Source organism: Phyllobates terribilis, unplaced genomic scaffold, assembly GCF_046119375.1.
Source record: "Phyllobates terribilis strain yellow unplaced genomic scaffold, ASM4611937v1 Scaffold_1__5_contigs__length_1240528914, whole genome shotgun sequence".
Taxonomy (NCBI): Eukaryota; Metazoa; Chordata; class Amphibia; order Anura; family Dendrobatidae; genus Phyllobates; species Phyllobates terribilis.
Window position 1 is genome coordinate 445,501,190 of NW_027362761.1, and position 72,089 is coordinate 445,573,278.

Genomic DNA, 72,089 nt, shown 5'->3' on the forward strand with positions numbered 1-72,089 from the left:
CTCCATTTAAATTTTGTTGCAGTGTGTCGGTGAAGTTATTGACACGAGGTCGCTGTGAAAAATAGTAACCTACAGGCCAGCTATTTAAAACTGTGGTTTCCTGTCACACGTATCACATATAAGTGCGCTCCAAATTCAGTAATTTCTGGCCTCCATTTAAATTTTGTTGCAGTGTGTCAGTGAAGTTATTGACACGAGGTCGCTGTGAAAAATAATAACCTACAGGCCAGCTATTTAAAACTGTGGTTTTCCATCACAAGTATCATATAAGTGTGCTTCAAATTCAGCCATTTCTGGCCTCCATTTATATTTTGTTGCAGTGTGTCAGTGAAGTTATTGACACGAGGTCGATGTGAAAAATAGTAACCTACAGGCCAGCTATTTAAAACTGTGGTTTTCCGTCACACGTATCACATATAAGTGCACGCCAAATTCAGCCATTTCTGGCCTCCATTTAAACTTTGTTGCAATGTGTCAGTGAATTTATTGACATGAGGTGGCTGTGAAAAACAGTAACCTACAGGCCAGCTATTTAAAACTGTGGTTTTCCATCACACGCATCACATATCACTGCAGTTCAAATCCAGCATGGCAAGGGACGGGGAAGTGGACGTGATGGTGATGATATGATGGTGCATGAAGAGGATGAGGCCGTGGGCAAGCTGAAATTGTGCCACAACAAACACCTACACCTTGTCGCTCGACCTTCCTGTCCCAATTTTTAGGGTACAGCATAATACCACTATTAAACACAGAGCAGTGTGAAAGGGTTATTGGTTGGATAGCAGATAATGTTTCGAGTCACTTAGTCACCACCACCACCCTGTCTTGCACACGGTCAAGTCTCAGTAGCCGTGAGTCTGGACTGCATATTCCTCACCCTGAACCTCCTTCCTCCCACCATGCCGAGTGCCCGGAGACAACTGATCTCACACTTGGACACTCCGAAGAGCTGTTCACTTTTCCATTTATAGATTTGGGCCTCTCGCCCGGTCCACTTGAAGAGGGGCAAGAGGAGATCGCATGTAGCAATGCCCAAATATTTGAGCAACCACGGTCACAAGAAGGTGACGGTGGGAAACTGTCACAAGAGGTGGATGATGATGAGACACAATTGCCAGAAAGTCAGGAGGAGGACCAGGGTGCAGAAGTGGAAGATGAGGTGGTGGACAATGAAGTTACTGACCCAACCTGGCAAGGTCACATGTAGAGCGAGGAAAGCAGCACACAAGGGGAGGGAGATGTAGCACCACAACAGGCAAGGACAAGCAGTGTGGTGGCTGAAGACAGAAGGTAGGCAACCGTTCCCCGTAACATCAACACGACGTAAGTTGCCAGTACAACTGTTAGGTCTACCCGAGTCTGGTTGTTTTTTAAAGACTCTGCCGATAACCCCAAAAAGACAATTTGCACCACCTGCCAGGCCAGCATCAGCAGGGGTAGGGTAGCAAAACTAGCAGTCTGACCACCACCAGCATGATCAGGCACATGGCAGCAAAGCACCCGACTAATTGGGCCGAAACCCAGGGTCCAGCAACAGTGTCTGTGGGTGACACCACTGCTTGTTCCACTGTTGTGCGTACACGCCAATCCCCTGTCCATGGAGCATGCCAAGATGCCTCCTGCCCTGCACTTGTCATTGAACATTCTCAACTAGCACCACCATAAACCACGTCCACATCCTTGTCCCAGCGCAGCGTTCAGTTGTCCCTACCCCAGTCCTTGGAACGCAAGCACAAATACGCAGCTAACGCCCCACAGGCCACACTACTAAATTCACACATTTCACGAATACTTGCGCTCGAAATGTTGCCTTTTAGGCTCGTGGAGATGGAAGCTTTCCACAACAGGATGGCTGCGGCCATCCCTCTGTACTCGGTCCCCAGCCGCCACTATTTCTCCTGGTGTGCCATCCCCGCATTACACAAGCAAGTGTCCCACAACATTAGCTGTGCCCTCAACAATACATTTATTGGGAAAGTCCACCTAACCACGGACATGTGGACAAGTGCTTGTGGGCAGGGATGGTACATCTCGCTGACGACACACTGGGTTAACATAGTGGAAGCCGGGACCCTGTCGGACCTTGGGACCGAACACGTCTTCCCGACGCCGAGGATTGCGGGCCCTAGGTAAATGAGGGTTGCCCCCACATTATACAATTCTAGAGCTCCTGCACCTCATCCTCCACCTCCTCCTCTTCAGCCTCCATCTCCAAAATGACCTCATCAGTCACAAGCTGGAAGCACTGCAGCACTGCCTTAGCCAAGTGGCAACAGGCTGTGCTGAGCTAATATGCTTAGGTGACAAACCGCACAATGTTGAAGAATTGTGGACAGCTCTAAAAGAGCAGGCAGATTTGTGGCTCACACCGCTGAACCTACAGCCAGGCATGGTTGTGTGTGACAATGACCGGAACCTCATGGCGGCTCTGAGGTGAGGCGAGCTCACACACGTACCATGCCTGGCCCATGTGCTTAACCTCGTGGTTCAGCAGTTTCTCAAAACCTACCTGGATCCGCCGGATCTGCTAGTCAAAATATGCCACCTTTGTACCCATTTAAGAAAGTCAGCTACAGCTTTTGCCATCTTTGCTGTGCTTCAGCTGCATTTGCAGCTTCCTGCTCACCGACTAGTGTGTGATGTCCCCAAGCATTGGAACTCTACATTGCAGATGTTGGGATGGATTTGTGAGCAGAAGAGGGCAGTTGTTGACTACCAGCATCAACAAGGCCATCGGTATTCAGTTCAGACTCCACACATAAGACCTCAGGAGTGGACATGAATGTCAGACATCTGTACCATCCTCCAAAACTTTGAGGACTCCACCAAGATGGTGAGCAGTGATGACGACATAATTAGCGTCACCATCCCGCTTCTCTGTCTTCTGAAATGCTCTCTGCTCTCAATTAAAGAGAATGCATTGCGGGAGGAGCACGATGAGATGGAGCAAGGAACCATACAGGGTGATTACACACAGCCCAGCCTCATCTCATGTGGATTGGGTGACAATGAGGAAGAGGAGGAGGAGGTGGTAGAACAGGCAGCAGACGTCACAGTTAATTGGACAAATGCAATCCAGCAGAGGCAGATGTCAAAGTTCTGGGACAGTTTTCTCAGACCCTCCCATCGCACAGGCCCTGAGGCCCAGGATACTGTCGAAAGGAGTGCAAAGTTTCGGAAGAAGGTGAGGGAGTACCTTGTGATTAGTGATCCCACTGGACCATGAACTGAGGAGTGCCTGGAGGGGCGCGACTTAGTATGAACTCGGTTCGACCAAGGTAGCACGGCGGCTCAGTCGACTCCTTGAACCAGGCAGGAACCAAGCAGAGGGACCAGGTGCTGCTCCAGGTCAGACCCTGATCATAGCTGTTGACCCACACCGGGGAATGCAGGAACAGGCAGGTCAGGCTGACATACTGACAGGTGGGTACTGGCAGGCATGGCTGGTATGCAGACAGGTGGGTACTGGCAGGCATGGCTGGTATGCAGACAGGTGAGTACTGGCAGGTAGGAATGCGGGCAGGATAGGGACAAGTACAGACTGGGATGCAGGAACAGAGCCGCAGATGCAGTAGGCAAGCAGAGCAGAGCAAAACCCGCAGATGTGGTAGACGAGCAGAGCAAAGCCCGCAGGTGCGGTAGACAAGCAGAGCAGAGCAAAACCCGCAGGTGCGGTCGACAAGAAGAGCAGAGCAAAACCTGCAGGTGCGGTAGACAAGCAGAGCAGAGCAAAACCCGCAGGTGCGGTAGACAAGCAGAGCAGAGCAAAACCCGCAGGTGCGGTAGACAAGCAGAGCAGAGCAAAACCCGCAGGTGCAGTAGACAAGCAAAGCAGAGCAAAACCCGCAAGTGCGGTAGACAAGCAGAGCAGAGCAAAACCCGCAGGTGCGGTAGACAAGCAGAGCAGAGCAAAACCCGCAGGTGCGGTAGACAAGCAGAGCAGAGCAAAACCCACAGGTGCGGTAGACAAGCAGAGCAGAGCAAAACCCACAAGTACGGTAGACAAGCAGAGCAAAACCCGCAAGTGCGGTAGACAAGCAGAGCAGAGCAAAACCCGCAGGTGCAGTAGACAAGCAGAGCAGAGCAAAACCCGCAGGTGCAGTAGACAAGCAGAGCAGAGCAAAACCCGCAGGTGCGGTAGACAAGCAGAGCAGATACACACAAGGTACTTACAATGAAGAAGCGAGTGGACACTAAACTCACAAACAAAAGTACAGAGAAAATGCTTTGGAGTTAGGTATAGGTTCAGACACTGCAGGAAAAGGGAAGATACGAACATAGAGACAAACAAGTAACGGGCTAGGACACTGTTCAGACAGGAACAAGGTACAGGAACGAGCCTGGGAACTCAGCCCCCAGGGTGGCGGAAACAGACTAGAAGTCACAGATACAGGTAACAGGCCTAGGTATTCAGCTCCCAGGGTGGCAGAACAAACTAGAAGTCACAGATACAGGTAACAGGCCTGGGTATACAGCCCCCAGGGTGGCGGAAACAGACAAAATACAGGACAGGACCTGGCAACTCAGTTGCACAGAACACACTGAAAGAAAGTGTTGCTCAGATGCCTCCTACTGGGTGGAGGGGGTTTAAGTATCCAGTGACTTACAACAATAGGCTGGGGACCCATTAGGAGTGCGCACACAGTAACTACAAGAATCAGGCAGCAACCGCGCCGCCGCCCTAAGCAATCAGACAAGAGACATGCACACAGCAGGCACTGGATCAAAGTGTACAGCCTGGGCTGATAGGTAAGATGGCGGTCTTGCATGGTGGGAGATGGTAAGCCATGCCAGCACGCCGCCAGGGATGTTACAGTACCCCCCCCCTTTACGCCCCCTCTTCTTCAAGCCTGCAAGGATTTTCTGCAGAGAATTTGGAGGCCGATCGTTCTCTTCAAGAAAATTACCTCTTCTGTCCATTAGAGGGAATGAAATTGGTCTCACCATCTTGGTGACTAGGATGCTTCCTCCCATCGAGCCATCCTCAGCAACAGATGAAATGAGTGAAGTACCAGGAACAGGACACATAAAAGTCTCTCTCCATTTGTTAATATCGAGTAGCACCCTAAAGGATTCACGGGACAACTGGAGATCCTCCACTGGGTTGGAGGGGTGCAGAGACTCGGGGGTAACCACCGCCTTGACGTACACTTTGCCAAGCTTACTGGATGAAGTGGGCTAAATACCAGGTACAGGGTGCAGAAAAGTCTCTCTCCATTTGTTATCAGGTAGCACCCCGGAGGATTCAGGAGACAACTGGAAGTCCTCCGCCTGGTTGGAGGGGTGCAGAGACTTGGAGGTAGCCACCGCCTTGATGGACTTATTGCCACATTTATTAGAGATGGAGGGTCCTTGCTTAGGGAACAACTTCAGTCTGGTTTCTGAGATGACACGTCTGTGAAGCGGGGCGCTACCTGAAGCCAGATCATTGGTACAATCGTCGACACTGTGTGGGGATAATGCCTCCGCTTCCCTTCCTTCGGAGACTTCAGCGCACAGCGAGTCAGCGACTAGCAGATCAGGTGAAGAAGAAGAAGACACTGCTGACTGTCTTGCAGATATGGGGACTGGACTCCCGTTGTACCTCAGCAGTCCCCCAGGAAACACCATGCGGGATCTCCAGACCTGAGCGGGCACTAAATCTCTCGACTCTGGACGACCTGTGGGTAAACCAGACAGCACCTGGAATGTGAACCTCTTCATGTGTAATGCTCCAATCTGGAGCTTAATTTGTACAGACATATTTTGACTGTTTCTGAGTAGGGCTCGTCCTTCCGCTGACAATGCCCAAACCGGATTTTAGAGTTTTCGGACCGGAATCAGACACCGACTCTTCAAGGCTTTACGCCCGAAACTTCCGGTTAATCTGAGGCCTTCACTTGCCACGGAGACAGTCACGGTCATCTGTGGAGAGGAAATACTAATGCCAACGGCAGCCTCTCCTACAGGCCTAATGTCTTGGGATTCTCCAACCTTCGCTGGACAAAGACCGTCAGGGGGTCCCAAACAACCACAGCGGGACCGCAATCCGATTTTGTGACTGAGTTCCAGCCACTGCTTTGCCTCACGAACATGGTCATCCTTCATGGATTCTGTGCGGGTAGCTGCCTCTACAGGCTGGGGAACAGGACGTCTTTGGGAGGACAGAACCTGGCGTGACGGTTTACCTCTACGCCTTGCACGTCTGGACTGCCTCTTGAGGTTGGGAAGAGAAGTATTCTGTGGAGCATTGTCATCCTGTGTGGATTCTGTGTGGGCAGCAGTCTCTTCAGGCTGGAGAGCTGGTGGGCTACCTACACCCATCACCCATCGGGACAGCTCCAGGATATTGGGAAGGGAAGCTTTAGCAGAAGCCTCAGGGTTAGAGTCATTGAAGACCATTAGAAAGGCCACCAGGAAGGCCTGCAGGTCAGAGACTATAGGATCCCATGCTTCCCATAGGGGGGTGATCCAATGCAAGGCATCACCCACTAAGTAGGACATCATAAATGCTACTTTAACCCGATCAGTTGGAAAATAGTGAGCATAGAATTTGAAATGCAGCATACATTGCTCCACAAACACACGGCTTTGTTTTGGATCCACATAGTACCGTGGTGGATCCGCAGGAACGAGTGCTGATAGCTCCATTTGGGCTGGTGCGTAAATCGCCTGGACCTCAGCTTGAGAAAAAATTTTTCCTTGGTGCACGTATTCACCAGACAAGAATTCAAATGTCTCCGAGAGCGAAGGGACGTGGGGCTCAACGGGGACCATGGCCTGAGCAAACTGTTACGCTCACGCCCGGACTGACTGGAGTGAGCGTGATTAGTGATCCCACTGGACCATGAACCGAGGAGTGCCTGGAGGAGTATGACTAAGTATCAACTCGGTCCAACCAAGGTCGCACGGCGGCTCAGTCAACTCCGTGAACCAGGGAGGAATCGAGCAGAGGGACCAGGTGCTACTCCAGGTCAGACCCCGGTCACATCTGTTGACCCACACCGGGGAATGTGGGAACAGGCAGGTTAGGCTGACATACTGACAGGTGGGCACTGGCAGGCACGGCTGGTATGCAGACAGGTGGGTACTGGCAGGTAAGAATGCAGGCAGGATAGGGACCAGTACAGACTGGGATACAGGAACAGAGCCGCAGATGCGGCAGACAAGTAGAGCAGAGCAAAACCCGCAGATGCAGTAGACGAGCAAAGCAAAACCCGCAGGTGCGGTAGACAAGCAGAACAGAGCAAAACCCACAGGTGCGGTAGACAAGCAAAGCAGAGCAAAACCCGCAGGTGCAGTAGACAAGCAAAGGAGAGCAAAACCCGCGGTTGCGGTAGACAAGCAGAGCAGAGCAAAACCGGCAGGTGCAGTAGACAAGCAGAGCAGAGCAAAACCCACAGGTGCGGTAGACAAGCAGAGCAGAGCAAAACCCGCAGGTGCGGTAGACAAGCAGAGCAGAGCAAAACCCGCAGGTGCGGTAGACAAGCAGAGCAGAGCAAAACCCGCAGGTGCGGTAGACAAGCAGAGCAGAGCAAAACCCGCTGGTGCGGTAGACAAGCAGAGCAGAGCAAAACCCGCAAGTGCGGTAGACAAGCAGAGCAAAACCCACAGGTGCGGTAGACAAGCATAGCACAGCAAAACCCGCAGGTGCGGTAGACAAGCAGAGCAGAGCAAAACCTGCAAGTGCGGTAGACAAGCAGAGCAGAGCAAAACCCGCAGGTGCAGTAGACAAGCAGAGCAAAGACAAAATCCGCTGGTCCGGTAGACAAGCAGAGCAGAGCAAAACCCGCAGGTGTGGTAGACGAGCAGAGCAGACCAAAACCGGCAGGTGCGGTAAACAAGCAGAGCAGAGCAAAACCCGCAAGTGCAGAAGACAAGCAGAGCAGAGCAAAACCTGCAGGTGCGGTAGACAAGCAGAGCAGATACACATAAGGTACTTACAATGAAGTAGCGAGTGGACACTAAACTCACAAACAGAAGTACAGAGAAAATGAGTTGGAGTTAGGTACAGGTTCAGACACTGCAGGAAAAAGGAAGATACGAACATAGAGACAAACAAGTAATGGGCTAGGACACTGTTCCGACAGGAACAAGATACACGAACGAACCTGGCAATTCAGCCCCCAGGGTGGCAGAAACAGACTAGAAGTCACAGATACAGGTAACAGGCCTAGGTATACAGCCCCCAGGGTGGCGGAACAGACTAGAAGTCACAGATACAGGTAACAGGCCTGGGTATACAGCCCCCAGGATGGCGGAAACAGACAAAATACAGGACAGGACCTGGCAACTCAGTTGCACAGAACACACTGAAAGAAAGTGTTGCTCAGGCGCTTCCTACTGGGTGGAGGGGGGTTAAGTATCCAGTGACTCACAACAATAGGCTGGGGACCATTAGGAGTGCACACACAGTAACTACAAGAATCTGGCAGTAACCGTGCAGCCGTCCTACGCAATCAGACAAGAGACATGCACACAGCAGGCACTGGAGCAAAGTGTGCAGCCTGGACTTAAGGTAAGATGGCGGTCTTGCATGGTGGGAGATGGTAAGCCATGCCAGCACGCCGCCAGGGATGTTGCATCTTGCCTACCGTACCAACATCCTCCGTGATTCCTCTGTGCCTAATAATTATTGGGTATCCAAGCTGGACACGTGCTATGAACTGGCTCTCTATGCCTTGGAGATCCTGGCCTGCCCTGCCGCTAGCGTTTTGTCAGAGCGGGTTTTTAATGCCGCCGGTGCAATTATAACCGATAGGCCCATTTGCCTGTCAACTGAAAATGCTGACAGGCTAACTCTTATGAAAATGAACAAGGGCTAGATTGGGCCAGACTTCTCAACACCACCGAATGTTAGTAGCGTAACATAAACTCAAATACAGTGTCTTTTTTTGGGGAGGTCTAACTCTATTCCCATGCACCTCTGTCTTCACACCCAGACATGGGTATAAGCTTCCTGTTTTTGCCTATTTGCTCTTGTCATTCTCCTTCTCCGCATCTCATCCTCCACCACCATATATATCATATCAACATATCTACGTCTCTTGCAATTTTTGGCAGCCGTTGCTTCACTGCATAGGCAAACAGAATGGGAGACCCACTTCCTATTAATGGGAGCATTTTTTGCAGGAGGCTCTCTGACCTCTACGTCTCTTGCAAGGAGCATAGGAGTTCCTCCAAATTTTTGGCAGCCGTTGCTTCACAGGAAAAGGCAAACAGTATGGGAGACCCACTTCCTAATAATGAGAACATTGTTTTCAGGAGGCCCTCCGATCTCTACGTCTCTTGCAAGGGTCATTGGAGTTTCCCCAGTGTTCCCCAGTCATTTGTGTACTGTTCCCATCGATTTGGGCAATTTTTAAGCCCTCTGCAGACCAACGGGGGGAGCTGCCTGAAAAATGCTTGAGTTTCCCATAGACTTACATTTGGCTCATTACTCGGACCGAGCACTCGAGCATTCCAATTTGCTTGACTTGAACAATGAGTACCCGAACATTTAAGTGCTCACTCATCACTACTGATAAACTCAAAATGGGTATATAAAGCAGACTGCATCTCAGCTTAAAATTGTTTTTGGCAGATATTCTTCTCCACACAGGGGTACACAGACCTTATAAACTCAAAATAGGTATATAAAGCAGACTGCATCTCAGCTTAAAATTGTTTGTGGCAGATATTCTTCTCTACACAGGGGTAAACAGACCTGATAAACTCAAAATAGGTATATAAAGCAGACTGCATCTCAGCTTAAAATTGTTTGTGGCAGATATTCTTCTCCACACAGGGGTACACAGACCTGATAAACTCAAAATGAGTATATACGTAAAGTAGACTGCATCTCAGCTTAAAATTGTTTGGGGCAGATATTCTTCTCCACACAGGGGGGAAAAAAAAGGTTGGGTGCGAGCAACTTCCTGACCCTCGACTGTACTGTGCTGTCATGGCAAGAAGAAGAGGAGGGTGACTCTGAGGGCAAGCAATGGGATAACATATTGAATGATGATGAGGTTGCACATCCAACTTGGTGTGAACCCAGAGGCACCTTGCTGAGTAGCTCATCTGAGGAGGTCTAGGAGGAAGACGAGGAGGTTATGGTGCGTCCTATGGCGCAGACACGGAGCACGAGGAGCATCGCATCCTTAGCCACAACCGTAGCAGTGACCAACCGAATATTTGGGGAAACGCGTTGAGGCACTAGGACACTAATCAGAGACCGTAGACATGAGGACATGATTTTGAGGCTTTAGGTTTCTATCGTCTATCTGGGACCACTTTTTATCTTTGGTCATGATAAGTCCTCCATTGGAGACACTGGGACACTGACAAAAGGCTGAAACCTTTGTTATACATCCTGGACCATCTCCTTATGGGCAAGATAAGTCATCTCTTTACATTACTCTCATAGTTTTTTCGCTGTGTTTTCAATATATGCCTTAGATTGCATCGGATTGTGGTGCAATTAGGAATTAATTCTAGGGTGAGCCAGGATATTTAGGGATAGCCGGCGTGGAGCGGGGTGCCAAAATCGCCAACTTTAATTAGGATGCCAACCTCCGCAGATAGGCAGGAATCAGCATCTAGGTAATAATTTAGGGCCTCGTCAGTGGTATATTCAGTGTAGAGGTCTATGGAAGAGTGATTCTACCTGTTTGTTTTAATTATGCACTACAATCACTTTGTTCACTGGGTTGCACTTATCCTTGTGAGGTACTGAAAGACTCGCTATATGATTCTATATGTATAAAAGAAGGGATTACTTGATTATGATAAATGCTATACTAGCTGTGTGAGATACCCCCTTCTTTTTTAAAGAGATTTTTCTGATTAAAGGTTTTTTATTCTGAGGTTACATGTTAGCCACGTTTTTTCCTCAGAACAGTTGTATTATAATATAAAAATTACTGTTTTGAATTGCTTATGGCAATTTTCTGTAATGGTCCAATTAATACTGAGTCATGGCTGGAGGATGCTAACCAGGCCTTCTCTCTTACTGAAAAAAATGCAAGTGTTCCTAATCTACTGTCATTGAAATCACAGTTTAATGAGCTGTACTCAACTTATAAAGAACATATTAGATCTTGGTAGGAGGTAAAACATTGGAAAATTATATAAAAAACAAAATAGTACCAAGGGGGCTACGTATCAATATTCAGCCATCACCTAGGGTGATAAATCCCAGACTGGTGTCTGCCTGGCAGAAAGAATCTATAGATTCCTCTATACGGTTTATGCAGATCGTATTGGAGGAGAAGAAGAAGCATTTTGAGGAGTATAGTAAAGTATTGAATATAAAAATAGAGAATATCCTTAAGAATAAAGCCGATCCTGAATATAACAAACGTGAAAATATACTACAAACGTCGGTTGAAAAATTTCAATACTAAAAGAAAAGAAAACATTATCAATTCCTGTGGGATCTAAAGGAATTTAAAGAGAATCAGGCTTATGCTTTTGGATCGGATATATCTAATATAGTATCTTCTTCTGATCTTGGATCATCTGATACTGAAAGATCGGAGAGGGGTGACTATACCCCCCTAAGGGGCAGTGGGAGATCAGGCAGACAAAGATGGCAAAACAGAAGTGGAGGAGGGTTTGGACAGAGGAATTTCCGGAGGAACAAAAGCTATGTAGGTGGAGAGTACACCAACAGGTCACCTTCACCATCAAATGGATATCTGTCCTCGTCCTCCTCTTTTTTTAGAGCAGTGCACTTTCAGGGACTACCCCCTAAGGAGCAAGTTTCATTGAACAGGAACCAGATTATTAATGTGTCTAATCATGTACTCAGAACTTATGAAATCAATGTGTTGAGTAAAGGTCTCTCGTATGTACCTACAAACCGTTTCAATTGGTTTCAATGGGTAAAAGATGTTAATCTCTTTGGTCGGAAATTGAAATGGAGAAAAAATTTTAAGTCCCATAATAGGGAAGAATGCAAAGCTCTTGGTCTATCTGAGGATGACTTTGAAAATCTAAATATCCTGGTAGATCTGGAAAGAGAAAACATGAAAGATAGAGGTACAAGACCTTTCATAAACTTGAAAAATAAGAGCAAAAAGATGCCACCATCTGGTGACTTCACTAGTGTGGATTTATTTATCAATCTGGTGGAAAGGGACCTGTGTAAGATTTCCAATGTTGGGGATGCTGGATCTAATTTGACAGCTGAGGAGTAATCTGATATTCAAGACCTCGGATAAGAGCGGGAATATTGTCATAATGGACCATCAACAATATCTTACGATGTGTGATAGAATATTCATGGACAAAGACACAATGAGACTCTCCTTGAGGATCCCTTAACTGAATATAAGAAATCATTGATGGCAATTCTGGACCAGGGTCTGAATGAACATATGGTGTCCAAGAATGAGTATGATTTTTTATGTCCAACTTTTCCGGTTACTTCCACTTTTTACACCTTACCCAAGATACATAAAGGCCTCAGTCCACTCAAAGGACGCCCAATAGTCTCTGGTGTTGACAGCTTGACACAAAACAGTGGGATTTATCTTGATCGTACTTTATACCCCTATGTAATAATGCTACCATCATATATTACAGATACAACTGATCTTCGTAAAAAACTTAAGAAGTTGATGCAAATACCATCTTGTCGTCAATAGATGTGGAAGCACTGTATAGCAATATACCACATGGGGCGGGCATACAAGCTGTTAAATATTTTCTCAGATCCAGAGCAGTGGAGTGTGAGAAACGCAATAATTTTCTGTTGAACCTCCTTGAATATGTACAGACCCACAACTACTTCCTCTTTAATGGTGAATACTTCCACCAGCTCAGGGGTACTGCGATGGGGAGCCCCTGTGCCCCCTCATATGCTAACATCTTTCTGTGCTGGTGGGAGGAAACCCATATATTTGGGGAAGAGGGGTGGTGGCAAGATAAGATCACATAGTGGGTCAGATACATAGATGATATTTTTATCTTGTGTACAGGGTCATCAGCTGATTTCACAGAATTTGTAAGATTAATTAATATTAATGATTTGGGATTAAAATTTACTTCAGAATCTAATCACACACGATTATCTTTTCTGGATCTGATGATTATTAAAGACGAATGGCGACATCTACAAATGATCACACACCGTAAGCCCACAGCGACTAACAGTCTTCTACGGTGGGACAGCCATCACCCTTTGGCATTGAGAAGAGGGATACCAAAGGGCCAATTCCTTCAAGTTAGGAGAAATTGTTCTGATGTAGGTGACTATCGTAGGTAATCCTCTGACCTGAAATATAGATTTAAGGAGAGGGGCTATCCAGCACACATCTTGAATCAAGTGTGTGATCACGCAATGAAATGTAAGAGAGATTCCCTTCTTGAGGGTCATCCGAGAGCGGGGAGTGATATATCTAGATTAATAGGAACCTTTGATAATAAGAATGAACAGGTCTTTGTGATTCTCAGGAGACTTTGGGATATTCTGGTATCGGACCCGGACTTAAAGGGTGCTATTTCTACATCGCCGAGTGTGACAATTAGGAAGAGACGATCCTTGAAGGATCGACTGGTCCATAGTTTTTACCAAAAACCACCTGGGATGGGGACTTGGCTTAACAGAAAGATCTGTGGGTTTTTTCGATGCAATGATTGAAAGATGTGTGAACGGATGAGTCCAGGAAAGTCGTTTGTTAGTGCTTCTTGTTGTTAGGGACTTCTGTAATTGTAAAACGGATAGTGTAATCTACAAAGCCACCTGCTCTTGTCCGCTTGATTATGTTAAGAAGACATGTAGAGAATTTAGACGTAGAGTGGGTGAACACCTAGGGGACATACGCGATGTGAGAGATACACCACTGGCGAGACACATGAATGGGGTTCATCATGGCAATATAAAAGAGGTTTCATTTAACATCTTGTAAAAAGTAAGACATAATGCTAGAAAGGGAGATCCTAATAAACGAGTACTCCAGAAGGAGTGTGAATGGATATTTAGACTAAATAGTATCACACCGATAGGCATTAATGAACAGCTGTCATATACCCCTTTCTTATAGGTTCTTTTTTATGGTTTGTTGTTTTTTCTGAGGGATCTTCTGGCACATCACTCAGGCCGAGTTTTGGACTTAAAATTGATTGTTAACCTGCCATGATCTATGGGTTGTCCTATGCTTGGGACATCTGCATCTTGATTTATCTTTACATCGTGTATATTCTCCTTGCCGGTCCATTAGGTTTACCTTTAAGTACATCATATTTGTATATGGATAAAATAAAAACCCACTATAAGCTGAACTCCTTCTGCAGGGCTATCAAGCCATATTGTTGAGGGGTTTAGAAAATAATAAAAAAAAAATGTTAGCAAATCTGTACTCTTTTTGGGCCCCTCCCTTTAGTATTGTAGTCTATAGAGTGACATTTTTATATTCTTTATAAGTGACAGGTAAAGTGTCTATATCTGCTGGCCTGCCTGCTGATTGCGCATTTATGCACACATATTTTGCGGCCTTGTGGCGGGCTTACGCCCCCTTCTGATGTCTATAGCTGTGGGGCGCATCAACCGTGGTTGATTCTTTGCGCTGCTGCATAGTTGTTAGCACTATGCGTTCCAAGAAGTGGAACGCAAGTGCTTTTCCGGGGAGCGCCGGATGTGACACATTAAACCTTTAGCCCTGCGCTCCAAGGGCTGGAACGCACAAACACCATATTGCCGAGCACCGGAAGTGACGTCGGCGGAAAACGTAAGCTTTGCGTTCCACGATGTGGAGAGCACGCCGACCTGTCAGGTCTAAGAGTGCTGGATTAGACTAGCAAAGGAGACTATGGAGCGCAAACACATAGAGTATGGGGCCTTTTTGGGACCAATGGAATCAGGGGGGAGGATGTATTTAAACAGAACTAGTGGAAGGCTTGAGTTACCTACCCTAGTTCTGACTATCAAAATGCACTGATCATCAGTGTGCATCTATATATTATATATCTATACCCTGGACATTCCTTCTGTATCAGTCTCCTGAGGAACCGTACATTTGGGGAAACGCGTTGAGGCACTGGGACACTAATCAGAGACTGGAGACATGATTTTGAGGCTTTAGGCTTCTATCGTCTATCTGGGACCACTTTTTATCTTTGGTCATGATAAGTCCTCCATTGGAGACACTGGGACACTGACAAAAGGCTGAAACCTTCGTTATACATCCTGGACCATCTCCTTATGGGCAAGATAAGTCATCTATTTACATTGCTCTCATAGTTTTTCCGCTGTGTTTTCAATATATGCCTTAGATTGCATCGGATTGTGGTGCAATTAGGAATTAAATCTAGGGCAAGCCAGGATATTTAGGGATAGCCGGCGTGGAGTGGGGGCGCCAAAATTGCCAACTTTAAATAGGGTGCCAACCTCTGCAGGTAGGTAGGAATCAGCATATAGGTAATAATTTAGGGCCTGGTCAGTGGTATATTGAGTGTAGAGGTCTATGGAAGAGTGATCCTACTTGTTTGTTTTAATTATGCACTACAATTACTTTGTTCACTGGGTTGCACTTATCCTTGTGAGGTACTGAAAGACTTGCTATATGATTCTATATGTATAAAGGAAGGTATTACTTGATTATGATAAATGGTATACTGTTATGCTCACGCCCGGACTGACTGACATGAGCGTGGTTAGTGGTTACACTGGGCCACGAACTGAGGAGTGCCTGGAGGGGCGTGACTAGGGGCCTCGCCAGATCCGACCACGAACACACGGCGGCTTAATCGACTCTGTGGTCTGAGGAGGGACATGGGAGGTGGCCCAGGTGCTACTCCAGGTCAGACCCCGGTCAGAGCTGTTGACCCACACCGGGGAATGCAGGAACGGGCAGGCACGGCTGGTATGCAGACAGGTGGGTACTGGCAGGCACAGCTGGTATGCAGACAGGTGGGTACTGGCAGGCACGACTGGTATGCAGACTGTTGGGTACTGCCAGGCACGGCTGTTATGCAGACTGTTGAGTACTGGCAGGCACGGCTGGTATGCAGACAGGCGGGCACTGGCAGGCACGGCTGGTATGCAGACAGGTGGGTACTGGCAGGCACGGCCAGTATGCAGACAGGCAGATACTGGCAGGTAGGAACGCAGGCTGGATAGGGACCAGTACAGACTGGGATACTGGAACAGGCCGCAAGTGCAGTGGACAAGCAGGGAAGAACCGCAGGCGCAGAGGACAAGTGGAGAAGAGCAGAAAGAAAACCGCAGAGCAGAGCAAAAAACGCAGGTGCGGAGGACAAGCAGATCAGAGGGAAAACCACAGGTGCGGAGGACAAGCAGGGCAGAGTGAAAACGCAGGTGCGGAGGACAAGCAGAGCAGAGCAAAAATGCAGGTGCGGAGGAGAAGCAGAGCAGAGCGAAACCGCAGGTGCGGAGGGCAAGCAGAGCGAAACCGCAGGTGCGGAGGGCAAGCAGAGCAGAGCGAAACCGCAGGTGCAGAGGGCAAGCAGAGCAGAGCAAAACCGCAGGTGTGGAGGGCAAGCAGAGCAGAGCAAAACCGCAGGTGCAGAGGGCAAGCGAGGCAGAACAGAGCAGAGCGTAACCGCAGGTGCGGAGGACAAGAGAGGGAGAACAGAGCAGAGCGTAACCGCAGGTGCGGAGGACAAGCGAGGCAGAACAAAGCAGAGCGTAACCACAGAGCAGAAGGTGCAGACAGACAGGACAGGGCTCTGTTCACATGGAACAGACTGGGAAACACAGGAAAACAGCTAGAACACAGGAGGAAGAAACGGAGGCAGGGAAATGGGACAAGCAGAACGAGATGCACACAAGGTACTTGCAATGAAGTAAAGAGTGGACACAAAACTCACAAACAGAAGTACAGAGACAACAAGTTGGAGTTAGATGCAGGTTCAGACATGGCAAGAAAAGGAAAGGATCGAACATAGAGACAAACAGGTAACGGGCTAGGACACAGTTCAGACAGGAACTGAACATGGAACAAGATACAGGAACGAGCCTGGGTACTCAGCCCCCAGGGAGGCAGAAACAGACTAGAAGTCACAGATACAGGTAACGGGCCTGGGTACTCAGCCCCCAGGGTGGTGGAAAACAGACAAGATACAGAATGGGACTCAGTTGCACAGAAAATACTGAAATAAAGTGTTGCTCAGGCACCTCCTACTGGGTGGAGGGGGTTTAAGTATCCAGTGACTCACAGCAATAGGCTGGGGATGCATTAGGACTGCGCACGCTGTAACTTTAAGAAACAGGAAGCAACAGCGCCACCGCCCTAAGCAATCAGACAAGAGACATGCACACAGCAAGTAATAGAGCAAAGTGTGCAGCCTGGACTGATAGGTAAGTTGGCGGTCTTGCATGGTGGGAGATGGTAAGCCATGCCAGCATGCCACCAGGGATGTTACATATTCTAGCTGTGTGAGATACCCCCTTCTTTTTGCCAACAGGGCTCTGTGGGATAAACCAATAGAGTCCAGTACCTAGAGTGTGTTTTTTTCACAATAATATCTATGTTTGGTCCGCTTTTTAAAGAGATTTTTCTGATTAAAGGTTTTTTATTCTGAGGTTGGATAGCAAATAAAAAAATAATGCTTCCAGTTCGTATGCAACCACCACCACCCTGTCTTCCACACGATCCAGTCTCAATAGCCATGAGTCTGGGCCACATTATTATTATTATGATTATTAGAGTGCCTTACATGTGAAAAAGGGGTATACATAGCAAAAATAATTACAATAATCTTGAACAAAAACGAGGGCTCACAGTCTACAAGGGATGGGTGAGGAATAGGATACAGTAGATGAGGATAAAGCTGGTCGTTCAGCGGTATAGTGGAGCGAGGGTTACTGCAGGTTGTAAGCTTGTTGGAAGAGGTGGGTTTTCAGGTTCCTTTTGAAGATTTCAACAGTAGGCGAGATTCTGATATGTTGGGATAGAGAGTTCCAGAGTAGGTGGGATGCACGGGAGAAATCTTGTATGCGATTGTGGGAAGAGGAGATAAGTGTCATGCTGAGTATGGGGAGAACCCAGCGTCTACTGACAGGAAAAGGGAAGAGTTCTCTACAAGTGGGGAAAGGGGAAGTGGAGACCCCTAAATAGCTCAAACGGCAAACCCTGACTTCCCTATGGACCCTATATAGATTCTGCACCTATCACCGAGCAGGAAACTGGCCCTTGCTGACCCTAAAGCTAGGCCCTAGGTAGGTAGGACGAAGGGTGAGCACTAGTCAGCCCCACTGTAAACTAAAGTACACACAAGAGAAACAAGCAAGGGAATACACTTAGCTTAAAGATGATACCGGGGAAAACAAGGCAACAACTCACGAAGAAACACCAAGAAAACTCTAGCTGACTACTAGAATTCCAAGCCTGAATAGATAAGAACAGTCTATCACTAGGCACTCTCTGAGAATATATAAGGATACAGCAAGGATGTGGTAATTAGCAGCAGAAGATGAGGATCACCGCTGGGTCCTAAGGGTATAATCTCCTAGCAAGATGAGGATCACCACTGGGTCCTAGAGAGAGGTATCATGAAAGGATCAAGAAGATGTTTACAAGCCCAAACGCAGCGACCTTCTACAGCCAGACCCCGCATGACTCTCTGTCAAACCTGACATTCCCATGACAATAAGAGGGGAGTAGAGAAGGAGATCTTGTGAGGATCGGAGGTTGTATGTAGGTATGTACCGGGAGAGAAGGTCACAAATGTGTAGAGGATACAAATTGTGGATGGCTTTGCATGCGAAGGTTAGGGTTTTGAACCGTAGTCTCTGGGCAATGGGGAGCCAGTGAAGGGATTGACAGAGAGGAGAGGCCAGGGAATAGCAGGGGGACAGGTGAATTAGTCAGGCAGCAGAGTTTAGGATAGATTGGAGAGGTGCGAGAAGGGAGACCACAGAGCAGTAGGTTGCAGTAGGTGAGGCGGGAGATGATGAGAGCATGCACTAGTGTTTTTGCAGATTCTTGTTTGAGGAATGTGCGGATCCGGGATATATTTTGTACTTGGAGTCGGCATATTACTCAGTTGTCCCTCAGCGTTCAGTTGTCCCTACCCCAGTCCTTGGAACGCAAGCGCAAATACGCAGCCACCCACTCACCACAGGGCACAATACTAAACTGCCACATTTCTTGATTGCTTGCACAAGAAATTTTGCTGTGGAGGCAGAAGCTTTCCGCAACGTCATGGCGGCAGCTGTCCCTCGGTACTCGGTCCCCAGCCGCCACTATTTCTCCAGGTGTGCCGTCCCCGCCTTATAAAGGCACGGGTCCAAGAACATTACCCGTACCCTCACTAGCGCAGTAATTGGGAAGGACCACCTAACCACAGACACGTGGACAAGTGCTTGTGGCCAGGGATGGTACATCTCACTGATGGCACACTGGGTTAACATTGTGGAAGCTGGGAGCCAGTCAGACCCAGGGACGGAACACATCCTCCCGATGCAGAGGATTGCAGGTCCTGGGTGAATCAAGCTTCAACACAATGTTCACAGGGTAGACAGCAGCAGTGGTCGGTCTCTTAGGCAATGAGCAAACTCCTTCATGATGATAGAGGCCACCATCTCCTTACCTTGCTGGTTGTCATAAATAATTTGGAAATTCGTGGCAGCTCTGGTTGTGCTGTAATTTAAATGTAATTTTTTCCTTTTGGTCTAGCAAGAGTTAATGTTAGTCTCTTGCTGGCAGCCTTTTGTTAGCAGTCAGCTGATGTTGGTTGGTGCCACTCCCATCTCCCTTTAAATAGCCACATGATCCATGACCGCTTTGAAGGAGCCAGTCTCTGGAGAAGCTGTGGTGTTCGTTGCTATTGCAGTGGTGAAGTTTTCTGTTGGAGAGATAAATGTATTTTATGCTGTTATCTTCACATTGCTTGTCTTCCCTTCCTTGTGTTGTCCTATTGTAGTGGTGAGACTAATGTCTCGCTGGCCTGCGCACTAGCCAGGTAAAGTCCCAGATCAGCAAAGGCTTTGGCACGTGATCGTTCACGGGGGAAAGGACCCATCTAGGGACAATAGAGGAGCTTAGGGACAGACACAGGTGTCAGGAGGTGTACCCTTCCCTTGTTCCCTACCACTAGGGCCCTCCTCCCCCCCTCTATCTCCCATTGCATCTGTGAGTTGTGCTGTCCGCTGGACATCCCCTTGTCGCTCCGTGACACTGGTACTTTTCTGTGGGAATGAGCTTGTCTCCAATCAGCCACGAATATTTCCAGTGAATTGTGACACGCCATGGTTTGTTATTAGCACCTAGTACCAGAAGCGAAGCCATCCACAATTTCCATCTCAGGAATTTTATTTGGTAGACTGGCTGCCCAAACATTAGTTTCTCACAAAGGAGCTGAAGACACTGAGTGTCAGTAGGTGCAAGTGGTAGCACATGACACACGTGGTACGGAGGCCTGTTTGCGTCTACTGAGCTGGAATAGGACAATTTCCAACGCGTTTCAACAGCAACGCCTCACCTCTTCTAACATATATTGTATAACCCTCTAAAAAGGAACATCTACTTGAGCAGCAAGCTCTCTAAAGCTCGTCTATCACCAACCAAGCAACCTAAGGCTTGGACTGCATTAAAACACCTACTACCAACCCATACAGGTACTTAATCTACTAGATACTACTTACCAGAACCCCTAAATAAGCACTATCACTTGAGATATTAATCTCTACATTTATACTACAGAGCCTACTACAGGAGCCCGTGGATTCGGCACTCCGTCTACAATCAACGACCCATTGAATTACCACACCAGGTACTTAAAAAGCAACATTCTCATTACCATAGACAAGTACCCTCCAAATCAGACCTAAATAACCTAATCTTTTCTCTACAGGTCCTCCACCTCTGAGCAAACAAACAACCACTTCCTACGAACAACCAAGAGCATAACCTCTATATATATATTTTTTATATTGTAAATTGGAAACTGTGATTTTTAAACGCTGTATTTTATAAGAGAAATATTTTTAACCAAGAACCAAAAACATTTTATAATTCTAAATAAAGAATAACCTTTCACCTCAGATTCTGAGTCCGTCTCACTACTGTCTAGGCGCGAATTTAAAACAAAACTGTTTATCTACACACACTTACAGACACATAGTGGTTCTCTGTCTATAAATTCGCAGCTACTGTAAGTGAACAGCCTACCAGCGCCTCCTCTATTTAATCTATCTTTTTAATATTAGTTTGAGAAATATGGGATCACGTCTGATGACCACGGTTTTAAGCACTTGCCTTGTAGTATGGTATTGGTCAGCAACCAAGTGTGAATAGTTTGGAACACACAACTACCAGACTTTAAATGGAGTATAATATGCGACACGCTCCCAAAAAATTCAGGATTATTCCCTCAGTAACATGGGAACATGTCTGATGACTACGGTTTTAGGCACTGGCATTGTAGTATGGTATTGGTCAGCGACCAAGTGTAAATAGTTTGGAACAACACACAACTGGCAGACTCTAAATGGAGTATAATATTTGACATGCTCCCAAAAATTTCAGGTTTATTACCGTAGTAATATGGGATCAAGTCTGATGACCACGGTTTTAGGCACTGGCCTTGTAGTATGGTATTTGTCAGTGACCAAGTGTGAATAGTTTGGAACCACACACAACTACCAGACTTTAAATGGGGTATATTTGACACGCTCCCAAAAATTTCAGGATTATTACCACAGTAATATGGGATCACGTCTGATGACCACGGTTTTAGGCACTGGCATTGTAGTATGGTAATAGTCAGCGACCAAGTGTGAATAGTTTGGAACAACACACAACTACCAGACTATATAATATATAGGTTGAACAACACATAACTGGCAGACTTTAACTGGAGTGTAATATTTGGCACGCTCCAAAAAATGTCACGATTATTACGGCTGTAATATGGGATCATGTCTGATGATGGACAAGTTTCTCTGCTTTCACAATACAGAAATGCGAATACAATAAAAAAATGGTGTGCTGTATTATTTTTTAAGAAAATAATCAGGATTACGAGCAAAAGAATTAGCCTTTATATCTAGGGCAATGGATATCTGTAACAGCAGCAGACAGAACGTGCAATGGACCCTATTGTGCTGTATACAGTGTACACAAACTCTGCCTGCTTAACTCCTGCTACCACCAGTAATATATGCAGCTGGAATAGTCCTCAGAAGGACTGTTAGTTCAGATGGATATATATCTTGCTGTGGAATACCTATACCTAACTAATAAACCACCAATTCTGTCCCTCACTCAGCAGCACCTCTCCCTACTCTGCCTGTTTCCGGGGTAGACTGTGACGAGCATAGGGTCACCAGGTCTTATATGGACCTGATAACACTATGCGGCCAGCCAATCACTGTAATGCCACAACCAACATGGCTACAGCATTACAGTGCGTGGCAGGCAATTCCTGCATGTTAATTGGCTGTCTAAAGAGCACCAAACATGCAGGGCAGGGACTCAAGCTCCCGCTCGAGCATCCCAGAAATAGTTGCCGAGAGAGTATTAGCATCACTAATATCTATATTAAATTGGACTTTATTTAAAGGGTTTGTCCTCAACTCAGACAAACACTTCTCAATCACCATATTCCCCTATGTAAAATATCAACTTGTTCTCAACACCCATACCAATGCTAATCCAGCAACGTAACAGTTCCATGCTGACAGCTGTCACTGACAGCTGAGTGGCATGGAAAGAGGTGCAGGGATCCATGTTATCGGTCCCCTCAGAGCGCTATGATTGGTCAGTCAATCAGCATGATCACCATAGGAGCTCGGCAATGCTGACAGAGGAGCTCCTGAAAAAGCAGCAAGGGACAGTGCCAGCACTGCCCCTGGTTGTTTAACCTCCTAAATGCTGTGAACGAAAGCAATTGCAACATTTAGGACCTGGGAAAGGGACGGTGCTCCCTCTCCCTTCAGATCGGCGCCCCCATGATGTCATCACGGAGGCCTGTTTGTGACCATGGAGACTTAAAGTCGTCATGACAACCCTGGGTTACCAAGCTGCTGAAGGCCTCTTAGACTATGCTCAGAGCATGGTTTAACAAGCTTCTGTCAGTGTATCATTGACAGGTATTAGGCATTGCAATGCTTTATACCAGCGATCAAAGTGAAAAAAGTGAAAGTCCCATAGAGGAACTAAGTAAAGAAAGTTTAAAAATGTAAAAAAAAAGAAAAAAAAATTATAAAAATATTTTTTAAAAAATTACAAAATAATATTTATCTATCTATCTAAATAAATATCTATAGATATATATATTATACACATAAATACATATTTTTATGTAAAAAAATAAATAAGCAAAAAAAGTACACATATTTGGTATAAAACGGTCACAATAGTTAACCCCTACAATGAACGCTGTAAAAAATAAAAAATAAAAATGTGGCAAGCTATGGTTTTTCATCATACTGCTGTAAAAAAGTGGAGTAAAACACGAAAAAGACGAATGTAAATAAAAATAGTATCGCTGACGTCATCTTGTCCCACAAAAAAACAAGCCACCAAACAGCTCCATCAGTGGAAAAATAAAAAAGTTACAGCTCTCAGAATAAAGCGATGGAAAAACAATATTTTTTCAATAAAATAGTTTTTTGTGCAGAAGCGCCAAAACATAAAAAATTATAAAAATGTGGTATCGCTGTAATTGTACTGACCCAAAGAATAAAGCTGCCTTTCACTTTTAAGATATGCGGAACGGTATTAAAAAAAAAAAAACAAAAAAAAAAACAATCTCTGAGTTACTATAGCACCAATAAGAATGTTAACTTGTTCCGCAAAAAAACAAAAACAAGACCTAAAATGACTGTTGGCAGAAATATAGAAAAATTATAGCTCTCAAAATATGGTGATTCAAAAACTTGTTTTTGGAAAAACTCTGCTTACATTTATCCTGCGCCCTAGGCTAAGCTCTTACACTGAGGTTTCCATGTAAATCTCTGAAATACGTTATTCAGATGCAATCCCTGGCATAAGATTCCCTATAATGAAGCAGATGGAGATACTGTGGACTCTGCCTGGCCTATGATCCGGCGGTGTCCATCTTTCTAGGCGTGCATAAAAGCATGGTTGGTCACAATTGTGTGCACTTCTGAAAAGCCAGAAACCGCTGAATAGAAGCCACACAGAGTCCAGAGTAATTCTGCTGCCTCATTAGGTAATGGATCCATTGGAGGCTTCATCCGAATTGCATATTTTGTAGATTTAAATGGAAACCCTAAAGTAAGTGCTCAGCGTAGAGCAAAGGATAAATCTGATCCAAAAGGTTCTGTACTCCAAAATGCCACAAAGACACGTGGCTCAAACCACAAGAAATCCAGAAAAATCTGCACTCCCAAATCCAAATGCAATTGCAGTCCTTTTCAAGGCTAGGTTACATCAGTTCCTATCACTTTTATCAGGCAGGTCTGTGCTCTTAAATAGATAGGTTGGGAGTAAAGACTAATTGTAATTGCAGTCCTTTTGAGGGCTAGGTTACATCAGTTCCTATCATGGCTAAATCTAGCAAAGCAAATCCTTTTTGGCCTCTTGCAGTGTTTGTTAGTCAGTGGAGCAGCCTATCTGTGTTGCAAGCTACACCACCTGTTGTGATGTAGCAGACATCCCTTTAATGGTTCAGTGTGTTTTGAATGACCATGTACCTTCCCCTTTAACTGACTGGTCACATGACCGTGACATCACACAGGTCCTTATGCACACAGAGGGTGTGGACACATGACTGTGACATCAGTTAAGGTCCTATCTGTGTGTGTGCTGCAAGATATATAAACCCTGTGTGTTCCTGTGTGGGTGTGTTCTGGTGTGTAGGAGTTCCTGTGTGTTGGGAGCTCCTGTGTGGGCACCGTGTGTCAGGCACGAGGCTGTTCCCTGTGTGTGTGTGGGGGAACACCGCTCATGTGAGGCCTGGAGTGGCCTGGTGGACTCCGGTGGAGGTGAAGCCTGGATCCCTGTGTGAGAGTGTGGGGGATGCCAGTAAGCCTCGGAGTGCCACACAAGAGGCCTGGTGGACTCCGGTGGAGGTGAAGCCTGGATCCCTGTGTGAGAGTGTGGGGGATGCCAGTAAGCCTCAGAGTGCCACACAAACGTCCTGGAGGGTGAAGCCTGGATATGAAATGTGCAATATGCCAGTAAGCCTTGGACGGGAGTAATGGCTTGAGACCACGTGTGGTAAGCCGTGAAGCCACAGTGGTGGTGTATGAAATGGACTACTACAGCTGAAACCGGCAAAAGGTAATACTTTTGTGTTATGGACATTTACATGGACATTGTTTAGTATTACCTTGCGGAAGGCTGTAATTAGAGCCAAGTGGGCCGGTCTGCCACTTGGGCTCGTGGACTTTATCAGTGTGTCGGTGACCACTAAGATGGACTGAGTGATCAGCAGTTTATGAAGTTAATAAACTGCTTAGTTGAGAAATACCGAAAAATATGGCTGGTGTGCATTAATTTGACGCAGCGAAGCGAGTATCCCCCAGGATAATAAGTAGCGCTGCCTTACATGTGGTGGAGAATGCGGGCAACAGCAGTCTGGTTGCTAGGGGCAGCTGCAGTCTGGTTGCTAGGGGCAACTGCAGTCTGGTTGCTAGGGGCACTCTGCAGTCTGGTTGCTGGGAGCAGTTGCAGTCTGGTTGCTAGGGGCAATTGCAGTCTGGTTGCTGGGAGCAACTATACAGGTCGACGAGTGTGGTGGAGCATGTGGCTGCAACTCGGCGGGGTTATGAAGGTCGTCGTTGCACTCAAACCTGGTTTGCTGTGGCTCGGCGGGGCTCATGAAAGTCAAAGCATCTTGCTGCAACTCGGCGGGGTTGCGAAGGTTGTCGTCGAACTCAAACCTGGTTTGCTGTGGCTCGGCAGGGCTCACGAAGTTCAAAGCATCTTGCTGCAACTCGGCGGGGTTGCAAAGATTGACATCGCACTCAAATCCTGTTTTGCGGTGGCTCGGCGGGGCCACGAAAATTTTTTCGGGGACAGCGGTGAAGTTCAAGTGTGAACAGTGTACCGTGATGGCTGTGAGCAAAGCAGCAGAGGTGTCTGGAGCTATTGAGCGTTTGAAGGGCCGGTTGGGACCAGAGCAGGTATTTGAGAAACTCTTACTGGACATGGTGTGGGAACCGCAGAAGCTGTGGGCACCGTATAGAATGGCGGCAGTGGACCATTCTATGGACTCTCCGGGGGTGCCTGTGTTGTACCAGAGTGCCCGGGGAGGTGGTAAGAGATCTTGTGAACTGAGTCCTAAGACTGTCGCTGATGTTTTGTGTAAAAATTCCCTTACAGGTGTGGTTGTTAAAAAGGGGGCGGAGTCTAAAAAGGGGCGGATTTTCACAAGAGTGTGGAGTGTAGAAAACTGGAAATTGTTGATGATTGTGGGTGGGTACCTCCTAAAAATGACAAGGTGACCGTTGATAACGGGGTAGCTCCAGTGGAAGGGGGTGAAGTCAAAGTGGGAGGTGACCTGGTAGTCCACAACACCATGGGAAGTGACACAGACCCCATAGCTGACGGTGACACTACGGAAGTAGAAGGAGAGGTCAGTCAGGAGGGGCTAGACGACGGGAGAGAGTCCACCTCTCGTCGTAGACGGCGCAGGGGCCACAAAAAGGTTGCTCCTGTACTCTTTGCTGAGAGTGAAAGTAAAGAAAATGTAATGGTGTGTGCCATTGTTTCAAGTGTGGATCCTCCTTCAGAGGCAGAAGAGGAGGTGACGTACCTGGAGAACGTGTCCTCAGACCAGCGGATCCTGGTGTCTGAACGGCAGAGGGTATGCCAGGTTGTGAGGAACCTGCAGTGAGATCTGAAGGGAAGCAACGAGGAAGTTGTCCAGTGGAAGGAGATGTTCCATGCAATTAAAGAGGACCGCTGCAAAATCAAGGAAGAGGTTTTGCAGTTGAAGCTTGAGAAGGAGGCGCGGCAGGATGGTGTTTCTGGACGTGAACAAATCCTAGAACGACTGCGCAAACAGCTCAACCAGGAGCTGTGTGACTCCAAGAAGGAGTGTGGTGAACGCAGTAGGGAACTGCAACAGAGTAAGAGAGATTATGAGGATGTCCTCAAGGTGAAAGAAAAACTAGAGGAGGATAAGGCGGGTGCAGAGCAAGAGCGCCAAGTGGTTGAGACCACTCTGCAAGATATCCGTGAGGAGAATGATGATCTCCGGGAAAAGACCCTAGATCCTGAAGCTCAGGTGAAGGAGCTACAGATGTCCTGTGATACTCTCCAGAAGGCGGAGACGTACCTTAAGGAAACAGTCAGCAAGATGGAAGCTGAGCGAGAGAAGATGGAGGAGTCCATCGGAAAAGCCACAGACCAGGGCCAGGAGTTGACCGCTGGTGATGGGAGGTATGAAGCAAATACCTCCTCGAGTGATGTGGGCTCGGAGGATTCGGTGGATGTCGGAGACGAGATCAAGCAGCTCAAGGAGTTGCTTCAAGTCCAGTGGACGCAAGAGAAGCGTGAGAGACTGGCTATTGAGAGCCGAGTGGGCGCATTGGAGACGGAGAGGTCTGAGAGAGCTCTGCTGCTGGAAGAGCAGTTGCAGCAGGAAGAGCTTCAGAGATGGACTGCTGAGAGGCGAGTAACTGAGCTGGAAGGAGAAGTCTTAGAGCTCAAAGGTCGCCTATCACAGTGTCACGTGGTGAACGAGGTCTCCTTGGAGAAGGGAAAAGGCAAACAAGTTGCACTTACTCCCTTAGACCATGAGAAGGTGGACCTGAGGAAAGCTAAGAGTATGGTGATGGAAGATAAAGGTGAAGTGGAGGTGGTCAAGATGAAAAGTTGTGAAGTTGTAGCTGTGAGTCAGCTCAGGGGAAGCTTCCAGGATGAAGAAGCTGGAAGTCAGTTGTCCCTGAAACCTGAGCTGGTTGATCGTCTGGAAACCACTGATGAGACCGAAATGTCTCGGTACAAGTGCCTCGTAGATGTACCCGAGGACTTGAGGGAAGAATGCACCCGTGAGTTCATGCATGAGGAGTTTAAGAAGGCCGTGGGAGCCTGTAAGGTGTACTTGACCTCAGAGGCTAGACAGCTGGTGGTCCTGTCCACAATTGAAGTCACAGTGAAGAGGGTGGCGATCCTGAGTGACTTACATTGGCGATGTATTCGCACGAAGCGGTTTTTCCGGTTGAAGACGGAGCAAGCCGCTAGACAACTGGAGCTGATGAGAAAGGCTCACAGTCTGCGAGAAGAGGTCATCCGGGTGCCTCGTGTTCTGGTGAGAGAGCTCATTGGGAGAAATGGCCGAGCCATGCAGATGATGGTGAAAAAGTCTGGTGTGGTAAAAGTAAGCAGTCCACGTGATCGTCGGGACTGGATGCCGGATGAAGACGGCATGGTGTCGTTCTACGCTGTAGGAACGAAAGAAAGTCTTGCAGATATGAGCATGCTGGTGGAGTACCAAGTGACCTACCTGCGAGAGGTGGAAAAGTTGAATCTCGCTAGACTGCGAGTGGATAGACAGCATCATCTGAGCAGCAGAAGAAGGCAGCCGTCTAGAAAGTGTGAGACCAGACAGAGAAAGGGCTCCCTAAATATCAGAGCAGCTGAGGTTAGGGACCTTTCAAGATGTCCTGGGAGTGGGTTTGGAGGTAGTGAGATCTCCAGTGACTCAGGGTTGAGTGGCCCATACAATCGACCCAATAGAGGACGGAACTATGTAGAGTCACACTGTTGTATTGACCGCTGGGAGCGGGGGAGACCTGGTAGGGTTTCGACTGACCGCTGGGAGCGGGGGAGACCTGACAAGGTTACGACTGACCGCTGGGAGCGGGGGAGCCGCTGGGAGCGGGGGAAGTCTGAAGAGTTTACGACCCGGAAATGTGACTTGACGGAGTCGATGACATTGACAGATGGTAGGTCCCTAAGGAGTGGGCGAATGTCAATGACTAATGTTCCAGGGGCTGGACAACGCAAGGGTCCAGTGCATGATCTCAGTGTGAACTGTAGGATATAGAATGTTTGTGTATATTATGTGTTCAACCCCACAAGTTTGAACAGAGGGGGGGGAATATGTGATGTAGCAGACATCCCTTTAATGGTTCAGTGTGTTTTGAATGACCATGTACCTTCCCCTATAACTGACTGGTCACATGACCGTGACATCACACAGGTCCTTATGCACACAGAGGGTGTGGACACATGACTGTGACATCAGTTAAGGTCCTATCTGTGTGTGTGCTGCAAGATATATAAACCCTGTGTGTTCCTGTGTGGGTGTGTTCTGGTGTGCAGGAGTTCCTGTGTGTTGGGAGCTCCTGTGTGGGCAACGTGTGTCAGGCACGAGGCTGTTCCCTGTGTGTGTGTGGGGGAACACCGCTCGTGTGAGGCCTGGAGGGGCCTGGTGGACTCCGGTGGAGGTGAAGCCTGGATCCCTGTGTGAGAGTGTGGGGGATGCCAGTAAGCCTCGGAGTACCACACTAGAGGCCTGGTGGACTCCGGTGGAGGTGAAGCCTGGATCCCTGTGTGAGAGTGTGGGGGATGCCAGTAAGCCTCGGAGTGCCACACAAGCGTCCTGGAGGGTGAAGCCTGGATATGAAATGTGCAATATGCCAGTAAGCCTTGGACGGGAGTAACGGCTGGAGACCACGTGTGGTAAGCCGTGAAGCCACAGTGGTGGCGTATGAAATAGACTATTACAGCTGAAACCGGCAAAAGGTAATACTTTTGTGTTATGGACATTTACATGGACATTGTTTAGTATTAACTTGCGGAAGGCTGTAATTAGAGCCAAGTGGGCCGGTCTGCCACTTGGGCTCGTGGACTTTATCAGTCTGTCGGTGATCACTAAGATGGACTGAGTGATCAGCAGTTTATGAAGTTAATAAACTGCTGAGTTGAGAAATACCGAAAAATATGGCTGGTGTGCATTGATTTGACGCAGCGAAGCGAGTATCCCCCAGGATAATAAGTAGCGCTGCCTTACACTGTGTATAGAATTCCAATTTTTTTACTGCACCTAGTGAAGTAAAACCTTTTGGGCATAGCATCATTCTATTAGTCCATCTATACTAACCTCCACCAGGTTGCAAATTCAATATAATTTTTTTCTGCATCTAGCTCTGAAAAAATATTTCGGCTTGTAGCAGTGTGTGGGACTTGTTCTATTACTCTATCTATACTAACCTCCACCAGGTTGCAAATTCAATTTAATATTTATCTGCATCTAGCTCTGAATGAATATTTCGGCTTGTAGCAGTGTGTGGGACTTGTTCTATTAGTCCATCTATACTAACCTCCACCAGGTTGCAAATTCAATATAATTTTTAGCTGCATCTAGCTCTGAAAAAATATTTCGGCTTGTAGCAGTGTGTGGGACTTGCTCTATTACTCTATCTATACTAACCTCCACCAGGTTGCAAATTCAATTTAATTTTTATCTGCATCTAGCTCTGAATAAATATTTCGGCTTGTAGCAGTGTGTGGGACTTGTTCTATTAGTCCATCTATACTAACCTCCACCAAGTTGCAAATTCAATATAATTTTTTTCTGCATCTAGCTCTGAAAAAATATTTTGGCTTGTAGCAGTGTGTGGGACTTATTCTATTAGTCCATCTATACTAACCTCCACCAGGTTGCAAATTCAATATAATTTTTATCTGCATCTAGCTCTGAAAAAATATTTCGGCTTGTAGCAGTGTGTGGGAATTGTTCTATTAGTCCATCTATACTAACCTCCACCAGGTTGCAAATTCAATATAATTTTTAGCTGCATCTAGCTCTGAAAAAATATTTCGGCTTGTCGCAGTGTGTGGGACTTGTTCTATTAGTCCATCTATATTAACCTCCACCAGGTTGCAAATTCAATATAATTTTTTTCTGCATCTAGCTATGAAAAAATATTTCGGCTTGTAGCAGTGTGTGAGACTTGTTCTATTAGTCCATCTATACTAACCTCCACCAGGTTGCAAATTCAATATAATTTTTATCTGCATCTAGCTCTGAAAAAATATTTCGGCTTGTAGCAGTGTGTGGGACTTGTTCTATTAGTCCATCTTATTAGTCCATCTATACTAACCTTCACCAGGTTGCAAATTCAATATAATTTTTATCTGCATCTAGCTCTGAAAAAATATTTCGGCTTGTCGCAGTGTGTGGGACTTGTTCTATTAGTCCATCTATATTAACCTCCACCAGGTTGCAAATTCAATATAATTTTTTTCTGCATCTAGCTCTGAAAAAATATTTCGGCTTGTAGCAGTGTGTGGGACTTGTTCTACTACTCCATTTATACTAACCTCCACCAGGTTGCAAATTCAATATAATTTTTTTCTGCATCTAGCTCTGAAAAAATATTTCGGCTTGTAGCAGTGTGTGGGACTTGTTCTATTAGTCTATCTATACTAACCTCCACCAGGTTACAAATTCAATATAATTTTTATCTGCATCAAGCTCTGAATAAATATTTCGGCTTGTAGCAGTGTGTGGGACTTGTTCTATTAGTCCATCTATACTAACCTCCACCAGGTTGCAAATTCAATATAATTTTTTTCTGCATCTAGCTCTGAAAAAATATTTTGTCTTGAAGCAGTGTGTGGGACTTGTTCTATTAGTCCATCTATACTAACCTCCACCAGGTTGCAAATTCAATATAATTTTTTTCTGCATCTAGCTCTGAAAAATATTTCGGCTTGTAGCAGTGTGTGGGACTTGTTCTATTAGTCCAGCTATACTAACCTCCACCAGGTTGCAAATTCAATATAATTTTTTTATGCATCTAGCTCTGAAAAAATATTTTGGCTTGTAGCAGTGTGTGGGACTTGTTCTATTAGTCCATCTATACTAACCGCCACCAGGTTGCAAATTCAATATCATTTTTATCTGCATCTAGCTCTGAAAAATATTTCGGCTTGTAGCAGTGTGTGGGACTTGTTCTATTAGTCCATCTATACTAACCTCCATCAGGTTGCAAATTCAATATAATTTTTTTCTGCATCTAGCTCTGAAAAAATATTTTGGCTTGTAGCAGTGTGTGGGACTTGTTCTATTACTCCATCTATACAAACCTCCACCAGGTTGCAAATTCAATTAAATTTTTTTCTGCATCTAGCTCTGAAAAAATATTTCGACTTGTAGCAGTGTGTGGGACTTGTTCTATTAGTCCATCTATACTAACCTCCACCAGGTTGCAAATTCAATATAATTTTTATCTGCATCTAGCTCTGAAAAAATATTTCGGCTTGTAGCAGTGTGTGGGACTTGTTTTATTAGTCCATCTTATTAGTCCATCTATAATAATCTCCACCAGGTTGCAAATTCAATATAATTTTTATCTGCATCTAGCTCTGAAAAAATATTTCGGCTTGTAGCAGTGTGTGGGACTTGTTCTATTGGTCCATCTATACTAACCTCCACCAGGTTGCAAATTCAATATAATTTTTTTCTGCATCTAGCTCTGAAAAAATATTTCGGCTTGTAGCAGTGTGTGGGACTTGTTCTATTAGTCCATCTATATTAACCTCCACCAGGTTGCAAGTTCAATATAATTTTTTTCTGCATCTAGCTCTGAAAAAATATTTTGGCTTGTAGCAGTGTGTGGGACTTGTTCTATTAGTCCATCTATACTAACCTACTAACCTCCACCAGGTTGCAAATTCAATATAATTTTTTTCTGCATCTAGCTCTGAAAAAATATTTTGGCTTGTAGCAGTGTGTGGGACTTGTTCTATTAGTCTATCTATACTAACCTCCACCAGGTTGCAAATTCAATTTTATTTTTATCTGCATCTAGCTCTGAATAAATATTTCGGCTTGTAGCAGTGTGTGGGACTTGTTCTATTAGTCCATCTATACTAACCTCCACTAAGTTGCAAATTCAATATAATTTTTTTCTACATCTAGCTCTGAAAAAATATTTTGGCTTGAAGCAGTGTGTGGGACTTATTCTATTAGTCCATCTCTACTAACCTCCACCAGGTTGCAAATTCAATATAATTTTTTCTGCATCTAGCTCTGAAAAAATATTTTGGCTTGTAGCAGTGTGTGGGACTTGTTCTATTAGTCCATCTATACTAACCTCCACCAGGTTGCAAATTCAATATAATTTTTATCTGCATCTAGCTCTGAAAAAATATTTCGGCTTGTAGCAGTGTGTGGGACTTGTTCTATTAGTCCATCTATACTAACCTCCACCAGGTTGCAAATTCAATATCATTTTTAGCTGCATCTTGCTCTGAAAAAATATTTCGGCTTGTCGCAGTGTGTGGGACTTGTTCTATTAGTCCATCTATATTAACCTCCACCAGGCTGCAAATTCAATATAATTTTTTTCTGCATCTAGCTATGAAAAAATATTTCGGCTTGTAGCAGTGTGTGGGACTTGTTCTATTAGTCCATCTATACTAACCTCCACCAGGTTGCAAATTCAATATAATTTTTATCTGCATCTAGCTCTGAAAAAATATTTCGGCTTATAGCAGTGTGTGGGACTTGTTCTATTAGTCCATCTTATTAGTCCATCTAAACTAACCTCCACCAGGTTGCAAATTCAATATAATTTTTATCTGCATCTAGCTCTGAAAAAATATTTCGGCTTGTCGCAGTGTGTAGGACTTGTTCTATTAGTCTATCTATATTAACCTCCACCAGGTTGCAAATTCAATATAATTTTTTTCTGCATCTAGCTCTGAAAAAATATTTCGGCTTGTAGCAGTGTGTGGGACTTGTTCTACTACTCCATTTATACTAACCTCCACCAGGTTGCAAATTCAATATAATTTTTTTCTGCTTCTAGCTCTGAAAAAATATTTCGGCTTGTAGCAGTGTGTGGGACTTTTTCTATTAGTCTATCTATACTAACCTCCACCAGGTTGCAAATTCAATATAATTTTTATCTGCATCTAGCTCTGAATAAATATTTCGGCTTGTAGCAGTGTGTGGGACTTGTTCTATTAGTCCATCTATACTAACCTCCACCAGGTTCCAAATTCAATATAATTTTTTTCTGCATCTAGCTCTGAAAAAATATTTTGGCTTGAAGCAGTGTGTGGGACTTGTTCTATTAGTCCATCTATACTAACCTCCACCAGGTTGCAAATTCAATATAATTTTTTTCTGCATCTAGCTCTGAAAAATATTTCGGCTTGTAGCAGTGTGTGGGACTTGTTCTATTAGTCCAGCTATACTAACCTCCACCAGGTTGCAAATTCAATATAATTTTTTTCTGCATCTAGCTCTGAAAAAATATTTTGGCTTGTAGCAGTGTGTGGGACTTTTTCTATTAGTCCATCTATACTAACCGCCACCAGGTTGCAAATTCAATATAATTTTTATCTGCATCTAGCTCTGAAAAAATATTTTGGCTTGTAGCAGTGTGTGGGACTTGTTCTATTAGTCCATCTATACTAACCTCCACCAGGTTGCAAATTCGATATAATTTTTTTCTGCATCTAGCTCTGAAAAAATATTTCGGCTTGTAGCAGTGTGTGGGACTTGTTCTATTACTCCATCTATACTAACCTCCACCAGGTTGCAAATTCAATTTAATTTTTTTCTGCACCTAGCTCTGAAAAAATATTTCGGCTTGTAGCAGTGTGTGGGACTTGTTCTATTAGTCCATCTATACTAATCTCCACCAGGTTGCAAATTCAATATAATTTTTATCTGCATCTAGCTCTGAAAAAATATTTCGGCTTGTAGCAGTGTGTGGGACTAGTTTTATTAGTCCATCTTATTAGTCCATCTATACTAATCTCCACCAGGTTGCAAATTCAATATAATTTTTATCTGCATCTAGCTCTGAAAAAATATTTCGGCTTGTAGCAGTGTGTGGGACTTGTTCTATTAATCCATCTATACTAACCTCCACCAGGTTGCAAATTCAATATAATTTTTATCTGCGTCTAGCTCTGAAAAAATATTTCGGCTTGTAGCAGTGTGTGGGACTTGTTCTATTAGTCCATCTTATTAGTCCATCTATACTGACCTCCACCAGGTTCCAAATTCAATATAATTTTTATCTGCATCTAGCTCTGAAAAAATATTTCAGCTTGTCGCAGTGTATGGGACTTGTTCTATTAGTCCATCTATATTAACCTAGACCAGGTTGCAAATTCAATATAATTTTTTTCTGCATCTAGCTCTGAAAAAATATTTCGGCTTGTAGCATTGTGTGGGACTTGTTCTATTACTCCATTTATACTAACCTCCACCAGGTTGCAAATTCAATATAATTTTTTTCTGCATCTAGCTATGAAAAAATATTTCGGCTTGTAGCAGTGTGTGGGACTTGTTCTATTAGTCCATCTATACTAACTTCCACCAGGTTGCAAACTCAATATAATTTTTATCTGCATCTAGCTCTGAAAAAATATTTTGGCTTGTAGCAGTGTGTGGGACTTGTTCTATTAGTCCATCTATACGAACTTCCACCAGGTTGCAAATTCAATATAATTTTTATCTGCATCTAGCTCTGAAAAAATATTTCGGCTTGTCGCAGTGTGTAGGACTTGTTCTATTACTCCATCTATATTAACCTCCACCAGGTTGCAAATTCAATATAATTTTTTTCTGCATCTAGCTCTGAAAAAATATTTCGGCTTGTAGCTGTGTGTGGGACTTGTTCTATTAGTCCATCTATACTAACCTCCACCAGGTTGCAAATTCAATATAATTTTTTTCTGCATCTAGCTCTGAAAAAATATTTTGGCTTGAAGCAGTGTGTGGGACTTGTTCTATTAGTCCATCTATACTAACCTCCACCAGGTTGCAAATTCAATATAATTTTTTTCTGCATCTAGCTCTGAAAAATATTTCGGCTTGTAGCAGTGTGTGGGACTTGTTCTATTAGTCCAGCTATACTAACCTCCACCAGGTTGCAAATTCAATATAATTTTTTTCTGCATCTAGCTCTGAAAAAATATTTTGGCTTGTAGCAGTGTGTGGGACTTTTTCTATTAGTCCATCTATACTAACCGCCACCAGGTTGCAAATTCAATATAATTTTTATCTGCATCTAGCTCTGAAAAAATATTTTGGCTTGTAGCAGTGTGTGGGACTTGTTCTATTAGTCCATCTATACTAACCTCCACCAGGTTGCAAATTCGATATAATTTTTTTCTGCATCTAGCTCTGAAAAAATATTTCGGCTTGTAGCAGTGTGTGGGACTTGTTCTATTACTCCATCTATACTAACCTCCACCAGGTTGCAAATTCAATTTAATTTTTTTCTGCACCTAGCTCTGAAAAAATATTTCGGCTTGTAGCAGTGTGTGGGACTTGTTCTATTAGTCCATCTATACTAATCTCCACCAGGTTGCAAATTCAATATAATTTTTATCTGCATCTAGCTCTGAAAAAATATTTCGGCTTGTAGCAGTGTGTGGGATTAGTTTTATTAGTCCATCTTATTAGTCCATCTATACTAATCTCCACCAGGTTGCAAATTCAATATAATTTTTATCTGCATCTAGCTCTGAAAAAATATTTCGGCTTGTAGCAGTGTGTGGGACTTGTTCTATTAGTCCATCTATACTAACCTCCACCAGGTTGCAAATTCAATATAATTTTTATCTGCGTCTAGCTCTGAAAAAATATTTCGGCTTGTAGCAGTGTGTGGGACTTGTTCTATTAGTCCATCTTATTAGTCCATCTATACTAACCTCCACCAGGTTCCAAATTCAATATAATTTTTATCTGCATCTAGCTCTGAAAAAATATTTCGGCTTGACGCAGTGTATGGGACTTGTTCTATTAGTCCATCTATATTAACCTCCACCAGGTTGCAAATTCAATATAATTTTTTTCTGCATCTAGCTCTGAAAAAATATTTCGGCTTGTAGCAGTGTGTGGGACTTGTTCTATTACTCCATTTATACTAACCTCCACCAGGTTGCAAATTCAATATAATTTTTTTCTGCATCTAGCTATGAAAAAATATTTCGGCTTGTAGCAGTGTGTGGGACTTGTTCTATTAGTCCATCTATACTAACTTCCACCAGGTTGCAAATTCAATATAATTTTTATCTGCATCTAGCTCTGAAAAAATATTTTGGCTTGTAGCAGTGTGTGGGACTTGTTCTATTAGTCCATCTATACGAACTTCCACCAGGTTGCAAATTCAATATAATTTTTATCTGCATCTAGCTCTGAAAAAATATTTCGGCTTGTCGCAGTGTGTAGGACTTGTTCTATTAGTCCAGCTATACTAACCTCCACCAGGTTGCAAATTCAATATAATTTTTTTCTGCATCTAGCTCTGAAAAAATATTTTGGCTTGTAGCAGTGTGTGGGACTTTTTCTATTAGTCCATCTATACTAACCGCCACCAGGTTGCAAATTCAATATAATTTTTATCTGCATCTAGCTCTGAAAAAATATTTTGGCTTGTAGCAGTGTGTGGGACTTGTTCTATTAGTCCATCTATACTAACCTCCACCAGGTTGCAAATTCGATATAATTTTTTTCTGCATCTAGCTCTGAAAAAATATTTCGGCTTGTAGCAGTGTGTGGGACTTGTTCTATTACTCCATCTATACTAACCTCCACCAGGTTGCAAATTCAATTTAATTTTTTTCTGCACCTAGCTCTGAAAAAATATTTCGGCTTGTAGCAGTGTGTGGGACTTGTTCTATTAGTCCATCTATACTAATCTCCACCAGGTTGCAAATTCAATATAATTTTTATCTGCATCTAGCTCTGAAAAAATATTTTGGCTTGTAGCAGTGTGTGGGACTTGTTCTATTAGTCCATCTATACTAACTTCCACCAGGTTGCAAATTCAATATAATTTTTATCTGCATCTAGCTCTGAAAAAATATTTCGGCTTGTCGCAGTGTGTAGGACTTGTTCTATTACTCCATCTATATTAACCTCCACCAGGTTGCAAATTCAATATAATTTTTTTCTGCATCTAGCTCTGAAAAAATATTTCGGCTTGTAGCAGTGTGTGGGACTTGTTCTACTACTCCATTTATACTAACCTCCACCAGGTTGCAAATTCAATATAATTTTTTTCTGCATCTAGCTCTGAAAAAATATTTCGGCTTGTAGCAGTGTGTGGGACTTGTTCTATTAGTCCATCTATACTAATCTCCACCAGGTTGCAAATTCAATATAATTTTTATCTGCATCTAGCTCTGAAAAAATATTTCGGCTTGTAGCAGTGTGTGGGACTTGTTCTATTAGTCCATCTTATTAGTCCATCTATACTAACCTCCACCAGGTTGCAAATTCAATATAATTTTTATCTGCATCTAGCTCTGAAAAAATATTTCGGCTTGTCGCAGTGTGTAGGACTTGTTCTATTAGTCCATCTATATTAACCTCCACCAGGTTGCAAATTCAATATAATTTTTTTCTGCATCTAGCTCTGAAAAAATATTTCGGCTTGTAGCAGTGTGTGGGACTTGTTCTATTAGTCCATCTATACTAACCTCCACCAGGTTGCAAATTCAATATAATTTTTTTCTGCATCTAGCTCTGAAAAAATATTTTGGCTTGAAGCAGTGTGTGGGACTTGTTCTATTAGTCCATCTATACTAACCTCCACCAGGTTGCAAATTCAATATAATTTTTTTCTGCATCTAGCTCTGAAAAATATTTCGGCTTGTAGCAGTGTGTGGGACTTGTTCTATTAGTCCAGCTATACTAACCTCCACCAGGTTGCAAATTCAATATAATTTTTTTCTGCATCTAGCTCTGAAAAAATATTTTGGCTTGTAGCAGTGTGTGGGACTTTTTCTATTAGTCCATCTATACTAACCGCCACCAGGTTGCAAATTCAATATAATTTTTATCTGCATCTAGCTCTGAAAAAATATTTTGGCTTGTAGCAGTGTGTGGGACTTGTTCTATTAGTCCATCTATACTAACCTCCACCAGGTTGCAAATTCGATATAATTTTTTTCTGCATCTAGCTCTGAAAAAATATTTCGGCTTGTAGCAGTGTGTGGGACTTGTTCTATTACTCCATCTATACTAACCTCCACCAGGTTGCAAATTCAATTTAATTTTTTTCTGCACCTAGCTCTGAAAAAATATTTCGGCTTGTAGCAGTGTGTGGGACTTGTTCTATTAGTCCATCTATACTAATCTCCACCAGGTTGCAAATTCAATATAATTTTTATCTGCGTCTAGCTCTGAAAAAATATTTCGGCTTGTAGCAGTGTGTGGGACTAGTTTTATTAGTCCATCTTATTAGTCCATCTATACTAATCTCCACCAGGTTGCAAATTCAATATAATTTTTATCTGCATCTAGCTCTGAAAAAATATTTCGGCTTGTAGCAGTGTGTGGGACTTGTTCTATTAGTCCATCTATACTAACCTCCACCAGGTTGCAAATTCAATATAATTTTTATCTGCGTCTAGCTCTGAAAAAATATTTTGGCTTGTAGCAGTGTGTGGGACTTGTTCTATTAGTCCATCTTATTAGTCCATCTATACTAACCTCCACCAGGTTCCAAATTCAATATAATTTTTATCTGCATCTAGCTCTGAAAAAATATTTCGGCTTGTCGCAGTGTATGGGACTTGTTCTATTAGTCCATCTATATTAACCTAGACCAGGTTGCAAATTCAATATAATTTTTTTCTGCATCTAGCTCTGAAAAAATATTTCGGCTTGTAGCAGTGTGTGGGACTTGTTCTATTACTCCATTTATACTAACCTCCACCAGGTTGCAAATTCAATATAATTTTTTTCTGCATCTAGCTATGAAAAAATATTTCGGCTTGTAGCAGTGTGTGGGACTTGTTCTATTAGTCCATCTATACTAACTTCCACCAGGTTGCAAATTCAATATAATTTTTATCTGCATCTAGCTCTGAAAAAATATTTTGGCTTGTAGCAGTGTGTGGGACTTGTTCTATTAGTCCATCTATACGAACTTCCACCAGGTTGCAAATTCAATATAATTTTTATCTGCATCTAGCTCTGAAAAAATATTTCGGCTTGTCGCAGTGTGTAGGACTTGTTCTATTACTCCATCTATATTAACCTCCACCAGGTTGCAAATTCAATATAATTTTTTTCTGCATCTAGCTCTGAAAAAATATTTCGGCTTGTAGCAGTGTGTGGGACTTGTTCTATTAGTCCATCTATACTAACCTCCACCAGGTTGCAAATTCAATATAATTTTTTTCTGCATCTAGCTCTGAAAAAATATTTTGGCTTGAAGCAGTGTGTGGGACTTGTTCTATTAGTCCATCTATACTAACCTCCACCAGGTTGCAAATTCAATATAATTTTTTTCTGCACCTAGCTCTGAAAAAATATTTCGGCTTGTAGCAGTGTGTGGGACTTGTTCTATTAGTCCATCTATACTAATCTCCACCAGGTTGCAAATTCAATATAATTTTTATCTGCGTCTAGCTCTGAAAAAATATTTCGGCTTGTAGCAGTGTGTGGGACTAGTTTTATTAGTCCATCTTATTAGTCCATCTATACTAATCTCCACCAGGTTGCAAATTCAATATAATTTTTATCTGCATCTAGCTCTGAAAAAATATTTCGGCTTGTAGCAGTGTGTGGGACTTGTTCTATTAGTCCATCTATACTAACCTCCACCAGGTTGCAAATTCAATATAATTTTTATCTGCGTCTAGCTCTGAAAAAATATTTTGGCTTGTAGCAGTGTGTGGGACTTGTTCTATTAGTCCATCTTATTAGTCCATCTATACTAACCTCCACCAGGTTCCAAATTCAATATAATTTTTATCTGCATCTAGCTCTGAAAAAATATTTCGGCTTGTCGCAGTGTATGGGACTTGTTCTATTAGTCCATCTATATTAACCTAGACCAGGTTGCAAATTCAATATAATTTTTTTCTGCATCTAGCTCTGAAAAAATATTTCGGCTTGTAGCAGTGTGTGGGACTTGTTCTATTACTCCATTTATACTAACCTCCACCAGGTTGCAAATTCAATATAATTTTTTTCTGCATCTAGCTATGAAAAAATATTTCGGCTTGTAGCAGTGTGTGGGACTTGTTCTATTAGTCCATCTATACTAACTTCCACCAGGTTGCAAATTCAATATAATTTTTATCTGCATCTAGCTCTGAAAAAATATTTTGGCTTGTAGCAGTGTGTGGGACTTGTTCTATTAGTCCATCTATACGAACTTCCACCAGGTTGCAAATTCAATATAATTTTTATCTGCATCTAGCTCTGAAAAAATATTTCGGCTTGTCGCAGTGTGTAGGACTTGTTCTATTACTCCATCTATATTAACCTCCACCAGGTTGCAAATTCAATATAATTTTTTTCTGCATCTAGCTCTGAAAAAATATTTCGGCTTGTAGCAGTGTGTGGGACTTGTTCTATTAGTCCATCTATACTAACCTCCACCAGGTTGCAAATTCAATATAATTTTTTTCTGCATCTAGCTCTGAAAAAATATTTTGGCTTGAAGCAGTGTGTGGGACTTGTTCTATTAGTCCATCTATACTAACCTCCACCAGGTTGCAAATTCAATATAATTTTTTTCTGCATCTAGCTCTGAAAAATATTTTGGCTTGTAGCAGTGTGTGGGACTTGTTCTATTAGTCCAGCTATACTAACCTCCACCAGGTTGCAAATTCAATATAATTTTTTTCTGCATCTAGCTCTGAAAAAATATTTTGGCTTGTAGCAGTGTGTGGGACTTTTTCTATTAGTCCATCTATACTAACCGCCACCAGGTTGCAAATTCAATATAATTTTTATCTGCATCTAGCTCTGAAAAAATATTTTGGCTTGTAGCAGTGTGTGGGACTTGTTCTATTAGTCCATCTATACTAACCTCCACCAGGTTGCAAATTCGATATAATTTTTTTCTGCATCTAGCTCTGAAAAAATATTTCGGCTTGTAGCAGTGTGTGGGACTTGTTCTATTACTCCATCTATACTAACCTCCACCAGGTTGCAAATTCAATTTAATTTTTTTCTGCACCTAGCTCTGAAAAAATATTTCGGCTTGTAGCAGTGTGTGGGACTTGTTCTATTAGTCCATCTATACTAATCTCCACCAGGTTGCAAATTCAATATAATTTTTATCTGCATCTAGCTCTGAAAAAATATTTCGGCTTGTAGCAGTGTGTGGGACTATTTTTATTAGTCCATCTTATTAGTCCATCTATACTAATCTCCACCAGGTTGCAAATTCAATATAATTTTTATCTGCATCTAGCTCTGAAAAAATATTTCGGCTTGTAGCAGTGTGTGGGACTTGTTCTATTAGTCCATCTATACTAACCTCCACCAGGTTGCAAATTCAATATAATTTTTATCTGCGTCTAGCTCTGAAAAAATATTTCGGCTTGTAGCAGTGTGTGGGACTTGTTCTTTTAGTCCATCATATTAGTCCATCTATACTAACCTCCACCAGGTTGCAAATTCAATATAATTTTTATCTGCATCTAGCTCTGAAAAAATATTTCGGCTTGTCGCAGTGTATGGGACTTGTTCTATTAGTCCATCTATATTAACCTAGACCAGGTTGCAAATTCAATATAATTTTTTTCTGCATCTAGCTCTGAAAAAATATTTCGGCTTGTAGCAGTGTGTGGGACTTGTTCTATTACTCCATTTATACTAACCTCCACCAGGTTGCAAATTCAATATAATTTTTTTCTGCATCTAGCTATGAAAAAATATTTCGGCTTGTAGCAGTGTGTGGGACTTGTTCTATTAGTCCATCTATACTAACTTCCATCAGGTTGCAAATTCAATATAATTTTTATCTGCATCTAGCTCTGAAAAAATATTTTGGCTTGTAGCAGTGTGTGGGACTTGTTCTATTAGTCCATCTATACTAACTTCCACCAGGTTGCAAATTCAATATAATTTTTATCTGCATCTAGCTCTGAAAAAATATTTCGGCTTGTCGCAGTGTGTAGGACTTGTTCTATTACTCCATCTATATTAACCTCCACCAGGTTGCAAATTCAATGTAATTTTTTTCTGCATCTAGCTCTGAAAAAATATTTCGGCTTGTAGCAGTGTGTGGGACTTGTTCTACTACTCCATTTATACTAACCTCCACCAGGTTGCAAATTCAATATAATTTTTTTCTGCATCTAGCTCTGAAAAAATATTTCGGCTTGTAGCAGTGTGTGGGACTTGTTCTATTAGTCCATCTATACTAATCTCCACCAGGTTGCAAATTCAATATAATTTTTATCTGCATCTAGCTCTGAAAAAATATTTCGGCTTGTAGCAGTGTGTGGGACTTGTTCTATTAGTCCATCTTATTAGTCCATCTATACTAACCTCCACCAGGTTGCAAATTCAATATAATTTTTATCTGCATCTAGCTCTGAAAAAATATTTCGGCTTGTCGCAGTGTGTAGGACTTGTTCTATTAGTCCATCTATATTAACCTCCACCAGGTTGCAAATTCAATATAATTTTTTTCTGCATCTAGCTCTGAAAAAATATTTCGGCTTGTAGCAGTGTGTGGGACTTGTTCTACTACTCCATTTATACTAACCTCCACCAGGTTGCAAATTCAATATAATTTTTATCTGCATCTAGCTCTGAAAAAATATTTCGGCTTGTCGCAGTGTGTAGGACTTGTTCTATTAGTCCATCTATATTAACCTCCACCAGGTTTCAAATTCAATATAATTTTTTTCTGCTTCTAGCTCTGAAAAAATATTTCGGCTTGTAGCAGTGTGTGGGACTTGTTCTATTAGTCTATCTATACTAACCTCCACCAGGTTGCAAATTCAATATAATTTTTATCTGCATCTAGCTCTGAATAAATATTTTGGCTTGAAGCAGTGTGTGGGACTTGTTCTATTAGTCCATCTATACTAACCTCCACCAGGTTGCAAATTCAATATAATTTTTTTCTGCATCTAGCTCTGAAAAAATATTTTGGCTTGAAGCAGTGTGTGGGACTTGTTCTATTAGTCCATCTATACTAACCTCCACCAGGTTGCAAATTCAATATAATTTTTTTCTGCATCTAGCTCTGAAAAATATTTCGGCTTGTAGCAGTGTGTGGGATTTGTTCTATTAGTCCAGCTATACTAACCTCCACCAGGTTGCAAATTCAATATAATTTTTTTCTGTATCTAGCTCTGAAAAAATATTTTGGCTTGTAGCAGTGTGTGGGACTTGTTCAATTAGTCCATCTATACTAACCGCCACCAGGTTGCAAATTCAATATAATTTTTACCTGCATCTAGCTCTGAAAAAATATTTTGGCTTGTAGCAGTGTGTGGGACTTGTTCTATTAGTCCATCTATACTAACCTCCACCAGGTTGCAAATTCAATATAATTTTTTTCTGCACCTAGCTCTGAAAAAATATTTCGGCTTGTAGCAGTGTGTGGGCCTTGTTCTATTACTCCATCTATACTAACCTCCACCAGGTTGCAAATTCAATTTAATTTTTCTCTGCATCTAGCTCTGAAAAAATATTTCGGCTTGTAGCAGTGTGTGGGACTTGTTCTATTAGTCCATCTTATTAGTCCATCTATACTAACCTCCACCAGGTTGCAAATTCAATATAATTTTTTTCTGCATCTAGCTCTGAAAAATATTTCGGCTTGTAGCAGTGTGTGGGACTTGTTCTATTAGTCCATCTATACTAACCGCCACCAGGTTGCAAATTCAATATAATTTTTATCTGCATCTAGCTCTGAAAAAATATTTTGGCTTGTAGCAGTGTGTGGGACTTGTTCTATTAGTCCATCTATACTAACCTCCACCAGGTTGCAAATTCGATATAATTTTTTTCTGCATCTAGCTCTGAAAAAATATTTCGGCTTGTAGCAGTGTGTGGGACTTGTTCTATTACTCCATTTATACTAACCTCCACCAGGTTGCAAATTCAATATAATTTTTTTCTGCATCTAGCTATGAAAAAATATTTCGGCTTGTAGCAGTGTGTGGGACTTGTTCTATTAGTCCATCTATACTAACTTCCACCAGGTTGCAAATTCAATATAATTTTTATCTGCATCTAGCTCTGAAAAAATATTTTGGCTTGTAGTAGTGTGTGGGACTTGTTCTATTAGTCCATCTTATTAGTCCATCTATACTAACCTCCACCAGGTTGCAAATTCAATATAATTTTTATCTGCATCTAGCTCTGAAAAAATATTTCGGCTTGTTGCAGTGTGTAGGACTTGTTCTATTACTCCATCTATACTAACCTCCACCAGGTTGCAAATTCAATATAATTTTTATCTGCATCTAGCTCTGAAAAAATATTTTGGCTTGTCGCAGTGTGTAGGACTTGTTCTATTAGTCCATCTATATTAACCTCCACCAGGTTTCAAATTCAATATAATTTTTTTCTGCTTCTAGCTCTGAAAAAATATTTCGGCTTGTAGCAGTGTGTGGGACTTGTTCTATTAGTCTATCTATACTAACCTCCACCAGGTTGCAAATTCAATATAATTTTTATCTGCATCTAGCTCTGAATAAATATTTCGGCTTGTAGCAGTGTGTGGGACTTGTTCTATTAGTCCGTCTATACTAACCTCCACCAGGTTGCAAATTCAATATAATTTTTATCTGCATCTAGCTCTGAATAAATATTTCGGCTTGTAGCAGTGTGTGGGACTTGTTCTATTAGTCCATCTATACTAACCTCCACCAGGTTGCAAATTCAATATAATTTTTTTCTGCATCTAGCTCTGAAAAAATATTTTGGCTTGAAGCAGTGTGTGGGACTTGTTCTATTAGTCCATCTATACTAACCTCCACCAGGTTGCAAATTCAATATAATTATTTTCTGCATCTAGCTCTGAAAAATATTTCGGCTTGTAGCAGTGTGTGGGATTTGTTCTATTAGTCCAGCTATACTAACCTCCACCAGGTTGCAAATTCAATATAATTTTTTTCTGCATCTAGCTCTGAAAAAATATTTTGGCTTGTAGCAGTGTGTGGGACTTGTTCTATTAGTCCATCTATACTAACCGCCACCAGGTTGCAAATTCAATATAATTTTTATCTGCATCTAGCTCTGAAAAAATATTTTGGCTTGTAGCAGTGTGTGGGACTTGTTCTATTAGTCCATCTATACTAACCTCCACCAGGTTGCAAATTCAATATAATTTTTTTCTGCACCTAGCTCTGAAAAAATATTTCGGCTTGTAGCAGTGTGTGGGACTTGTTCTATTACTCCATCTATACTAACCTCCACCAGGTTGCAAATTCAATTTAATTTTTTTCTGCATCTAGCTCTGAAAAAATATTTCGGCTTGTAGCAGTGTGTGGGACTTGTTCTATTAGTCCATCTTATTAGTCCATCTATACTAACCTCCACCAGGTTGCAAATTCAATATAATTTTTTTCTGCATCTAGCTCTGAAAAATATTTCGGCTTGTAGCAGTGTGTGGGACTTGTTCTATTAGTCCATCTATACTAACCGCCACCAGGTTGCAAATTCAATATAATTTTTATCTGCATCTAGCTCTGAAAAAATATTTTGGCTTGTAGCAGTGTGTGGGACTTGTTCTATTAGTCCATCTATACTAACCTCCACCAGGTTGCAAATTCGATATAATTTTTTTCTGCATCTAGCTCTGAAAAAATATTTCGGCTTGTAGCAGTGTGTGGGACTTGTTCTATTACTCCATTTATACTAACCTCCACCAGGTTGCAAATTCAATATAATTTTTTTCTGCATCTAGCTATGAAAAAATATTTCGGCTTGTAGCAGTGTGTGGGACTTGTTCTATTAGTCCATCTATACTAACTTCCACCAGGTTGCAAATTCAATATAATTTTTATCTGCATCTAGCTCTGAAAAAATATTTTGGCTTGTAGTAGTGTGTGGGACTTGTTCTATTAGTCCATCTTATTAGTCCATCTATACTAACCTCCACCAGGTTGAAAATTCAATATAATTTTTATCTGCATCTAGCTCTGAAAAAATATTTCGGCTTCTCGCAGTGTGTAGGACTTGTTCTATTACTCCATCTATATTAACCTCCACCAGGTTGCAAATTCAATATAATTTTTTTCTGCATCTAGCTCTGAAAAAATATTTCGGCTTGTAGCAGTGTGTGGGACTTGTTCTACTACTCCATTTATACTAACCTCCACCAGGTTGCAAATTCAATATAATTTTTATCTGCATCTAGCTCTGAATAAATATTTCGGCTTGTAGCAGTGTGTGGGACTTGTTCTATTAGTCCATCTATACTAACCTCCACCAGGTTGCAAATTCAATATAATTTTTTTCTGCATCTAGCTCTGAAAAATATTTCGGCTTGTAGCAGTGTGTGGGATTTGTTCTATTAGTCCAGCTATACTAACCTCCACCAGGTTGCAAATTCAATATAATTTTTTTCTGCATCTAGCTCTGAAAAAATATTTTGGCTTGTAGCAGTGTGTGGGACTTGTTCTATTAGTCCATCTATACTAACCGCCACCAGGTTGCAAATTCAATATAATTTTTATCTGCATCTAGCTCTGAAAAAATATTTTGGCTTGTAGCAGTGTGTGGGACTTGTTCTATTAGTCCATCTATACTAACCTCCACCAGGTTGCAAATTCAATATAATTTTTTTCTGCACCTAGCTCTGAAAAAATATTTCGGCTTGTAGCAGTGTGTGGGACTTGTTCTATTACTCCATCTATACTAACCTCCACCAGGTTGCAAATTCAATTTAATTTTTTTCTGCATCTAGCTCTGAAAAAATATTTCGGCTTGTAGCAGTGTGTGGGACTTGTTCTATTAGTCCATCTTATTAGTCCATCTATACTAACCTCCACCAGGTTGCAAATTCAATATAATTTTTTTCTGCATCTAGCTCTGAAAAATATTTCGGCTTGTAGCAGTGTGTGGGACTTGTTCTATTAGTCCATCTATACTAACCGCCACCAGGTTGCAAATTCAATATAATTTTTATCTGCATCTAGCTCTGAAAAAATATTTTGGCTTGTAGCAGTGTGTGGGACTTGTTCTATTAGTCCATCTATACTAACCTCCACCAGGTTGCAAATTCGATATAATTTTTTTCTGCATCTAGCTCTGAAAAAATATTTCGGCTTGTAGCAGTGTGTGGGACTTGTTCTATTACTCCATTTATACTAACCTCCACCAGGTTGCAAATTCAATATAATTTTTTTCTGCATCTAGCTATGAAAAAATATTTCGGCTTGTAGCAGTGTGTGGGACTTGTTCTATTAGACCATCTATACTAACTTCCACCAGGTTGCAAATTCAATATAATTTTTATCTGCATCTAGCTCTGAAAAAATATTTTGGCTTGTAGTAGTGTGTGGGACTTGTTCTATTAGTCCATCTTATTAGTCCATCTATACTAACCTCCACCAGGTTGCAAATTCAATATAATTTTTATCTGCATCTAGCTCTGAAAAAATATTTCGGCTTGTCGCAGTGTGTAGGACTTGTTCTATTACTCCATCTATATTAACCTCCACCAGGTTGCAAATTCAATATAATTTTTTTCTGCATCTAGCTCTGAAAAAATATTTCGGCTTGTCGCAGTGTGTAGGACTTGTTCTATTAGTCCATCTATATTAACCTCCACCAGGTTTCAAATTCAATATAATTTTTTTCTGCTTCTAGCTCTGAAAAAATATTTCGGTTTGTAGCAGTGTGTGGGACTTGTTCTATTAGTCTAGCTATACTAACCTCCACCAGGTTGTAAATTCAATATAATTTTTATCTGCATCTAGCTCTGAATAAATATTTCGGCTTGTAGCAGTGTGTGGGACTTGTTCTATTAGTCCATCTATACTAACCTCCACCAGGTTGCAAATTCAATATAATTTTTTTCTGCATCTAGCTCTGAAAAAATATTTTGGCTTGAAGCAGTGTGTGGGACTTGTTCTATTAGTCCATCTATACTAACCTCCACCAGGTTGCAAATTCAATATAATTTTTTTCTGCATCTAGCTCTGAAAAATATTTCGGCTTGTAGCAGTGTGTGGGACTTGTTCTATTAGTCCAGCTATACTAACCTCCACCAGGTTGCAAATTCAATATAATTTTTTTCTGCATCTAGCTCTGAAAAAATATTTTGGCTTGTAGCAGTGTGTGGGACTTGTTCTATTAGTCCATCTATACTAACCGCCACCAGATTGCAAATTCAATATAATTTTTATCTGCATCTAACTCTGAAAAAATATTTTGGCTTGTAGCAGTGTGTGGGACTTGTTCTATTAGTCCATATATACTAACCTCCACCAGGTTGCAAATTCAATATAATTTTTTTCTGCACCTAGCTCTGAAAAAATATTTCGGCTTGTAGCAGTGTGTGGGACTTGTTCTATTACTCCATCTATACTAACCTCCACCAGGTTGCAAATTCAATTTAATTTTTTTCTGCATCTAGCTCTGAAAAAATATTTCGGCTTGTAGCAGTGTGTGGGACTTGTTCTATTAGTCCATCTATACTAACCTCCACCAGGTTGCAAATTCAATATAATTTTTATCTGCGTCTAGCTCTGAAAAAATATTTCGGCTTGTAGCAGTGTGTGGGACTTGTTCTATTAGTCCATCTTATTAGTCTATCTATACTAACCTCCACCAGGTTGCAAATTCAATATAATTTTTATCTGCATCTAGCTCTGAAAAAATATTTCGGCTTGTCGCAGTGTATGGGACTTGTTCTATTAGTCCATCTATATTAACCTAGACCAGGTTGCAAATTCAATATAATTTTTTCCTGCATCTAGCTCTGAAAAAATATTTCGGCTTGTAGCAGTGTGTGGGACTTGTTCTATTACTCCATTTATACTAACCTCCACCAGGTTGCAAATTCAATATAATTTTTTTCTGCATCTAGCTATGAAAAAATATTTCGGCTTCTAGCAGTGTGTGGGACTTGTTCTATTAGTCCATCTATACTAAGTTCCACCAGGTTGCAAATTCAATATAATTTTTATCTGCATCTAGCTCTGAAAAAATATTTTGGCTTGTAGCATTGTGTGGGACTTGTTCTATTAGTCCATCTTATTAGTCCATCTATACTTACCTCCACCAGGTTGCAAATTCAATATAATTTTTACCTGCATCTAGCTCTGAAAAAATATTTCGGCTTGTCGCAGTGTGTAGCACTTGTTCTATTACTCCATCTATATTAACCTCCACCAGGTTGCAAATTCAATATAATTTTTTTCTGCATCTAGCTCTGAAAAAATATTTCGGCTTGTAGCAGTGTGTGGGACTTGTTCTACTACTCCATTTATACTAACCTCCACCAGGTTGCAAATTCAATATAATTTTTTTCTGCATCTAGCTCTGAAAAAATATTTCGGCTTGTAGCAGTGTGTGGGACTTGTTCTATTAGTCCATCTATACTAATCTCCACCAGGTTGCAAATTCAATATAATTTTTATCTGCATCTAGCTCTGAAAAAATATTTCGGCTTGTAGCAGTGTGTGGGACTTGTTCTATTAGTCCATCTTATTAGTCCATCTATACTAACCTCCACCAGGTTGCAAATTCAATATAATTTTTATCTGCATCTAGCTCTGAATAAATATTTCGGCTTGTAGCAGTGTGTGGGACTTGTTCTATTAGTCCATCTATACTAACCTCCACCAGGTTGCAAATTCAATATAATTTTTTTCTGCATCTAGCTCTGAAAAAATATTTTGGCTTGAAGCAGTGTGTGGGACTTGTTCTATTAGTCCATCTATACTAACCTCCACCAGGTTGCAAATTCAATATAATTTTTTTCTGCATCTAGCTCTGAAAAAATATTTTGGCTTGTAGCAGTGTGTGGGACTTGTTCTATTACTCCATCTATACTAACCTCCACCAGGTTGCAAATTCAATTTAATTTTTTTCTGCATCTAGCTCTGAAAAAATATTTCGGCTTGTAGCAGTGTGTGGGACTTGTTCTATTAGTCCATCTATACTAACCTCCACCAGGTTGCAAATTCAATATAATTTTTATCTGCGTCTAGCTCTGAAAAAATATTTTGGCTTGTAGCAGTGTGTGGGACTTGTTCTATTAGTCCATCTTATTAGTCCATCTATACTAACCTCCACCAGGTTGCAAATTCAATATAATTTTTATCTGCATCTAGCTCTGAAAAAATATTTCGGCTTGTCGCAGTGTGTGGGACTTGTTCTATTAGTCCATCTATGTTAACCTCCACCAGGTTGCAAATTCAATATAATTTTTTTCTGCATCTAGCTCTGAAAAAATATTTTGGCTTGTAGCAGTGTGTGGGACTTGTTCTATTAGTCTATCTATACTAACCTCCACCAGGTTGCAAATTCAATATAATTTTTATCTGCATCTAGCTCTGAATAAATATTTCGGCTTGTAGCAGTGTGTGGGACTTGTTCTATTAGTCCATCTATACTAACCTCCACCAGGTTGCAAATTCAATATAATTTTTTTCTGCATCTAGCTATGAAAAAATATTTTGGCTTGTAGCAGTGTGTGGGACTTGTTCTATTAGTCCATCTATACTAACCTTCTACCCTCCACCAGGTTGCAAATTCAATATAATTTTTTTCTGCATCTAGCTCTGAAAAAATATTTTGGCTTGTAGCAGTGTGTGGGACTTGTTTTATTATTCCATCTTATTAGTCCATCTATACTAATCTCCACCAGGTTGCAAATTCAATTGAATTTTTTTCTGCATCTAGCTCTGAAAAAATATTTCGGCTTGTAGCAGTGTGTGGGACTTGTTCTATTACTCCATCTATACTAACCTCCACCAGGTTGCAAATTCAATATAATTTTTATCTGCATCTAGCTCTGAAAAAATATTTCGGCTTGTAGCAGTGTGTGGGACTTGTTCTATTAGTCCATCTTATTAGTCCATCTATACTAACCTCCACCAGGTTGCAAATTCAATATAATTTTTATCTGCATCTAGCTCTGAAAAAATATTTCGGCTTGTAGCAGTGTGTGGGAATTGTTCTATTAGTCCATCTATATTAACCTCCACCAGGTTGCAAATTCAATATAATTTTTTTCTACATCTAGCTCTGAAAAAATATTTCGGCTTGTAGCAGTGTGTGGGACTTGTTATATTACTCCATTTATACTTACCTCCACCAGGTTGCAAATTCAATATAATTTTTTTCTGCATCTAGCTCTGAAAAAATATTTCGGCTTGTAGCAGTGTGTGGGACTTGTTCTATTAGTCTATCTATACTAACCTCCACCAGGTTGCAAATTCAATATAATTTTTATCTGCATCTAGCTCTGAATAAATATTTATGCTTGTAGCAGTGTGTGGGACTTGTTCTATTAGTCCATCTATACTAACCTCCACCAGGTTGCAAATTCAATATAATTTTTTTCTGCATCTAGCTCTGAAAAAATATTTTGGCTTGTAGCAGTGTGTGGGACTTGTTCTATTAGTCCATCTATACTAACCTCCACCAGGTTGAAAATTCAATATAATTTTTTTCTGCATCTAGCTCTGAAAAAATATTTCGGCTTGTAGCAGTGTGTGGGACTTGTTCTATTAGCCCATCTATACTAACCTCCACCAGGTTGCAAATTCAATTTAATTTTTTTCTGCATCTAGCTCTGAAAAAATATTTCGGCTTGTAGCAGTGTGTGGGACTTGTTCTATTAGTCCATCTATACTAACCTCCACCAAGTTGCAAATTCAATATAATTTTTTTCTGAATCTAGCTCTGAAAAAAATATTTCAGCTTGTAGCAGTGTGTGGGACTTGTTCTATTACTGCATCTATACTAACCTCCACCAGGTTGCAAATTCAATTTAATTTTTTTCTGCATCTAGCTCTGAAAAAATATTTCGGCTTGTAGCAGTGTGTGGGACTTGTTCTATTAGTCCATCTATACTAACCTCCACCAGGTTGCAAATTCAATATAATTTTTATCTGCGTCTAGCTCTGAAAAAATATTTTGGCTTGTAGCAGTGTGTGGGACTTGTTCTATTAGTCCATCTTATTAGTCCATCTATACTAACCTCCACCAGGTTGCAAATTCAATATAATTTTTATCTGCATCTAGCTCTGAAAAAATATTTCGGCTTGTCGCAGTGTGTGGGACTTGTTCTATTAGTCCATCTATGTTAACCTCCACCAGGTTGCAAATTCAATATAATTTTTTTCTGCATCTAGCTCTGAAAAAATATTTTGGCTTGTAGCAGTGTGTGGGACTTGTTCTATTAGTCTATCTATACTAACCTCCACCAGGTTGCAAATTCAATATAATTTTTATCTGCATCTAGCTCTGAATAAATATTTCGGCTTGTAGCAGTGTGTGGGACTTGTTCTATTAGTCCATCTATACTAACCTCCACCAGGTTGCAAATTCAATATAATTTTTTTCTGCATCTAGCTATGAAAAAATATTTTGGCTTGTAGCAGTGTGTGGGACTTGTTCTATTAGTCCATCTATACTAACCTTCTACCCTCCACCAGGTTGCAAATTCAATATAATTTTTTTCTGCATCTAGCTCTGAAAAAATATTTTGGCTTGTAGCAGTGTGTGGGACTTGTTTTATTATTCCATCTTATTAGTCCATCTATACTAATCTCCACCAGGTTGCAAATTCAATTGAATTTTTTTCTGCATCTAGCTCTGAAAAAATATTTCGGCTTGTAGCAGTGTGTGGGACTTGTTCTATTACTCCATCTATACTAACCTCCACCAGGTTGCAAATTCAATATAATTTTTATCTGCATCTAGCTCTGAAAAAATATTTCGGCTTGTAGCAGTGTGTGGGACTTGTTCTATTAGTCCATCTTATTAGTCCATCTATACTAACCTCCACCAGGTTGCAAATTCAATATAATTTTTATCTGCATCTAGCTCTGAAAAAATATTTCGGCTTGTAGCAGTGTGTGGGAATTGTTCTATTAGTCCATCTATATTAACCTCCACCAGGTTGCAAATTCAATATAATTTTTTTCTACATCTAGCTCTGAAAAAATATTTCGGCTTGTAGCAGTGTGTGGGACTTGTTATATTACTCCATTTATACTTACCTCCACCAGGTTGCAAATTCAATATAATTTTTTTCTGCATCTAGCTCTGAAAAAATATTTCGGCTTGTAGCAGTGTGTGGGACTTGTTCTATTAGTCTATCTATACTAACCTCCACCAGGTTGCAAATTCAATATAATTTTTATCTGCATCTAGCTCTGAATAAATATTTATGCTTGTAGCAGTGTGTGGGACTTGTTCTATTAGTCCATCTATACTAACCTCCACCAGGTTGCAAATTCAATATAATTTTTTTCTGCATCTAGCTCTGAAAAAATATTTTGGCTTGTAGCAGTGTGTGGGACTTGTTCTATTAGTCCATCTATACTAACCTCCACCAGGTTGCAAATTCAATATAATTTTTTTCTGCATCTAGCTCTGAAAAAATATTTCGGCTTGTAGCAGTGTGTGGGACTTGTTCTATTAGCCCATCTATACTAACCTCCACCAGGTTGCAAATTCAATTTAATTTTTTTCTGCATCTAGCTCTGAAAAAATATTTCGGCTTGTAGCAGTGTGTGGGACTTGTTCTATTAGTCCATCTATACTAACCTCCACCAAGTTGCAAATTCAATATAATTTTTTTCTGAATCTAGCTCTGAAAAAAATATTTCGGCTTGTAGCAGTGTGTGGGACTTGTTCTATTACTCCATCTATACTAACCTCCACCAGGTTGCAAATTCAATTTAATTTTTTTCTGCATCTAGCTCTGAAAAAATATTTCGGCTTGTAGCAGTGTGTGGGACTTGTTCTATTAGTCCATCTATACTAACCTCCACCAGGTTGCAAATTCAATATAATTTTTATCTGCGTCTAGCTCTGAAAAAATATTTTGGCTTGTAGCAGTGTGTGGGACTTGTTCTATTAGTCCATCTTATTAGTCCATCTATACTAACCTCCACCAGGTTGCAAATTCAATATAATTTTTATCTGCATCTAGCTCTGAAAAAATATTTCGGCTTGTCGCAGTGTGTGGGACTTGTTCTATTAGTCCATCTATGTTAACCTCCACCAGGTTGCAAATTCAATATAATTTTTTTCTGCATCTAGCTCTGAAAAAATATTTTGGCTTGTAGCAGTGTGTGGGACTTGTTCTATTAGTCTATCTATACTAACCTCCACCAGGTTGCAAATTCAATATAATTTTTATCTGCATCTAGCTCTGAATAAATATTTCGGCTTGTAGCAGTGTGTGGGACTTGTTCTATTAGTCCATCTATACTAACCTCCACCAGGTTGCAAATTCAATATAATTTTTTTCTGCATCTAGCTATGAAAAAATATTTTGGCTTGTAGCAGTGTGTGGGACTTGTTCTATTAGTCCATCTATACTAACCTTCTACCCTCCACCAGGTTGCAAATTCAATATAATTTTTTTCTGCATCTAGCTCTGAAAAAATATTTTGGCTTGTAGCAGTGTGTGGGACTTGTTTTATTATTCCATCTCATTAGTCCATCTATACTAATCTCCACCAGGTTGCAAATTCAATTGAATTTTTTTCTGCATCTAGCTCTGAAAAAATATTTCGGCTTGTAGCAGTGTGTGGGACTTGTTCTATTACTCCATCTATACTAACCTCCACCAGGTTGCAAATTCAATATAATTTTTATCTGCATCTAGCTCTGAAAAAATATTTCGGCTTGTAGCAGTGTGTGGGACTTGTTCTATTAGTCCATCTTATTAGTCCATCTATACTAACCTCCACCAGGTTGCAAATTCAATATAATTTTTATCTGCATCTAGCTCTGAAAAAATATTTCGGCTTGTAGCAGTGTGTGGGAATTGTTCTATTAGTCCATCTATATTAACCTCCACCAGGTTGCAAATTCAATATAATTTTTTTCTACATCTAGCTCTGAAAAAATATTTCGGCTTGTAGCAGTGTGTGGGACTTGTTATATTACTCCATTTATACTTACCTCCACCAGGTTGCAAATTCAATATAATTTTTTTCTGCATCTAGCTCTGAAAAAATATTTCGGCTTGTAGCAGTGTGTGGGACTTGTTCTATTAGTCTATCTATACTAACCTCCACCAGGTTGCAAATTCAATATAATTTTTATCTGCATCTAGCTCTGAATAAATATTTATGCTTGTAGCAGTGTGTGGGACTTGTTCTATTAGTCCATCTATACTAACCTCCACCAGGTTGCAAATTCAATATAATTTTTTTCTGCATCTAGCTCTGAAAAAATATTTCGGCTTGTAGCAGTGTGTGGGACTTGTTCTATTAGCCCATCTATACTAACCTCCACCAGGTTGCAAATTCAATTTAATTTTTTTCTGCATCTAGCTCTGAAAAAATATTTCGGCTTGTAGCAGTGTGTGGGACTTGTTCTATTAGTCCATCTATACTAACCTCCACCAAGTTGCAAATTCAATATAATTTTTTTCTGCATCTAGCTCTGAAAAAAATATTTCGGCTTGTAGCAGTGTGTGGGACTTGTTCTATTACTCCATCTATACTAACCTCCACCAGGTTGCAAATTCAATTTAATTTTTTTCTGCATCTAGCTCTGAAAAAATATTTCGGCTTGTAGCAGTGTGTGGGACTTATTCTATTAGTCGATCTATACTAACATCCACCAGGTTGCAAGTTCAATATAATTTTTATCTGCATCTAGCTCTGAAAAAATATTTCGGCTTGTAGCAGTGTGTGGGACTTGTTCTATTAGTCCATCTATACTAACCTCCACCAGGTTGCAAATTCAATATAATTTTTATCTGCATCTAGCTCTGTAAAAATATTTCGGCTTGTAGCAGTGTGTGGGACATGTTCTATTAGTCCATCTATACTAACCTCCACCAGGTTGCAAATTCAATATAATTTTTTTCTGCATCTAGCTATGAAAAAATATTTTGGCTTGTAGCAGTGTGTGGGACTTGTTCTATTAGTCCATCTATACTAACCTTCTACCCTCCACCAGGTTGCAAATTCAATATAATTTTTTTCTGCATCTAGCTCTGAAAAAATATTTTGGCTTGTAGCAGTGTGTGGGACTTGTTTTATTATTCCATCTTATTAGTCCATCTATACTAATCTCCACCAGGTTGCAAATTCAATTGAATTTTTTTCTGCATCTAGCTCTGAAAAAATATTTCGGCTTGTAGCAGTGTGTGGGACTTGTTCTATTACTCCATCTATACTAACCTCCACCAGGTTGCAAATTCAATATAATTTTTATCTGCATCTAGCTCTGAAAAAATATTTCGGCTTGTAGCAGTGTGTGGGACTTGTTCTATTAGTCCATCTTATTAGTCCATCTATACTAACCTCCACCAGGTTGCAAATTCAATATAATTTTTATCTGCATCTAGCTCTGAAAAAATATTTCGGCTTGTAGCAGTGTGTGGGAATTGTTCTATTAGTCCATCTATATTAACCTCCACCAGGTTGCAAATTCAATATAATTTTTTTCTACATCTAGCTCTGAAAAAATATTTCGGCTTGTAGCAGTGTGTGGGACTTGTTATATTACTCCATTTATACTTACCTCCACCAGGTTGCAAATTCAATATAATTTTTTTCTGCATCTAGCTCTGAAAAAATATTTCGGCTTGTAGCAGTGTGTGGGACTTGTTCTATTAGTCTATCTATACTAACCTCCACCAGGTTGCAAATTCAATATAATTTTTATCTGCATCTAGCTCTGAATAAATATTTATGCTTGTAGCAGTGTGTGGGACTTGTTCTATTAGTCCATCTATACTAACCTCCACCAGGTTGCAAATTCAATATAATTTTTTTCTGCATCTAGCTCTGAAAAAATATTTTGGCTTGTAGCAGTGTGTGGGACTTGTTCTATTAGTCCATCTATACTAACCTCCACCAGGTTGCAAATTCAATATAATTTTTTTCTGCATCTAGCTCTGAAAAAATATTTCGGCTTGTAGCAGTGTGTGGGACTTGTTCTATTAGCCCATCTATACTAACCTCCACCAGGTTGCAAATTCAATTTAATTTTTTTCTGCATCTAGCTCTGAAAAAATATTTCGGCTTGTAGCAGTGTGTGGGACTTGTTCTATTAGTCCATCTATACTAACCTCCACCAAGTTGCAAATTCAATATAATTTTTTTCTGAATCTAGCTCTGAAAAAAATATTTCGGCTTGTAGCAGTGTGTGGGACTTGTTCTATTACTCCATCTATACTAACCTCCACCAGGTTGCAAATTCAATTTAATTTTTTTTTGCATCTAGCTCTGAAAAAATATTTCGGCTTGTAGCAGTGTGTGGGACTTGTTCTATTAGTCCATCTATACTAACCTCCACCAGGTTGCAAATTCAATATAATTTTTATCTGCGTCTAGCTCTGAAAAAATATTTTGGCTTGTAGCAGTGTGTGGGACTTGTTCTATTAGTCCATCTTATTAGTCCATCTATACTAACCTCCACCAGGTTGCAAATTCAATATAATTTTTATCTGCATCTAGCTCTGAAAAAATATTTCGGCTTGTCGCAGTGTGTGGGACTTGTTCTATTAGTCCATCTATGTTAACCTCCACCAGGTTGCAAATTCAATATAATTTTTTTCTGCATCTAGCTCTGAAAAAATATTTTGGCTTGTAGCAGTGTGTGGGACTTGTTCTATTAGTCTATCTATACTAACCTCCACCAGGTTGCAAATTCAATATAATTTTTATCTGCATCTAGCTCTGAATAAATATTTCGGCTTGTAGCAGTGTGTGGGACTTGTTCTATTAGTCCATCTATACTAACCTCCACCAGGTTGCAAATTCAATATAATTTTTTTCTGCATCTAGCTATGAAAAAATATTTTGGCTTGTAGCAGTGTGTGGGACTTGTTCTATTAGTCCATCTATACTAACCTTCTACCCTCCACCAGGTTGCAAATTCAATATAATTTTTTTCTGCATCTAGCTCTGAAAAAATATTTTGGCTTGTAGCAGTGTGTGGGACTTGTTTTATTATTCCATCTCATTAGTCCATCTATACTAATCTCCACCAGGTTGCAAATTCAATTGAATTTTTTTCTGCATCTAGCTCTGAAAAAATATTTCGGCTTGTAGCAGTGTGTGGGACTTGTTCTATTACTCCATCTATACTAACCTCCACCAGGTTGCAAATTCAATATAATTTTTATCTGCATCTAGCTCTGAAAAAATATTTCGGCTTGTAGCAGTGTGTGGGACTTGTTCTATTAGTCCATCTTATTAGTCCATCTATATTAACCTCCACCAGGTTGCAAATTCAATATAATTTTTATCTGCATCTAGCTCTGAAAAAATATTTCGGCTTGTAGCAGTGTGTGGGAATTGTTCTATTAGTCCATCTATATTAACCTCCACCAGGTTGCAAATTCAATATAATTTTTTTCTACATCTAGCTCTGAAAAAATATTTCGGCTTGTAGCAGTGTGTGGGACTTGTTATATTACTCCATTTATACTTACCTCCACCAGGTTGCAAATTCAATATAATTTTTTTCTGCATCTAGCTCTGAAAAAATATTTCGGCTTGTAGCAGTGTGTGGGACTTGTTCTATTAGTCTATCTATACTAACCTCCACCAGGTTGCAAATTCAATATAATTTTTATCTGCATCTAGCTCTGAATAAATATTTATGCTTGTAGCAGTGTGTGGGACTTGTTCTATTAGTCCATCTATACTAACCTCCACCAGGTTGCAAATTCAATATAATTTTTTTCTGCATCTAGCTCTGAAAAAATATTTCGGCTTGTAGCAGTGTGTGGGACTTGTTCTATTAGCCCATCTATACTAACCTCCACCAGGTTGCAAATTCAATTTAATTTTTTTCTGCATCTAGCTCTGAAAAAATATTTCGGCTTGTAGCAGTGTTTGGGACTTGTTCTATTAGTCCATCTATACTAACCTCCACCAAGTTGCAAATTCAATATAATTTTTTTCTGCATCTAGCTCTGAAAAAAATATTTCGGCTTGTAGCAGTGTGTGGGACTTGTTCTATTACTCCATCTATACTAACCTCCACCAGGTTGCAAATTCAATTTAATTTTTTTCTGCATCTAGCTCTGAAAAAATATTTCGGCTTGTAGCAGTGTGTGGGACTTATTCTATTAGTCGATCTATACTAACATCCACCAGGTTGCAAGTTCAATATAATTTTTATCTGCATCTAGCTCTGAAAAAATATTTCGGCTTGTAGCAGTGTGTGGGACTTGTTCTATTAGTCCATCTATACTAACCTCCACCAGGTTGCAAATTCAATATAATTTTTATCTGCATCTAGCTCTGTAAAAATATTTCGGCTTGTAGCAGTGTGTGGGACATGTTCTATTAGTCCATCTATACTAACCTCCACCAGGTTGCAAATCCAATATAATTTTTTTCTGCATCTCCAAGTAAACATTGAAGCCATGACTGTGTCACTGGACCCTTGCTCTTTTTGGGCTTCCAATCTGGATAAATGGCCGGAGCTCGCCACTTACGCCTTGGATATCTTGTCTTGCACCGCAGCCAGCGTTCTGTCTGAACGTGTGTTCAGCGCTGCTGGTGGTGTGCTGACAGATAAGCGCACACGGCTCTCCACTGATAATGTAGACAGACTCACATTCATAAAGATGAACAAATCATGGATGCGAAATGAGTTTTCTACCCCTGTGTCATCCTGGGGAGAGTAAAAGCTTGATGATTTGTTAAAATCACCTCACCAACCGTTTTAAGCTTTCAAATTACTAATCATGTTTATCTGTATCTTGGCTGGAAAATAATTTGGGCCTTGTAGCAGTGTGAGGTACTGATTCTATTAGGCCATCTATACTAAACTCCACCAGATTTAAAATTACTAATCATGTTTATCTGTATCTTGGCTGGAAAATAATTTGGGCCTAGTAGCAGTTTGCAGTACTGATTCTATTAGGCCATCTATACTAAGCTCCACCAGCTTTCAAATTAATAATAATTTTTAGCTGCATCTAGCCCGAAAAATAATTTTGGGGCTCCTAGATGCACAAGACACATGAGTGCCTTCTTGCTGCACTACCTGCAACATGACCCTCAGATTGTCAGAATTCGAAATAATCCTGACTACTGGGTTGCCACACTCTTAGATCCCCCACACTCTTCGATCAACCTTTTCATTTTAATAAAGAACAAAAAAATGGTCATTTTTGAAATTATAAGCATTAGCAGGTTATTACAAACTGAAATCAAACAGTTTTCAACTCAAAACTTTATTCTAGGTGATGTTACATTTGCACATAGGACCCCTTGTTCGAAAAGAGCTTCTGAACTTTCTGATCCATTGAATTTGTGAGGTTTTGGATGGCTTCTGCTTCAATTGTTTTGCATGAGGACAGAATACCCTCCCAGAGCTGTTGCTTAGATGTGAACTGCCTCCTGCCATCATAGACACACCTTTTGATGATGCTCCAGAGGTTCTCGAGGGGTTGAGGTCAGGGGAGCATTGGGGTCACACCATAAGTTTGTCCCCTTTTATGCCCATATCAGCCAGAGATGCAGATGTGTTATGTGCAGCATGAGACGGTGCATTATCATGCATGAAAATGATCTTGCTGCGGAACACACGGTTCTTTTTCTTGAACCATGGCAGGAAGTGCTGTTTGAGAAACTCCACATACATTATGGAGTTCATCTTTACCCCTTCAGGGATCCTAAAGGGGCCAACAATCTCAATCCCCATGATTCCAGCCCAAAACATTACTCCACCTCCTCCTTGTTGGCGCCGTAGCCGTGTTTGCATGGGGTGTCCATCAACCAGCCATCCTCCACTCCATCCATCTGGACCATCGAGCGTTGCACGGCACTCATCGGTGAACAAAACAGTTTTGAAGTCAGTTTTTGAAGTCAGGAAACCAGGGATTGAAGCTTGAAGAGGACAATTTGCATATTCCAGGTGCCTTCTGGGAAAAGCGAAGAGTCTCCCTCAGCTAGAAGATAGTTGGGTACAGCCGGGACCAGCTGCTTGGAAAGCATTGCCAAACCAGGGATTGAAGCTTGAAGAGGACAATTTGCATATTCCAGGTGCCTTCTGGGAAAAGCGAAGAGTCTCCCTCAGCTAGAAGATCGTTGGGTACAGCCAGGACCAGCTGCTTGGAAAGCATCGCCAGACCGCACGCCGTCAGGCGCGCGAATTTGATTCATTTGCTTATCCTAGGGTATGACAAGAAAGAAGACAGACATCAAGTCAGCAGGGACAAGGAGCAGCATGGCAGATGTGACAACCTACATGGTGAGCTGCAACATGTGCTACATGTTCACAGATCGACCAGAAGATGAAACCAACTTCACCTGCCAGAAGTGTAGACTACTGGCTCTTTTAGAAGAAACGGTGCGGGGACTGGAAGAAAGAATTGCGACATTAAAACTCATCAAGGAAAATGAAGACTTCCTGGACAGAACAGAAGCGTCACTACTGGTCACAGAAAGTGAAGGAAGCGTCAGAGAACCTCCATAGGCAGACAAGTGGAGGCAAGTGACCAAAAGAAGCAAGAAGACCATGGAGACACCACCAACCATACAACTGAGAAACAGATTCCAAGGACTTGTGGAGGATGAAGATGGCACACCTAAGGATGAGGCACTACCAGCAAGCAAAAAAGAAAAGAGCACCCAGAAACACCCAGAAGCAACAAGAAAAAGGACAGCCAAGAAGGGAAGAAGAGTGGTGGTGGTGGGAGACTCACTACTGAGAGGAACAGAAGCAGCTATCTGCAGACCGGACCTAACCACAAGAGACGTATGCTGCCTCCCAGGTGCGAAGATCAAGGATGTTACCGATAGGATACCGAAGCTCATCAGTTCCAAGGATGTCCACCCATTTCTTCTGATACAAGTTGGCACCAATGACATGGCAAGGAAGGACCTACCGACAATCTGCAAGGACTTTGAAGCATTGGGGAAGAAAGTAAAAGAACTGGATGCGGAGGTAGTTTTTTCTTCTATCCTTCCAGTAGACGGGCATGGCGTCAGGAGATGGAACAGGATCCTTGATGTGAACAACTGGCTGAGACGATGGTGCAGACAACAAGGATTTGGATTCCTGGACCACAGTGTGAATTACCTCTATGACGGACTCCTTGCCAGAGACAGACTACACCTCAACAAACCCGGGAAACACACATTCGCCAGGAGACTCGCAACACTCATCAGGAGGGCGTTAAACTAGAAGAAGAGGGGATGGGAAGAAAAACGCCGGGCACGAACATGAAACCAGAGAACATACTAATGAAAGATATGAAGTGCGACAAAGAAGGTCCAAGACAAGATACTTGGAAGGGAGGTAAGAAAATTTCTAATACAATCCACAGGTAGAAGATTGGAACAAAACAAAATCGTGTAAACTGCGTGCTAGCAAATGCCAGAAGCCTGACAAACAAGATGGATGTACTGGAAGCAGAAATATCTACAGGTAACTATGACATAGTGGGAATAACCGAGACATGGTTAGATGAAAGCTATGACTGGGCAGTTAACTTACAGGGTTACAGTCTGTTTAGAAGGGATCGTAGAAATTGGAAAGGGGGTGGAGTCTGTCTTTATGTAAAGACGTGTCTAAAGCCTACAATACGGGAGGATGTATGGGAGGGAAATGAGGAGGTCGAGTCCTTATGGGTGGAGATACATGGGGCAAAAAACAATAATAAAATTATCATAGGAGTCTGTTATAAACCACCAAATATAGCAGAAGCCACGGAAAGTCTATTAATGAGACAAATAGACAAAGTAGCAAAAAATAACAAGGTGATTATTATGGGTGACTTCAACTACCCCGATATAGACTGGGAAACCGAAAGCTGTAGATCTCAGAAAGGAAACAGGTTTCTGTCAATTATCAAAGACAATTATTTGTCACAACTTGTGCAGGAACCAACTAGAGGGACGGCCCTTTTAGACTTAATATTAACTAACAGGCCAGACAGAATAACTGAGGTGCAGGTCGGGGGGCACCTGGGAAATAGTGACTACAACATTATACAATTCCACATGTGCTTCAGTAGGGTGCCCAGCAAGGGAGTCACAAAACACTGAACTTCAGGAGGGCAAAGTTTGATCAGCTAAGAGATGCCCTTCACCTTATAAACTGGGATAGTATCTTCAGTAATAGGAGCATGGATAGAAATTGGGAAATTTTCAAAACAGTCCTACATAGTCACTGTAGAAGGTACAGTTATATGAAAAAGTTTGGGCACCCCTATTAATCTTACGCTTAATGTTTTATAAAAATTGGTGTTTTTGCAACAGCTATTTCAGTTTGATATATGTAATAACTGTTGGACACAGTAATGTTTCTGCCTTGAAATGAAGTTTATTGTACTAACAGAAAATGTGCAATCTGCATTCAAACAAAATTTGACCGATGCATAAGTATGGGCACCTCACCAGAAAAGTGACATTAATATTTAGTAGATCCTCCTTTTGCAAAAATAACAGCCTCTAGTCGCTTCCTGTAGCTTTTAATGAGTTCCTGGATCCTGGATGAAGGTATTTTTGACCATTCCTCTTTACAAAACAATTCCAGTTCAGTTAAGTTTGATGGTCGCCGAGCATGGACAGCCCTCTTCAAATGATCCCACAGATGTTCAATGATATTCTGGTCTGGGGACTGGGATGGCCATTCCAGAACATTGTAATTGTTCCTCTGCTTGAATGCCTGAGTAGATTTGGAGCGGTGTTTTGGATCATTGTCTTGCTGAAAGATCCATCCCCTGCGTAACTTCAACTTTATCACTGATTCTTGAACATTATTGTCAAGAATCTGATGATACTGAGTGGAATCCATGCGTCCCTCAACATTAACAAGATTCCCGGTGCCGGCATTGGCCACACAGCCCCAAAGCATGATGGAACCTCCACCAAATTTTACTGTGGGTAGCAAGTGTTTTTCTTGGAATGCTGTGTTTTTTTGCCGCCATGCATGACGCCTTTTTGTATGACCAAACAACTCAATCTTGGTTTCATCAGTCCACAGGACCTTCTTCCAAAAAGAAATTGGCTTCTCCAAATGTGCTTTTGCATACCTCAGCTGACTCTGTTTGTGGCGTGCTTGCAGAAACGGCTTCTTTCGCATCACTCTCTCATACAGCTTCTCCTTGTGCAAAGTGCGTTGTATAGTTGACCGATGCACAGTGACATCATCTGCAGCAAGTTGATGCTGCAGCTCTCTGGAGGTGGTCTCAGGATTGTCCATGACTGATCTCACCATTCTTCTTCTCTGCCTTTCTGATGTTTTTCTTGGCCTGCCGCTTCTGGCCTTAACAAGAACTGTCCCTGTGTTCTTCCATTTCCTTACTATGTTCCTCACAGTGGAAACTGACAGGTTAAATCTATGAGACAGCTTTTTGTATCCTTCCCCTGAACAACTATGTTGAATAATCTTTGTTTTCAGATCATTTGATGGTTGTTTTGAGGAGCCCATGATGCCACTCTTCAGAGGAGATTCAAACAGGAGAACAACTTGCAAGTGGCCACTTTAAGTAGCTTTTCTTGTGATTGCATACACCTGGCTATGAAGTTCAAAGCTCAATAAGGTTACAAAGCCAAAAAAAGTGCTTTAGTAAGTCAGTAAAAAGTAGGTAGGAGTATTTAAAACAAGAAAATGATAAGGGTGCCCATACTTATGCACCTGTCAAATTTTGTTTGAATGCAGATTGCACATTTTCTGTTAGTACAATAAACCTCATTTCAAGGCAGAAACATTACTGTGTCCAACAGTTATTACATATATCAAACTGAAATAGCTGTTGCAAAAACACCAATTTTTATAAAACATTAAGCTTAAGATTAATAGGGGTGCCCAAACTTGTTCATATAACTGTATATACCTTATGGGAATAAAAGGGCTAGGAATAGGAGGAAGCCAATGTGGCTAAATAAGGAAGTCAAGAGGGCAATGAAAAACAAAAAAAGGGCTTTTGGTAAACTTAAACAAGAAGGCAGCGAGGAAGCGCTAATATCTTATAGGGAAAAAAACTAAATCTGTAAGAAACAAATAATAATAGCAAAACAGGAGACAGAGAGACTAATTGCCAAGGAAAGTAAAATGAATCCCAAACTGTTCTTTAACTATATAAACAGTAAAAGGATTAAAACTGATGGAGTTGGCCCATTGAAAAATAACCTGGGTAAAATCATAGAGGGCGATGAGGGTAAAGCAAACCTACTCAATAGCTTCTTCTCCACTGTTTTCACAAAAGAAAACAATTTATCGGAGGAAATGCAGAGTGATAAAGTAAACCCTCCGCTAAATATCACCCACCTAACCCAGGAGGAAGTTCAGAAACGCCTAAATAATATCAAAATAGACAAGTCACCAGGCCCAGATGGCATACACCCCCGGGAACTAAAAGAATTAAGTAATGTGATAGACAGGCTGCTGTATCTTATATTCAAGCACTCTTTATGGACAGGGACTGTCCCACTAGACTGGCGCCAAGCAAATGTGGTACCAATATTCAAAAAGGGGTCTAAAAGTGACCCTGGGAACTATAGACCAGTAAGCTTAACGTCTGTTGTGGGTAAATTGTTTGAAGGATTTCTTAGAGATGCTATTGTAGAATATCTTAATGATAATAACTGTCTAACTCCATATCAACATGGATTCATGAGGGATCGCTCCTGCCAAACAAACCTGATCGCCTTCTACGAGGAGGTGAGCTCACAGCTGGACCAGGGAGAGTCAGTGGATGTTGTATACCTTGACTTCTCCACAGCGTTTGATACCGTGCCACACAAAAGGTTGGTATATAAAATGAGAATGCTTGGTCTGGGGGATAATGTGTGCAAGTGGGTAAATAGCTGGCTGAGTGATAGAAAGCAGAGTGTGGTTATCAATGGAGTAAGCTCAGGGTGTGTAAGGGTTACTAGCGGGGTGCCTCAAGGGTCTGTCTTGGGCCCTATATTATTTAATATATTTATTAATGATCTAGTGGAAGCGTTGCATAGTAAAATAGCAATATTTGCAGATGATACTAAACTTTGTAAAGTAGTTAATACAGATGAGGATAGGGCACAGCTACAGGAGGATTTAGATCAATTGGGGAGTTGGGCCAAAAAATGGCAAATGGGGTTCAATGCCGATAAATGTAAGGTCATGCACATGGGAAAGAAAAACAGCAGTCACCCATACATATTAAATGGGAAACCATTGGGGAAATCTGACATGGAGAAGCACCTGGGCGTCTTGGTTAACAGCAAATTAAATTGCCCAGTGTCAGGCAGCAGCTGCGAAGGCAAATAGAGTCATGGCATGCATCAGAAGAGGAATAGGGGCATATGATGAGAACATTGTTAATCCTCTGTATAAAGCGCTGGTAAGTCCGCACTTAGAATATTGTGCACAGCTCTGGGCTCCGGTGCTCAGGAAAGACATATTGGAGCTAGAGAGGGTACAAAGGAGGGCGACTAAGGTAATAAAGGGAATGGAGGAACTAGAATACCCAGAGAGGCGGTCAAAATTATGCCTATTTACGTTGGAAAAGAGAAGGCTTAGGGGAGACCTCATAAACATGTATAAATACATCAGGGGGCAGTACAGAGATCTCTTCCATTACCTGTTTATACCAAGGATGGTGACAAAGACGAGGGGGCACACTATGCGTCTGGAGGAAAGAAGGTTCCTGCACCAGCATAGAAGGGGATTCTTTACGGTCAGAGCCGTGGGACTCTGGAACTATCTGGGAGAGGAAGTGGTGATGTCCAACTCACTTAATGAGTTCAAGAGAGGCCTGGACGCCTTTCTTGAGAACAATAAAATTACATCTTATGATTAGTGATAGTTAATTAATCCAGGGATTTCATCTTACTGCCAGATTGGAGTCGAGAAGTGAATATTTCCTCAATGATGTAAGTTGGCCTATACCGCATGTTTTTTTTTTGCCTTCCCCTGGATCAAAGCTGCGGAATAGCTGCAGTGCACAAGAAAAAGGCTGAACTGGATGGACGCTTGTCTTTTTTCGGCCTTATAAACTATGTAACTATGTAACTATGTATTGTTTGGCCCGCTGGAGCCGTTTCTGCTTGTGTACAGTGGATAGAGGAGGTCGACAGGATGGCTTACGCACAGCTGCAAACCTCTGAAGGACCCTGCATCTTGTTGTTCGGGGGACGTTGGAGGCACCAGCAGCTTCAAAAACTTGTCTGCTGCTATGACAAGGCTTTTTTGCCGCTGCTCTTTTAACCTGACGTAATTGCCTGTAGGAAAGAGTCCTCAATTTTCCCTTATCAGCACGCACACGTGTGTACTGTGAATCAGCTACATACTTCTTGATTGTGCGATGATCAGGATGAAGTGTCTTGGCAATGTTGATTGTAGTCATGCCTTGACCTAAACGCTCCACAATTTGTTGTTTCTCAGCAGCTGACACATCCTTTTTATTTCCCATTTTGGCAGAAAATGTAGGCTGCTTAATAATGTGGGACAGCCTTCTTAAGTAGTCTTGCCTTTCATTGGACACACCTGCCAAACTAATTAGCACAGGTGTCTGCAATTGCTTACAGTGATATAAAGAGCCCTGACACACATCACCATCAATGAGTTTAACTGACAAACAAACAAATTCTTCCCTTATCACTCCTAAACACTTTTGCATAATAATTTGGAACACAGTGTACATGTGCTTTTCCACAAAACACCAGTGGTTCACGTAGTGAATCTTACAGTTCTAACTGGCCAACCGTGGTCTGTATGGAGTTGTTCAATAAAGGGCCCAAAATTAAGATAACATAGACGGGAGAGGCCTCTATGAATACGAATTCCTAAGCATTTGATACCCTGTGAGGGCCAGGCAAAGGGAAAGTTAGACTGGATGGAGTCCTGTATGAATTGGGGAGGGAAACATCGAGGGCCTCAGACTTCGCTGCATTGATTTTAAAATTTGACCATGTAACAAAGTGATCTTTTTCAGCCATAACAGCAGGGATGGATATATGTGATTGAGTGATATATACTAGGACATCATCAGCAAATGCAGAGCACTTGTACTCGGTGCCTCCCACCTCAATCCACCTAATATTGGGGTTATGGCGAATTGATGAGAGCAGGTGCTCCGTCACTAGGATGTATAAGAGAGGGGACAGAAGACATCCCTGCCTTGTCCCATTGGTGATTATGAAAGGTGATGAAAATGTTCTGACGCGCCCCCTGGGCCTTGGGACTTGGGACTCTCGGAGCCGGACCCTTTTTGGTGGATGCTGGGGGTTGTAGTCTCCGTGCGGCGACCCGGTTCCATGGCTCAGGGCGGTCAAACCAGTGGCGGAATTATTTATGTGGTTTTGATGTTTAAATGTCCGACTACGCCACCCGTGGATTGCGGTCAGAGTGAACCGCCGCTGCAGGGCAGACCGCTGAGGCTGGTTTGTGGGTGCAGCAGAGAGTAATATAACTCCCCACGGGAGGAGTATAGCCTCAGGACAGTGTATGCGGAGGATGGGGGTGATGGTGCAGGGCAGCAGCAGTAACGACACGGAGTCAGTGATACAGTCCAGGGCCTTTACTCACAGTCTTATTATCCAGACCACTTCTGAAGGTAACGGCAGCCCACGTCGTACTGTGCTCACCAGGTGAGGGGCTCGTCCAACTCCCAGATAACTTTGGAGTGCTTCACAGGACCCCCTTTGTGTGTCCTTTCTCTGGCCTTTCTTACCCCACCAGTGACCACGCTTCTGTCCGGCTGCCTCGGGCCTCCTCTTGGTAAACTTGGCGCCAGTTTCCCTGACCCTATGTGGTGCCTTCCTAGCGGGTGTAGCGAGGGGCTGCACCACATAAAATGTCACAGCCTCCGGTTTCTAGCTGAGGGTTGTTTCCCGCCTCCACTAGTTTCGGGGACCGGTCTCTCCCTTTGGCCTGATCCCTCCACGCAGGTGGATTCGGGCATGCGGTGGCGACTCGCCCGTCCCCACCCCTGGGATCCCTTCGTTCCTCGTTCCTGGAGCCTTCTCCACTCTTCTTCCTTCCTTCTCCCTCTTCCAGGCCTGGGTCTCTGTTACTAGGCCTGCCTCCAGAGCAGAGCTCATGCAGAGCCCCTGCTCCCTGTCACTTCTGCTCAGACTTCTCTGCACTGAACTAAGATGGTGCCCACCTTTTATACTCCCTTCTCATGCACCCAGGAACTGCTTCCTCCCTGCTCCTGCACTACAGGGTTCCCCTTCCTCGGTGTTCCCTCCCCCCACTCCAGCCAGGGACAGGGACTGTCGTGCCCATCTCAGGGGCATATTGGTCGCCCTGCCCCACGGCAATGTGGTGTAATGCATGCAAGTGTGGGGGTCCTGATCCACACTCCATCCTTACCTGAGAGTGAGATATCACACCTCTGGGTGAGGTGCAATACCTCTGTAGCAAACGAGCCCTCGGGGTGCTACTGTTCCATTTATCTTCAGCCTAGGTGATGTATTGCGATACAGGGCCGTGATTTTGGCTATAAAAGGGTCCCCTAGACCCCTACCCCAAGCTTTTTAAGAGAATAATATATGGCGTGCCAGAAGACTCTATGGAATGCTTTCTCAGCATCCAACGAGAGTATCTAATTACAAATTTTTAACTGCATCTAGCCCAGGAAATACTTTGTGCCTAGTAGCGGTGTCTGCTAGTCAGCGGATTATCCCAGCTGTTAAGCAAGCTACACCACCTGTAGTTTGGACACTTAATTTTTTCAAAGGAAATGCTTCGGGCCCCCGGGATACTCAGTGAAGAGCATCGGGAGGCACCCCAAGGCATAGGGGCTGGGACTGGCGGTAGGACGCCTTGCGGTGGACCGCCAAGCTCGATCCTTATAAAAGCTTTTTAACTGCAGCAGCTTTAGTGGACGCTACTGGAGCTGGAATTCCCGCAGCTGCTGGCATCAGACATGCCCTCCAATAGATCCTTGTAAAAGGATTTAAAGTGTACTCATTCAAATTAGAGAGACAATTTAAATGAAAAAGCTTAGACCTGCCTCCACCACAGGGGGGCTCGCTCGACCCACCAGCGGACAGGCACCAGTATTGGGAGAGGGGGGCTGGCCGTCAGGGTCCACCACAGCTCTGGCACAAACACGGTGACACGGAGGTCGCATGGGCAGGAACGGACTGGCCATGTCGGCTTCGCACTTTTTTGGTTTTAGAAGGGCATGACATGCCTATATCTGTGTCTCCCCTTCCTTTTACTCCTCCACCTCTTTTCTTTTCGCATGACTATATGAACTTGTCACTTTTCCATGTGTTAGTTGTGTCTTCTGAGCAGTTTGTCAGCTTTTGGACACCTTTGAAGTGTTTTCCATGTGTTTTCTATGTGTTGCTATGTGTTTTTGTTTGCCTGCCATTGGTTTTAACGGTGTTCGAAGGTGTTCGCCGAACAGTTCGTCGAACATACGGTGTTCGACGAACCGAACCGAACTCGAACACTACGGGGGTGGCTCAACACTAGTGGGAACGCCATGGAGTTTGACAATCTCCTTAACAAACGCCTTAGCGAGTGTCTTGGCGCAGGGCAACTTAATGAATGGAACCAAGTGACACATATTACTAAAACGGTCCATGACCACCCAGATGACAGTAAAACCCTCGGACACAGGAAGATCAGTAATAAAATCCATTGTGAGATGCGTCCAAGGCGCACTAGGAACTTCCAGAGGGCAAAGCAACCCCGCAGCAAGAGTATGTGAAGCCTTTGACCTAGCACACACAGTACACTGACACACCCACTTGATGACTTCCTTCTGCCATCCAGGCCACCAAAAACTGCGACTGATAAGTCTCTTAGTTTCCGAAATTCCTGGATGACCTGCCAACCGAGACTCATGACACTCCACAAACAAATCTCTCCTAAAGGCTCTAGGCACAAACAACCTCCCATGGGGAGTGTTAGATGGAGCATCATCTTGAGCTTTCAGAATCCCATTCACCAAAACGGAGTCCAAAGCCGCCACCACAACTCCTTTCTGTAAAATGCTCTCCTCCTCCTCGGCACCGACCGTAGGAGAGAAACTGCGAGATAAAGCATCGGCTTTAACATTCTTAGTACCAGGTATATAGGTAACAGAAAAATGAAGCCGAGAAAAAAAAAGTGCCCACCTAGCTTGACGGGCATTCAAGCGCTTGGCAACATCCAGATACTGTAGATCAAATTCTTATGATCTGTGAAAACCTGAATAGGAAATCTAGCGCCTTCCAAAAAATGTTTAATAGCCAGCAACTCCCGATTTCCAACATCATAATTCAGTTCGGTTTCTGAAAATTTCCTCGAAAAGAAGGCACAAGGATGTACTCCACCCTTGTTCTCCTGAGACAAAACTGCTCCGACCCCCCACTGATGAAGCATCGACCTCGACCAAAAAAGGCTTGGTCTCATCAGGCTGCATAAGGATAGGGGCA